This window comes from Moschus berezovskii, chromosome 15 (genome assembly GCF_049115385.1).
Source record: "Moschus berezovskii isolate FMDL1 chromosome 15, NW_MosBer_1.0, whole genome shotgun sequence".
Taxonomy (NCBI): domain Eukaryota; kingdom Metazoa; phylum Chordata; class Mammalia; order Artiodactyla; family Moschidae; genus Moschus; species Moschus berezovskii.
Window position 1 is genome coordinate 85117358 of NC_142474.1, and position 72089 is coordinate 85189446.

A 72089-nucleotide genomic window follows, 5' to 3' on the forward strand; every position below is an offset into this window, starting at 1 on the left:
TTGAAGTGCCTCAGAGCAAGTATGAATGTGACAAGCACAGAAGAATTATTGAAGGCAGGAATCCAGCTCCGGGTGGCAGAGTTACTGAAATCTGCTTTATTCCCTTTTGAACCATTCAAAGCAAAAAAAAGAAAGAAAAATATAGTATAAGCAGATGTTTCCTTTTCAATGTTTTTAGCAAACACTCCGAGCAATTGGACACAGCTGCGTTCCTTGGTCCGCACAGGCCACCATTGTACTGCAGCTGGTGGACGGCTGGTTAACAAACAACTCATGGGATGCTTTCTTTTAGCTCATCCACCTCAGTCCTTGGGGATTCAGGCTGCAAACCTTGTGAGTTTTGATGTCACCAGGGAAGAGGAAGCTTCCATCCCCAGCTTACAGGGATGCAGTTAAGGTCTCATGACCTTGGTCAAAGAATCTAATTGTCTCCCAGCTGTCATGACATAAATGGTGTCCATGCCCTTCCCTCCTTCATATGTTCAGAAAGTGACTATATTTGGGGATGGGTTTTAAAGAGATGATGAAGTTAAAATGATGCCCGAGAGTTGGGCCCTAATGGACATCAGGTTAACTGATGTCCTAGTACACAGAAACATCAGGGATACACAGGCTCAGAGCAAAAGTCACATGAGGACTTGGAGAGAAAGTGGACACCTGCAAGCCACAGAGAGAGGCCTTGGAAGAAACCATAGCTTCCAGGACTTCCAGACTCCCGAGGTGTAAGAAAATAAAACCTTGCCCTTTAAGTCACCCAGCCTGTGGCACTTTGTTAAGCAGCCCAAGCTGACTAAGGACGCTCTTGATCCTGCCAGGCATTCAGCACTCACCTGCAAAGCAGCAAACCCACTGCATCCAGACATGCAACAGGAGAACTGTTTGTTGAATGAGTGCATGAGTGAAAGAATGAATGAAATGGATATGCCCCTCCTTCAGTTTCCTTATTCCTCTAAAACAGGTGTAGTTCCGGTAACTTCATCATGGTGCTGTGGCTGGACATACCTGTCAAGTGCTTAGAACACTTGTGGCCAGCACATGGGAAAGCCGTAACAGTGTTTGCTCTTATGACCTTTATTATTAAACTTTGTAATCGCTTTCATCTTTTGGAGGCTTTATAGACAACGAGCCTTAAAGTAGGCAATGAGATGCATTCTTGAGTGCCAAGAGGATTTTACTTCATGCGGTTCTAATAGAACTCAGGCTGTTTTTCCCTGCTTATCCTCAGTTGGTTTGTGGACCACAAAAATCACAGAAATTAGAACTGGATGTGATAGGTCCCATCACATTTGTCTCATTCTTCAGCATTGGGTTAGGTTGTTTTATGACTGTCTGGTGTTTTATATCAGGAGTAGGTACAGACACACAGTTCAGTCACTCCATCGTGTCCGATTATTTACAACCCCATGGACTGCAGCACGCCAGGCTTCCCTGTCCATCACCTACTCCTGGAGCTTGATCAAACTCATGTCCATTGAGTCAGCGATGCCATCCAACCATCTTGTCCTCTGTCAACCCCTTCTCTTCCTGCCTTCATCTTTCCCAGCATCAGGGTCTTTTCCAATGAGTCAGTTCTTCCCATCAGGTGACCAAAGTATTGGAGTTTCAACTTCAGCATCAGTCCTTCCAATGAATATTCAGGACTGATTTCCTTTAGGATGGACTGGTTGGATCTCCCAGGAGTCCAAGGGACTCTCGAGAGTCTTCTCCAGCACCACAGTCCAAAAGCATCAGTTCTTTGGTGCTCAACTCTCTTTATGGTCCAACTCTCACATCTATACATGACTACTGGAAAAACCATAGCTTTGATTAAATGAACCTTTGTCGGCAGAGTAACGTCTCTGCTTTTTAATATGCTGTCTACGTTGGTCATAGCTTTTCTTCCAAGGAGCAAGCATCTTTTAATTTCATGCCTGCAGTCACCATCTGCAGTGATTTTAGAGCCCAAGAAAATAAAATCTGTCACTGTTTCCATTGTTTCCCCATCTATTTGCCATAAGATGCCATGATCTTCATTTTTTGAATGTTGAGTTTTAAGCCAGCTTTTTCACTCTCCTCTTTCACTTTTATCAAGAGACTCTTTAGGAGCAGAAGGAAGGAATAAACCCATATTCTTCACTTTCCCTACTCCTCCACCTCTTGAGCAGATGGCGGGACCTAAAGCAGGCAGGACCTGGGCCTGGACTGTGCATTGGGTGACCAAGTTCCTACAGAAATGCGTTAAGTATAAAGAGTCTGTGATTTTTCTCCTAATAACGCTTCCTCTGTGGACTAGATTTTACTTCTTCTTGCTCACAGCTTTCCTTAGCTTCATATGGTTACATCAGTTATCCCCCCTCCCTTTCACAGCACAAGCCTCCATCCCTGGAAAGCTAATAGAGCCAACTTTTGGACTCTGTATTTCTTGATTTCAGAGCCAGCCTTTTTCATGCTCCATTAATCTCTCAAAAAACTTCAGATTTGGATTGCAATGAAAGTGTTTCCAACTTTAATCTATCTGCCTTCCATGAGACTTTGTTTATGTGATGCTATCTTGGAGGATCCCATGCTCCTTTTGTGTCCCTGTGTCATTTCTGTTTCGTGGCTACATCATTATTCATTTGAGGTTTCTCACTGTTAATTACCTATACATTTGCCTGCATCCTTCATCCCTGTTAGGTCAGAGGCTTGTGGAAAGCTCCTGTGGCAGTGTTTGCATTTTCTGTAACCCAGGTGTGAGCAGAGACTGCTTACAAACTAAGTGATAGGAGGAGCCGGTCCCCTGTCCATGTCTGCCTTTGATCCCTCTGCCCATCTGCGGCACCTCAATTCTTTATTTTCTCCCTCAATTATTCTTTTCAAAGCACTCAGTGTAGTGTAGCACACTGAAATTGACAAGTGTGCCATTGAGGGGTAAGGCAGAAAGGGAGAGTGTCTTAAGTTTTAGGTTCTGAAATGCCTGTGCCTCCGGGAAAAGCAAACATGGCAGGTTCGGCTACTGGGTGGGTCACAAAGGATGCGTGAGCTCACAGCAGCAGCCGTAACAAGGTGAATTGAGACAGGTGCCAATGAGGTGAGAGGAAGGGGGGACTTGTCCCAGCCGCCTGCCAGCCCTAAAAGCAAAGGGTGCCAGGCAGGAAAGCTGCTGACGAGGGGAGAGAGAGAGGATGATGGGCGAGGTGAGGGAGAAATCCAGAAAGAACGGCTGCAGCACAGCCTCTCACCTCTTCAGAAAACGATGCTCTGCCCCAGGGGCTTCCTTGGCAGCCCAGTGGTTAAGACTTGGAGTTCCACTGAAGGGGATGTGGCAACTAACACTCCACATGCCATGTGGCCAAAAAGAAAAAAAGGATTCTCTGTTCCACCACACACCACATGTCCCGAAGGGCTTAGGACGTGTCTATAATCAGCTCAGGCCCAGAGGGCTGGCTGGCTCCAGGGGCTTCTTCCTGGCAAGTGGAATTTCCTACTGTGAACTAAAGTCAGAATTTTCTTCTAGTCTTTTTCCAGTATAATCATACAAGCATAGGATGTTAGAGCTACAAGCAAGTTTGGAGATTTTCTTATGAACCCTTCATTTCATGCTTCCTAGTAGCACACAGAGAAGCTGGAATGGGTGATTACCTATCATGTGCCAACCACAACTTACCATTTGTTTGGGTTTTAGTATGCTTTTCATTGAAGCATTACATCCTCAGATAAAAATGCACACATCGTAACTGTGTGGGTCAGTCTGTGTTTCACAAAGGGAAGACCTCATACCCATGGAAGCAGCATCCAGATTCAGAAATACAGCATCCCCAGCAGCCCAGGAGCACTCACTGTGCCTCTTTCCAAAGACAACCTCCCTCCTGATTTCTGATAGATTCATTTGCTTGTTTCTGAAATTTATATAAATGAAACCAAACAGTAAGGACTATTTTATGTTTGACTTCTTCACTCAACATTATATTTGTGAGATTTATCCATGTCGTTGCATGTAGCAATAAATGGTCCATTTTTATTGTCATATAACATCCTATTGTGGAAAAACATACTCAATCTCCTTATCCATTACACTGTTGAAAGACATATGGGTAGTTTCCAGGAATATTATGAATAGCTCTCTGAACCTTCTAGTGCATGTTCGTTATTTTGTTTCTGCTAATTTTGCATATCTATTGAACATTAAACTTGGAGTGGAGTTGCCAGGTCATAAAATATTCCTATGATCGCTTTAGTAAATACAGTCAAGCAGTTCTCCAAAGTGGTTGCACCTAGTGAACAAACAACAACAGTGTATGAGTGCTGACTGCCTTTTCTGTTTTAGCTATTCTGGAATGTGGTGCTTTTGAGATTCAGAGATGTGTAGTGAGGGGTTTTATTCCTTTAGGGGAAACAAGCAGAGAACTGTTTAGTCTACGCTCCTCCGGTTTCTGATGCTTACTGTCAGAACAATCTACAGGACTCTATCAACCTGGAAATATTTAATACCTAAGGCAGAGTGATTAGAAAAAGTATGAGACAAACAGGTCACACTCAACTTGGGAAGTTAAGAATTCTACATGTGGATTCCCTGGTGGCTCAGCCGGTAAAGAATCCACCTGCAATGCAGGAGACCTGGGTTCAATACTTGGATTGGGAAGATCCCCTGGAGGAGGGCATGGCAACCCACTTCAGTATTCTTGCCTGGAGAATCCCATGGACAGAGGAAACTGGCAGGCTGCAGTCCATGGGGTCACAAAGAGTTGGACACGACTGAGCAACTCAGCACAGCACACATATGAGTCTAACAGGCCATAGTTAACTATTCAAGTGTTTAGGACTGATATTAAATGTTTTCTTATTGTGTGTTAAATGTTGGGTTGTTGTCTTTGTTGTTTTTTTAGTCGCTAAGTCATGTAGCCCTCCAGACTCTTCTGTCCATGAGATTTTCCTGGCAAGAATACTGGAGTGGGTTGCTATTTCCTTCTCCAGGGGATCTTCCTGACTCAGGGATTGAACCCATATCTCCTGCACAACAGGCAGATTCTTTACTGCTAAACCACCAGGAAAGCTCTAAATGTTGGCTCCTAACTATTAAATGCAAACAGTAGAGTTGGTCCCCAAGTACAGAGAAGGGAGAGAGGACAGTGCACTGGGGCCAAGAAAAGCTTCAAGAATGAGGTGGGACCTCAGCTGGGTTCTAAGTGTAGGATGTTTGCAGGCAGAGAAAACTAGAACATTTCATGACATTTTCTGGGCAGATGGGAGTGCACATTTGTATCTATGTAACACTGAGCAAATATTTTAATATTGACAATTACCTAAATTGCCAGCACTTCAAGAAGAGGCATGATTATGTAAGAAACACGAGGCGCAGGCATCAGCCATGGAACATTTCAGAGTTAGTGTCATCCTCCAAACTCCAGACTGTCTTCATGGATCTTGCATTAGCTATGACTTCAGTCATTTACAGCAAAAGGTGCTTTGAAATTACAGGAGGCTTAAAATATGGTTTGTATGCTGTCATCAACTGTTTAGAGTAGGGAAATGGATTCCACAAAATCTTCTTCTCACTTCACATTTTGAAATAATGAAGTAAACCTCTCATTTCTTATAGAGACTTAAAAGGAATAAATGTTACCGAAACCATATATCTCTGTGATGCATTTAAACTTGACAGGTATCTTACCCACCAAGTAGGAAAGGTGACAAAGGGGACCTTGTCTCCAAATATTAATTTTTCACTTTTTATCTTTAGAAAACAAACCTCAGGCAACATCTCCTACTACAAAGTACATTTCCCAGCCTTGTTTGTAACTGCTGCTAAGTCACTTCAGTCGTGTCCGACTCTGTGCGACCCCATAGACGGTGATCCCATATAACCAAGTCCTGTCCAAAATGATATAAACAGAAAGGCTGAAACTTCCGAGAAGACCACCTAAGAGACAGTGAGATAAGCCTTCCTCCTTCTTCCTCTCTGTTGCCTGGAATGTGGATATAATGGCTGGAGCTCCAGCAGCCACCTTGGACAGGAGATGATCTTTTGAAGGGAAGTGGAAAATTTTAGCAACAAAATAAAGGAGAAACATAGAGATCTATGAAGATCTCATAGAGATCTTCAATGATCTATGGAGACCGTGGAATTGGTCTAGCCTGCTGATTTTCAGTTGTTTTTTATCTAATACACTTTTGTGAATTTAAGGCACTGCAAATGAATTTCTGTTGTTAGCAGTTGAACATGACATTTCCACCGATACAGATGGATAGAAATGTATAATCCACACTTTCCTAGCCTGCAGTCTACGGCCAATCACTGGGTCCTAATGGCATTTCCCTCCCAACGGGTGTCCTAGTAGAGAGGGATTTGCACCCAGCCCTGTGTTTGGCTTCCTGAAATATTTATGAAAGTCACTATTGGGTCAGTCTTATTTATCCCCCTTCTCTCGATTCTGGGTGGATCTCAAGTCTGTGGGGACAAGAAGTATATATCCTCCCATAAAGATTGAAGACCTTTATTATGACCTTTATATCAGAGACATCCATGAGCTTCCTTAGTGGCTCAGTGCTAAAGAATCCACCTGCTAATCAGAAGACACAGGTTCAATCCCTGGTCCCAGCAGATCCCACATGCCATGGAGCAGCTACACCCATGTGTCACAATTACTGAAGTCTGAGCATCCTAGAGCCAGTGCTCTGCAAAAACACAAGCCGCCACAACCAGAAGCCCACTACAGAGTAGCCACTGTTCGTCACAACTAGAGAAAAACACAAGCAGCAATGAAGAGCCAGCATAGCCAAAAATAAATTAATTAAAAAAAAAATTGAGAGACACATCCTTAGCCCAAAAGACTTGAGGTACCTTGAAGGAGTAATGATTATGTTGCCTTGACATCCTACCCAGAGAGATGAGAAAAACATTCCTCTAGAAGGCTCATTTGGCAGTTTGTTTTTTCCAAAAGTGAGAACACAAGAATATCTCTGGCCTCACATGAACTTTAAAAAAGTTTTCACGTCTCTCAAGTGGAGTCTATGTCCCCTTCCTCAATACCCACCCCCACCCCATGTTGCATTTCTAGTTCTAGGAACTGACAGTCACTCAACAGGACTGTCACTGCCCACACTTTATCCACACAACTGTTTCACTGTAAAATATCACGTGCTCCATTCAAAGGGCCTCATTACTATCAAGACAGAACCAAAATGTTGTTGTTGGGATTCATGTTCTGTGAGAGCAGGCAGGGAATATTAGAAGCAGCCATCCATTTTATAGATTAAGACACCAATGTCCAGAGAGGGTAAGTTAATTTTTCAGCTCATCAACTAGTAGCATAAAACAGGGTCTTCAGTTCAGAGCTGTGCCAGAGCCAGCTTGTGCCAGCATTCAAGGATCAATTTTGACATTTTCAGGAATTTTGCAGGTCTGTGACCATGATGGGAATATTTACACCTGGGGAATTGGCAGCCTCTCCAACTCAGGGCTTTCCTCTCCTCTCCTCCCCCTGGAAAGCTAGCTGTTACACGTTTGCCTGCACAACATTGCCTGATGTTCTCTCCTGTCTTGAGAGACGGAATGGAGGTCCCCTGGGCTCTAGGCTTTTTTCTTGGTTCTTGTCAGCCAGATATCCTGCCCTCAACAGGGTACAGTTCCTACAACATAGGGCTTCCCATCTAAGCTTCCCTCCAAAATCTGTGTCTCATAGTCACCTGAAGATCAATATATTCAAAATAAAATGCTTAATTTCCCAGCTGCCTCCTCCAGCTTGCTCTCACCTCAACACCATGCACTACTATTCCCCCAAAGATTCACAATGGAAAACAGGGAGGCATCCGTGATTATTCCTTTCTTTTCCCCATATTGTGGATTAAATTGTGCCCCCCTAAAGATATGTTGAGAAGTCCTAACCCCTGGTACCTGTGAAAGTGACCTTATTAGGAACAGAATCTTTGTAGATGTAATTAAGATGTAAGTCGAGACCATACTTGTAAAATACTTAATGAACAGAAGCCTCAATCAAATGGAGTCGGGAGACCAGAAAGGGAAGCTCTGACGCCCTGTGACAAGAGCAGACCCGAACAGGAGGAAGAGTGACTCTCCTCTTTCCTGGGGAGGACTCAGCCAGTGAAAAGCCATGGATTCTTTGCTTGCTATAACTCTCCGATGTTCCTCTCCTTCTCTATAAAAGCACTTTCCTTCCCTTGCACTTGGCTCGGCATAGTTGCAGAACTGCAACTCTCTGCTGATCCTGAATAAACCCATCTTTTTGGAGACACGTCTGGCAGTCTATTTGTGTCAGGTTGACATGCTGCTGCTGCTGCTGCTAAGTCATTTCAGTCGTGTCCGACTCTGTGTGACCCCATAGACGGAAGCCCACCAGGCTCCCCCGTCCCTGGGATTCTCCAGGCAAGAACACTGGAGTGGGTTGACATGCTAGAGCAGGGTAAATCCTTCGTCCAATATGAGTGTGTCATTATAAGAAGAGAAGAAGAGACAAAGAGAAACATGGGAGAGATGCCATATAATGATTGAGGCAGAGATTAGAACAATGTGTCTGCAAAGCTAAGGAGCATCCAGGCCTGCCAGCAACCACAAAAGCCAAGAGAACAGCACGGAGTAGATTGTCCCCTAGAGCTTCAGAGAGAGCATGGCCAGACAACACCTTGATTTCAGGTGTCTAGCTTGCAAAACTGTGTGAGAATAAATTTCTGTTGTTGGTAAGCCACCTAATTTGTGATCGTTCGTTACTTGTCCTAGGAAACTAACACATCTCACAGTCTCTAGCCTTGTCATGTTTTTTTCCCACCAGCAAGACCCATCAATTATGTTTCCAAATAGAACTCAAATCTGTCTGCTTCACTGCTGCCACAGTAATTCAGACCACTCTCATCATCAGCATGCAACCATCTCCTACCTGGCCCATACTTGACCACTCCAGTTCATTCAGAAGGATCCACATAAAACCTCGGATCATATTACTCTCTGCTCAAACATCTGGTTCCCATTGCTCTTAGCATAGCCTCTGTGTCTTAACATGGCTCACAAGATGCTACCTGAGCTCCTAATCTTTAAAGCCTCACCTTCTCCCTCTATGCTCTAGCTATTGTTTATCTTTTATTTATTTATTTTTAGTTCTTCAAATTTGGCAAGTTCTTTTTCATCTCAGGACCTTTGCCAGAAGTAGTCTGCCTGGGGACTTTCCACAGACTTCCTCCTGATTATTACCTTTCTAATTGTCTTCTCCTTCTCCCCTTTAGGTCTATAAAACCTTTCCCTCCATCTCTGCTTTTTTCTTTCTCTGATAGGTTGAATTTTCAAAGATGATCATAAATAAGATCCACATATCACCCACCTTTCAATGGCCCAAGACACTGCGCTCTGAAGGCAGTCCAAATATCCTCAAAAGAGCGCCCCCAGGAGAAATAAGCTGGACCACCATGCCATCATCAAGTTCCTCTTGAACTCCGAGTCAACCATGAAGGAGATAGAAGGCAACAGCTCGCTTATGTTCACTGAATGTCAAGGCCAGTAGGCACCAGATCAAACAGGCTGTGCAGATGCTTTATGACCATGATGTGGCCAAGGTCAACGTTGATTAGGCCTGATGGAGAGAAGACATGTTCAATTGGCTCCCGTCTACAATTCTTCGGATATTGCCAACAAAACTGGGATCATCTGAGTTCAGCTAACTAAATATAAATTTTTTCACCATTAAAAAAACGTGACCATAATGGTAATTCCTTCCCACAAACTCTGTACAGTGTGAATTTGCCATTCCCATCCACACCATGAAATAGAATTCAGTTTCCTTTCACCTAAATCTAGGCTGACCTTACGATTCACTCATAACCAAGAAGAAATTGTTAAAAGTTCTGTTGTGTGACTCTCCAGTCCAAGGCCAAAAAGGCCATGAAGCTTCTACCTAATTTTCTTGAGATGCTTATCCTAGGGGTATCTGGCCCCTATGTTGTGTGTGTGTCTGTGTGTATGTCTCTGTGTGTGTGTGTTAGTCCCTCAGTCATGTCCAGTTCTTTGTGACCGCATGGACTGCAGCCCCACCAGGCTCCTCTGTCCATGGGATTTTCCAGAGTGGGTTGCCATTGCTTTCTCTGGGGGATCTGCACAACCCAGGATTGAACCCAGGTCTCTTGCATTGCTGGCAGATTCTTTAATGTCTGAGCCACCAGGGAAGCAGACCCTATATGTAGGAAACCCAAATGCCTTGAGACCACCAGGCTGAAAACACCATGCCTGGTCACTCCAGTTGACAGTCCCTTGCGAGCTCAGTCTTTTAGCCACTCCTTCTTCCAGACATGTGAGTTCAGCTGTTGGGATCCTTTACAGCATCCCACTCACCAGCTGAGTCCCACGGAGTGACTTCGGCAGCTCCGGAAGGAGTAGAAGAACCACGCAGTCACACCCTGACTCTGAATTCCTGACCCACAGAATCCACGAGATATAATCAAGCAGCTGTTTTAAACCATTAAGTTTGGGGGTAGTTAGTTATCCACAGTAGCTACTCACAACTCACAAATGTTGACTTACTGGACTGACAGCTCCGAGAGACCAGAAGCTCCGTGAGGGCAGGTGGCACCTCAGCAGCTAAGATAGGATGCACAGTGTGGTGGGCGTTCAATAAAGGTAAGAGGACCCCAAAGCCTTAGTGCTCAGATTTCTGGGCTACCCTGCACTGAGGGGCACAAGGGAGGAGCTCTTGTCTTAGCCACTTGTAATGGAACCTGACATTTGCAATTTCAGGCATGAGGAAATAACTTAGAACTAATTTCTTTCAGGCTTCTAAGCTGACCAGTCTTATTTAGCACCTTCAGCTGAAGTGACAAAATGTATTATAAGCTCTATTAATATCTTTCAGGAGCTGAAGTAATTTGGTAATTCTAAACGTCAGAAAGTAGCTTCATATTAAAGCTGAAAAAAAGGCTGTGATTAAAAGGACACTATCCAATATCAGTAAGAGATAAACACTATTTTTTATTTTTTTCACCATCCATTTAAATAAACTCATTAACCCACGTGATGATGTTTCTGCCAGTAGATATTGAAGAAATTTACAATAGTTGAACTGACCTACATTCACCTTAAACAAAATAGAACAGGAAGTACCAGCTTCATTTACATAATTGTTTTGGATTCCCCAGACAGAAATAATTTCCAGGGTTGTCTTGTCTGAACATAATCTGCAACTTAAACTGGAGGCTTCATTCTTTTTTTTCTTTCAACTTCCTTATGATAAGAATCCTAACTGTCTCATGATGTTAAATCTTGCCTGAAATGTTTTATGCATAGCCTGGTCTTTTGTTTCAAGATGACTCTGACCACTGTAAAATTAGAATGTGAACATGACACCTCTTTATTTCCTCAGAAGGAAATTTCCTCTTTATTACCTTCTCTGAAGGGTATGTGGGAATGCCACCAACCACTAGTTCTTCTCTCAGCTAAGTTTCAAAATATTTTCTTATACAGTATTCTTACATAGGTACTTAAAAAATCTGGGATTAAATTATTCAATGAAGGCCACTCAGAAGGTAGATCATATATTAACAGTTATAAATTCATTACTTTGATTTTCCCTTTGAGAGAAATGATTCATCTCACATACACAGCCTCTCATGTACTTAAAAGTAGTCTGTAATTGTGAGGCTGCTTTATAAAACTCTTTTGAACCTTCTAAGAATTAGTTCTCAGAGATGGTTTAAATTAGTGCATAAGTCAGGATGGGTTAGGCTATCATATTAACAAATATCCCCTAAATCTTAGTTAATTATTTCCTGCTTATGTTACATGACCAATTTGAATTGATGTTTGTGGTGGGGGGAGTTGTCCTCTGATTTCTGTAGTCACTCGTGGACCTAAGCTTGACAGAGTTCCCATCTTTGACATGTTTCTAAGATAACAAAGACAGAAAAAAGGACACTTAGTAAATTGTGCACTGTCTTTTAATGCTGCTGCCTGAAAGTGATACATATCTCATGTCCTCATGCTTTGTTGGCCAAAGCAAATTACATGGTCATGCCAATTTGCAAAGAGTTCAAAAAAGTGTAAGCCCTTCATGAGACAAAGAACCAGCATGTCTGTGCACAGTTGCAACGACTACCAAAAACTAGAAGGCGACCTGGGACCTCACAAACAACCAGGCAATTTCTTGTCATGAGGGAACAAAAAGTCCAGACTTTCTCACTATCACAAGCCAAATGCCCAGGGGAAGGCAACTGAAATAAAGGAGAGTTTCAGAATAAATAGAACCTCTTGGAAAGAAATAATTGATTTGTGTTTTCACTGTGTGTGCACTGCCGAAGGATTGATGCTTTTGAACTGTAAAGTTGGGGAAAACTTCTGGGAGTCCCTTTGACTGCAAGGAGATCAAACCAGTCAATCGTAAAGAGAATCAATCCTGAATATTCATTAGAAGGACTAATGCTGAAGCTCCAGTACTTTGGCCACCTGATGTGAAGATCTGACTCACTAGAAAAGACCCTGATGCTGGGAAAGACTGAAGGCAGGAGGAGAAGTGATGACAGAGGATGAGATGGTTGGATGGCATCGCTGACTCAATGGACATGAGTTTGAGCCAGCTCCAGGAGGTGGTTAAGGACAGCGAAACCTGGCGTGCTGCAGTCCATGGGGTCACAAAGAGCTGGACACAACTGAGCGACTGAACAACAACAGAGTCTGCATAGGAGGAAAGTGCTCTGTGTCTGCAGAGTTGACTACTACGGAGTGCTGGACGGTAGACAACACTCTTAAAGAGGAAATGTTTAGGGCCTCGCAACCTAAAATGTGGTACCAGCAGCATGAGCATCTCGAAATGTAGACTCTCAGGCCCTATCTCAGCTCTATCAAATCAAAATTTGATTTTAACAAAATGGTTAGGTGATCCATGTACACATTAATATTTGAGAAGCACTGGACTGATTAGGACATCTGGGGTATGCCCACGAAATCAATGACATACTATGCTTGAAATTATATGATTGAAATTAAAATTTCCATTTTAAAAGTTTTGATTTTTAAATTATCATAGGGCTCAAGACTCAAAAAAAATGTACAGCATTGAATCATAGAAGCAAAACCGGCTACACTTAAGAATTTTATCTGCATAGCATCTTGCTTATAAGGTGGGCCTCATTGGACTGGCATCTTATTAATATTTTTCCAGTCTTGAAGGGAATGGCAGTCCTTAGTGGACTTCAAGGGGAGGTCAAAATGCATCGCACAGATGCACAACTTATACATAATGCTAAACAGCAAAGAAGTTCAGGTTTTCCCCCACAATTTGCCAAAAGTGAAAGTAGCTCAGTAGTGTCCGACTCTTTGCGACCCCATGGACTATGCAGTCCATGGAGTTCTCCAGGCCAGAATACTGGAGTGGGTAACCTTTCCCTTCTCCAGGGGATCTACCCAACCTAGGGATCAAACCCAGGTCTCCCACATCGCAGCCGAGCCACCAGGGAAGCCCAGTCATCAAATCTACAGAGTCAAACTACTGCTCCCAAACTGTAAGGAATCATACTGACAGGAAACTGACAGTATCATAGCCTATCTCACATTCCGCCTATTTTGGGGAGAGGGTCTTATTCTCATGTATGTGAAAGACATCTTATTACTAACAAAGCAGTACATATCACGGAGAAGGCAATGGCAATGCCTAGAAAATCCCATGGATGGAGGAGCCTGGTAGGCTGCAGTCCGTGGGGTCGCTAAGGGTTGGACACGACTGAGCGACTTCACTTTCACTTTTCACTTTCACACATTGGAGAAGGAAATGGCAACCCACTCCAGTGTTCTTGCCTGGAGAATCCCAGGAACGGGGGAACCTGGTGGGCTTCCATCTATGGGGTCACACAGAGTCGGACACGACTGAAGTGACTTAGCAGCAGCAGCAGCAGTACATACCAGAGGTGATAGTCATCATTTATGGGTTTTTTTCTTTCCTAAATATAAGACTATTTCCAAAAAGAGTGAAACAGAATGACTAAAGTGAAATAAAAAGAAATGGCTGCACAAAAGGATTTCCTCCCTGAATCGAGGGGTCGGGGTGGTTTTAGGAGGTTTCAGACTACATAATCCCAACAACCTAGGAAAGTTAAACCTGACTTGAGGCTCAACAATAATGCCTCAATTTGTTTAATGCTTGTTGTGAAAATAATTTCACTCTACATAAATTTCTTAATGTAATCACCGCCTGGGGAGAAGAAGATACAAGCAAATTGTCACACATTTTGCGGTTCTATATAATATAAATAAGCAAAATTTATCCACCAGTTTTATGATGCATTTTCCTTTAAACATGGCTCCATCTCAAAATTACTGCAGCAAGATACTGAAAACACTAATGAGAAACATAAAACATGTGCAGATAAGCTACAAAAATGCTTCTGTATTCAGAGTCACCAAGAGATGCCTCAGTTAGCCTTATAATTTAGATATCTTGACATAGTTTTATTTCCAAGTGTTGGTGGTAATTTTTCTGCTACCCTTAAAATAAGAAGTTTCATCATCAGTAGCTACATTAAGCTTAGCTAGTGTTACAGTGTTGCTTCTGGACTTGGTTCCATAAAAAAAATCCTCTTTCACAGGAAAGTAAATCATGTTGCCTAACTGAAATTTGAGATACTGGACTCAGCAGAACTCAGAGAAAATCCATTTGTTCTTCTGGGATTTTTTTAACCACAAGTTTTTCAGAAATACACTCACAGACATAGAAAACTAACTTATGGTTATCAAAGGCAAGGAGAGGGACAAATTAGGGGTTTAGGATGAACAGATACACACTACTATAGAAAAAGATAAACAACAAGGGCCTACTCTATAGCAGGGGGAACTATATTCAAGTGTTTGTAGTAACCTGTAATGGAAACGAATATTAAAAAGATATATGTGCGTATTTATATATAGAGAGTACATATACATATATGACTCATTTTGCTGTACACCTGAAACTAACAAAACGTAAATCAATTCTTCTTCAAATTTTTAAAGTGAATTTTTGACATCTGACCCTCTCAACAAGTGAATTTTGCTATAACAGAGTTGTTTTTCAGTACAATTTTGGGTGTTATAATGCTCTTAATATAGTTATGTAGCCAGGTGGTGCAGGGCTTCTCACAAAACCAGAAAAGCTCCTATCTCCCCTTCTTTTTTTTCCCAGTCCTACTTTCAATGACTGTTTTCTCCAAATCACTAAGGAAACTATTGCAGACCATTAAAAGGCTATTAAAAAGCCCAAAGCAACTGCCCAAGGACAGGAAAATGCACTGGCTCTCTTAGAACTTGGGAAAGAGCCTGCAGATCATTGCCACTGAGTTGACCTCAGAAGATTTTCTTCTCACAGTGTAATGCATAGCAGCCATTGTTCAGTGGTCAACAGAAACCCACAGGCTGTCTTTAGGTCTGTCATGATCTGTGCGAGGGCTGGAAAAGAATTTCCAGACAAGAGGTGGAATTTAGAGCTGGGACGCTGTTAGAACTGCAGGCTGGATCCAGGGATAGCAGAAGCCTTTCGAGGGCTATGTGTGTGTGTTAAGTCGCTTCTGTCGTGTCCAACTCTTTGCGATGCTATGGACTGTAGCCCATCAGGTTCCTCTGTCCATGGGATTCTCCAGGCAAGAATACTGGAGTGGATTGCTGTGCCCTCCTCCAGGGGATCTTCCCAACCGAGGTATCGAACCTACATCTCTTATGTGTCCTGCGTTGGCGGGCGGATTCTTTACCACTGGTGCCAACTGGGAAGCCCAAGGTGGCTATAGCCTCATGACAGAGAGGTGTTTTACCTCATATGGGGTCAGGGAACTGGCCAGTTTAGATCTGGAGGTTCACTGCAACAGTTGCTATGGGGCTTGTTCCATTCCAGAGATTTTCGTCCTGTGACCCTGGTATAGGACTCCCACACTCATGACCTTGGTATAGGGCTCCACAGGTCTCTGCATTTCCTGTGGTATTTTCTGCCCTGGTAGAGTGTCTTTGCAAAATCTTATCTTACTCTTTTTTAAGTTATAATGAGCTCTTAGCCAGAACCACTTACATAATAAAGTTTCACCATCCTTATTATCATCAAACAGAATTAATTAATTGCTCAGATGCCAAAATTAATGTGCAGGGCAACTTGTCTTTTGCTATTCAGAAGTGGTTTTATTTAGTTTATATTCTCTTTTAATGAGTTAAGGATATTCTTTTTATTCTTTTCCATAACTCCTTCACTGAGGACTATTTACATTCTTTAAAATTTTTACATCTAAATAATGAAATCATGCTTTTCTGTGACTGCATTATATTATTTCCTACACTTGTTGTGCATCTTCCTAGCACGTCACATTTGTTCAGTGTTGCCTAATGAAACTTCACTCACTTATTCAATACATACCAGCCACTTCTCTAATTGCATAAGGTACTGGAGTGAACAACGTGTTATGGAAACACCCGTCCATGTGCCCAACACACAGTGAGGCACACCAATACCCAACGACGGCATCTGGAGCAGAGAAAGGTCTATCGAGGGCCCCGAAAGGAGACGGGGGACTCATGCCTTAAAAACCCCAAACTCCCTGGACCCTTTCAGCAAAGCCCCTTCCTAGGAAAGCTGAGGGAGGGGCATGGTTAGTTGCTGCAAACTTTTTGGTGTCAGAGCCTTTGTTCGTTGTTTTTTTTTTTTTTTTTAAGAACCTTTTTTTTGTCTTTATTTAATTTCGGACACGACTGAGCGACTGAACTGAACTGAATTTGTTACAATATTATTTCTGTTTTACGTTTTGGTTTTTTGACCAGGAGGCATGTGGGATTTTAGCTCCCTGACCAGGGATTGAATCCCTACCCTCCGCATAGAGAGTGAAGTCGCTCAGTTTTGTCCAACTCTTTTCGACCCCATGGACTGTAGCCCACCAGGCTCCTCTGTCCATGGGGTTTTCCAGGCAAGAGTACTGGAGTGGGCTGCCATTTCCTTCTCCAGCGGATCTTCCCAACCCAGGGATAGAACCCAGGTCTCCTGTATTTCAGACAGATGCTTTATTGTTTCTGGGCCACCAGGGAAACCCCAGTATAGAGAGGCAAAATCTTAACCTCTAGACTGCCAAGGAAGTCCCAGAGCCTTTGTTCTTGAGGTCAGCTCATAGTCAGGTAGGAGATTCCTACAAACCACCACCAAACAAATGTTATTCTCTGTTCTGACAAGAAAGGGACAGGTCCCAAGGCACCCTCCAAGGTCCAGTTTCTTGCTAAGAGGAGGGAGATCTCATTGGTGGCTCCCTCAGGGCCGGGTCAGCTGTCATCACTGAGGGAGCCAAGGACCCAGGACTCCACTGGTCCTGCAAGCTCCTCAGGCTTCTGTACAGCAAGGGGCAGGCCCCACAGACTGTGTCCTATGCAGATGGCCACTGCCATTAGGTCACAGAGACGGGGACGGGGGAGAGGGTCACTACTGCCTCAAGGCCTGGTCGTCCAGGGGGCAACCTTGGCGAGGGCTCTGGAGCTCTGAAGGACACAGCCCCAGCCTGTTCCTTGGGCCCCCCAGCTCACCCGCTGGCCCAAGGCCAGGTAAGCCACAGGGCTCCAGGTAGAAGGCTGAAATTTGCCTCTCACCTCGCTCTCCTCCTGACAACCACCACTTGGTCCACGGGTTGGCTGAATAGGCCCACTAACGGTTGCTCACTGACAGTTGGTTGCTTGTCGAAGGGGCCTGCTGCAGCGCCAACCAATGCTGAACAGGACCACTCAGTTCAGTTCAGTTCAGTTCAGTCGCTCAGTCGTGTCCGACTCTTTGCGACCCCATGAATCACAGCACGCCAGGCCTCCCTGTCCATCACCAACTCCCAGAGTTCACTCAAACTCATGTCCATCGAGCTGGTGATGCTGTCCAGCCATCTTATTCTCTGTCGTCCCTGTCTCCTCCCGCCTCCAATCCCTCCCAGCATCAGAGTCTTTCCCAGTGAGTCAACTCGTCGCATGAGGTGGCCAAAGTATTGGAGTTTCAGTTTTAGCATCAGTCCTTCCAATGAACACCCAGGACTGATCTCCTCTAGAATGGACTGGTTGGATCTCCTTGCAGTCCAAGGGACTCTCAAGAGTCTTCTCCAGCACGACAGTTCAAAAGTTCTTCGGCGATCAGCTTTTTTCACAGTCCAACTCTCACATCCATACATGACTACAGGAAAAACCATAGCCTTGACTAGATGGACCTTTGTTGGCAAAGTCATGTCTCTGCTCTTTAATATGCTATCTAGGTTGGTCATAACTTTCCTTCCAAGGAGTAAGTATCTTTTAATTTCATGGCTGTAATCAGCATCCACAGTGATTTTGGAGCCCCCAAAAATAAAGTCTGATACTGCTTCCACTGTTTCCCCATCTATTTCCCATGAAGTGATGGGACCAGATGCCATGATCTTCGTTTTTTGAATGCTGGGACCACTAACGGTCGCTTATTGACAATTACTCGCTTGGGGGAAGGACCCACTGCCACGCAGACCAATGGCTGCACAACCGTTGGTGATCTCAAGTAACCGTTGTCTAGTAATGGGGTGCAGGGTAAGGTTGCCGCAGCAACAGCCAGGCAGAGGGGCTGCTTAGGGCCTAGGCTCTAATTACAAAAGCAGAGAAAAATCCCTACCCTCAAGAGACTTAAATTATTTATAAGTTGTTTCAGTTTTTGGTAATTTTTAAAAAATATTTATGTAGCTGTAGTCGTGGCACACAGGATCTCCAATCGTCCTTGCTGCACGCGGGATCTTTTTACCCACACGTTTCAGCTGCAGGATGTAGGAACTTTCATTGCAGCACTCGGTATATTTGAGTTGCAGCATGCGAACTCTTAGTGGGATCTAGTTCCCTGACTAGGGATTGAAACTGCACCCCCTGAATTGGGAGCACAGACCACCTGGACCACCAGGAAAGTTCCCAGGTGATGTTTTAAAATAAAAACTCCAGCTTATGACACAAATGTATTTGGCCTCTTTATCCATATATCTGAGTTACAGCCAGCATTTAGAAATAACACTTCAGTTCAGTTCAGTCGCTCAGTCGTGTCCAACTCTTTGCGAAATAACACTTATCAACTATTTATTTGGTGACTGAAGTGACTTAGCAGCAGCAGCAGCAGCCTGGCAATGTGCTTATCATTTTACATTTTGTTAACTTAATACAAAAGCTCCAGAAGGAGGTACTGTCATGATCCGTAGTTTACAAATAGAACACTGAGGCTCTCAGAGATTAGTTAAGGAGAAGATCAAAGATTTGATTTTTCTTGGCTTTCAACAACCATTTCGTATTCTAGATGATGCTTGACACACGTGATAAGTAGAAGAATGAACACACATGTGTTTTGCTGATTCAGCTTGCCATTAAAAAACAACTTAAAAAAAACCAAAAGCAACAACTTGATGACCCAAGACCAATCTACCCATTTTGTGGAGAGAAAAGATGGGAAGGGTGATAGGGAAATTAATTTTTTTTTTCAGTAAGTTTAGGTAGATGATTTTTATCAGTGTTTGTTTATTACTGCACGTGGTTGCCTTATCAGGTAAGAAACTGGGCATAGATATCAATTCCCTCCACTCTGGGGCCTCAAATGCCTCTGGGATTCAAGCGGTTCAGTAAAGTGTTGGAGAAGAGTTCCCTCAGAGTTCCAAGAATCAGAGGAACCTTGAGAGGTGATTGTTAACAAGGGGCAGTCGGAGCCCAGGGAGAAGGACAAAACCAGAGCCCCTTCCCCCACACTTGGCGTAAGGAGCTGCCCCTTGTGAAACTAACCATGTCACTGACACTGTGTGTGTGGTCCAGCTCCTCCCCGCTCAGAAGCCAAGAGACAGGCCAGGCTGGTGGGAAGGAAAGTTTGCTTTGTTTCAGATGCTGGCAACAGAGGCTGATTCTCCCCACCCCACCCCACAGCAACCAGTGGGGTAAGAGCTTTTATAGGCAGAACTGGGGAGGGGGGCTACATGCAGAAACAGCACAGTCATCTTCAAATTGGTCATCAGTGGTCTGACCAGCATCATCTTCATTCTTTAGCTACAGTTAATCTTCAGTTCCAGGGTTGGCTTGTTCCCATTTCTTTCTGGCAAGTCTCAGAATTGTGGCAACTCACGTCCTGAGTACAGTCTGGTCATCATGTAGTTAACTTCTCCACCTGGTATTTTAGTATATTTAAGACAGCTCACAGGATGTGGCTCAGAATATTGTCTAAGCCCTTGAGAGGGAACTAAAGGTCTTTGACTATGCTTAATAACTACATTATTATTATTTAGTCTCCTTTGTTTCCACATTTCTCACTTCTCTGATTAAACTTATTTTTTGACTAAAGTTTTCCACAGACAAAAGGCAAGCAGAGGACATGGTAGGGCAGGGGGTGGGGGAGGACCATAGGGTCCTGCTCTGTTTCAACCCCCTTTTCTCTGATACTCCTCAATCAGAGAAAAGAAAGAGAATAAACTTTCGTGGTACTTGGACAAACATTTGAAAATTACTAGACATATCACAATGAGGATAATAATAAAAATGTACCTTTGTATTTTTCTCTGGTCATATTTTTCTCTTAATGGTTAAAGCAGATGTACAATGTATATTTAATAGGCCATAAATAGGCTGTTTTGGTTAGCCTAAAGTTTAAATAAATCATGTATAGGCCAGAATGACTTGCCCATACCTCAAAATGTGAAAATTTCTTCCGTCATTTTCCGCTTTTAATTGTAGCTCCTTTCATGGCAAGCATTGATAATCAATATATTTTTCCAACATTGCCAGAGTAGCTCTTCTGCCTGCTCTGGGTCCATCCACGTCCCTCAGTGCAAGGCCTCCTTTCTGTTTATATCCTTGCCTAGCTATCCACGATTGAGGAAAACTAATCAGATACCATGTTACATATGATATGTTAATAGGGAAATGCTTGCTAGGCCACACATTTTATCATCTATACCTGACCGTCTCATAAACATTGCACATGTGCTTTAAGCAGTAAACTTAAGGCCAGCAGTGCTACACATCATGAGTAGTTATACTCTGTGACTTCACTGCACAAATTTTCCATCCTGAACATTAGGGTCTAAAGTAAGATTAGAAACAAAACAATTATTTTCCATTAGAAGTCTCTGTTACCTAAATGGATCAATATTCCAGGATAATTTTGCTTTCTTAACAGAGAGAAAAAAAATTCAGTCTTGCATCAATTTACTGTTAATAGCAAAATTCATATACCTGGTTAAATTCAGTCTAATCTTAATCCTGACAACATACAAAATTCTTTTCTCAAAGTCCCTTTTTCATAAACCTTTTATCATTTTCTGGATCCAAACAAATTTGTCTTGTATTTCCTCATCCAGAAACAAACAACTATAGAACAAAATTATTATCATCATTTTTCCTCAAGAAAAATAATTCCATTTTTATACCTTTTTTTGCCAACAACACATATCCTATTTGCTTTGCACACTGAAATGTTTCTCTTATCATTTTATATATCACAATTTTTAATTCCTAAATAATTTAACCAAAAAATCCAAGAAACAAAAGATTGAAATGTTACACCAGCATTTTCTGATTGGCAAACAAAGAACATATTCTGTAACCTCAAAAAACATACACTTTTTTCATAGTGTAATTTTTCTTCAGTGGTACAACATGCATTTGGTTTAATTAAAACCAAAATATCTTTAGTTTCCCTCTTGATCTTACAAGAAGACAAAAGGTAAGGTAAATTTAGATTTGTTTTGATTTGTAAGCGCTTATAATGTTTTAAGGCCAATTAAATAGAGCTTCTTCACAAATTAACCTCAGCAATATTATCTGAAGACAAAAACACATGGAGACATACAGACAAACAGAGGTCTCATTTTTTTATATTTCATGAATTAGGCATTGCAATTAAACTTACTAGTTTATGGATAATAGTCAGACTAGTCAAATTTACATTGTCAATTTTAAAAGGCTTCCCCTCTTTTTTCCCCATCTTGACTTGAGGTTTTACAGTTAACCCAGGGCTGAGTTCAGTTCAGTTCAGCTCGGTCACACAGCCGTGTCTGACTCTTTGAAACCCCGTGGACTGCGGCACACCAGGCTTCCCTGTCCATCACCAACTCCCAGAGCCTGCTCAAACTCATGTCCATCCTGTCGGTGATGCCATCCAACCATCTCATCCTCTGTTGTCCCCTTCTCCTCCTGCCTTCAATCTTTCCCAACATCAGGGTCTTTTCCAATGAGTCAGTTCCTCGCATCAGTTGGCCAAATATTGGAGTTTCAGCTTCAGCATCAGTCCTTCCAATGAACACCCAGGACTGATCTCCTGTAGGATGGACTGGTTGGTGCTCCTTGCAGTCCAAGGGACTCTCAAGAGTCTTCTCCAGCACCACAGTTCAAAAGCATCAATTCTTCAGCACTCGGCTTTCTTTACAGTCCAACTCTCACAACCACACATGACTACTGGGAAAACCATAGCCTTGACTAGATGGACCTTTGTTGGCAAAGTAATGTCTCTGCTTTTTAATATGCTGTCTTGCTCCTTCAAAGGAGCAAGTATCTTTTAATTTCATGGCTGCAGTCACCATCTGCAATGATTTTGGAGCCCCCCCCCCCCAAAAAATAAAGTCTGTCACTGTTTCCACTGTTTCCCCATTTTTTTGCCTTAAGTGATGGGACTGGATGCCATGATCTTAGTTTTCTGAATGTTGAGTTTTAAGTCAGCTTTTTCACTGTCCTCTTTCACTTTCATCAAAAGGCTCTTTAGTTATTTGCTTTCTGCCATAAGGGTGGTGTCATCTGCATATCTCAGGTTATTGATACTTCTCCCGGCAATCCTGATTCCAGCTTGTGCTTCTTCCAGCCCAGCATTCCTCATGATGTACTCTGCATATTAAGTTAAATAAGCAGGGTGACAATATACATCCTTGACATACTCTTTTCCCGATTTGGAACCAGTCTGTCATTCCATGTCCAGTTCTAACTGTTGTTTCTTGACCTGCATACAGATTTCTCAGGAGGCAGCTTAGATGGTCTGTTATTCCCATCTCTTTAAGAATTTTCCACAGTTTGTTGTGATCCACAAAGTCAATGAAGCTGAAGTAGATGTTTTTCTGGAACTCTCTTGCTTTTTCAATGATCCAGCAGATGTTGGCAATTGATTCCTGGTTCCTCTGCCTTTCCTAAATCAGCTTGAACATCTGGAAGTTCATGGTTCACGTACTGTTGAAGTCTGGTTTGGAGAACTTTGAGCAGTACTTTGCTAGTGTGTGAGATGAGTGCAATTGTGCGGTAGTTTGAGCATTCTTTGGCACTGCCTTTCTTTGGGATTGGAATGAAAACTGACCTTTACCAGTCCTGTGGCCACTGCTGAGTTTTCCAGATTTGCTGGCCTATAGAGTGCAGCACTTCAATAGCATCATCTTTTAGGATCTGAAATAGCTCAACTGGAATTCCATCATCTCCTCTAGCGTTGTTCATAGTGATGCTTCCTAAGGCCCACTCGACTTCACATTCCAGGACGTCTGGCTCTAGGTGAGTGATCATATCATCATGATTATCTGGGTCATGAAGATCTTTTTTGTACAGTTCTTCTGTGTATTCTTGCCACTTCTTAGTATCTTCTATTAGGTCCATACCATTTCTGTCTTTTATTGTACTCATCTTTGCATGTAATATTCCCTTGGTATCTCTAATTTTCTTGGAGAGATCTCTAGTCTTTCCCATTCTATTGTTTTCTTCTAATTCTTTGCATTGATCGCTGAGGAAGGCTTTCTTATCTCTCCTTGCTTATTCTTTGGAACTCTGCGTTCAAATGAGTATATCTTTCCTTTTCTCCTTTGCCTTTCACTTCTCTTCTATTCACAGCTATTTGTAAGGCCTCCTAAGACAGCCATTTTGCCTTTTTGCATTTCTTTTTCTTGAGGATGGTCTTGAGCCCTGCCTCCTGTTCAATGTCATGAACCTCCGTCCATAGTTCTTCAGGCACTCTATCAGATTGAGTCCCTTAAATCTATTTCTCACTTCCACTGTATAATCATAAGGGATTTGATTTAGGTCTTACCTGAATGATCTAGTGGTTTTCCCTACTGTCTTCAATTTAAGTCTGAATTTGGCAATAAGGAGTTCACGATCTGAGCCACAGTCAGTTCCCAGTCTTGTTTTTGCTGACTGTATAGAGATTCTCCATCTTTGGCTGCAAAGAATATAATCAATCTGATTTTTGTATTGACCATCTGGTGATGTCCATGTGTAGTCTTCCTGTGTTGTTGGAAGAGGGTGTTTGCTATAACCAGTGCGTTCTCTTGGCAAAACTCTGTTAGCCTTTGCCCTGCTTCATTCTGTACTCTAAGGCCAAATTTGCCTATTACTCCAGGTAGCTTTTGACTTCCTACTTTTGTATTCTAGTCCCTATAATGAAGAGGACATCTTCTTTGGATGTTAGTTCTAGAAGATCTTGTAGGTCTTCATAGACCCATTCAACTTCAGCTTCTTCAGCATTTCTGGTTGGGGCATAGACTTGGATTACTGTGATATTTAATGGTTTGCCTTGGAAATGAACAGAGATCATTCTGTCATTTTTGAGACTGCATCCAAATACTGCATTTTGGACTCTTACTGACTATGATGGCTACTCCATTTCTTCTAAGGGATTCTTGCCCACAATAGTAGATATAATGGCTGAAGATCCAGGCAAAGTGGACTGTGTTTGTATTTCAAGGACATGATAAGCATTAACTTCAAAGTTTCTCCTAGTCATATTTTTAGTTTCTCAGGGTCTAGAAAAACTGTTTTATCAAGCTAGCTTTCCCTCACTGCAAATGCCAAAAGAACTGATTTTTTTTAAATTTCAAGAGTTTTATCTTAACCAATTTTCTCAAGAGTCTAAAGAATACTGCTGCCATACAGTGTCCAAAAAAAATAATCTTTGTTTTTTGTAGTCATAATTTCATAGCTAAAATTTTTCTTAATGAATTGAACCTAAATGTCCCATTTTTACATAAGGCAACAAGAGTACCAATCATACAAATGGAATATACACTCACAGACCAAACAACAGATCTATCATAAACCCTCTCTGAGAGTTACTGGTACAGAGTCCTAAACGAACACTTGCCCAACACAGATGATCCTCAATGGTAGTGATGTCAGAACCAATTGGCAAAATACCCAAATGACACTCAGTGCTCACAAACGGTGCTCAGCAGTAAACAGACATCAAAACAAATTGGCAAGAATGCCCAACTAGCACCTCATGCTCACAAATGGTCCTCAATGGCAGACAGACATCAATCAGAACCAATTGGCAAAAGTGCCCAAATAGCAGTCAGTGTTCACAAATGGTCCTCAACATCAGACAAACATCAGAACCAACTGGCAAGAATGCCCTAATAGCACCTCATCTCCCAAACAGACCTCCACATCAGACACACAACAGAACCAACTGGCAAGAATGCCCAAATAACACTGGCACTTACGAACGCCCATCAATGGCAGACAGACATTAGAACCAATTGGCAATAATGCCCAAACATCGCTAGAACTCACAGATGGGAAGGGTGCCTGTGTGCACACCGGTGAACTTACCTGGTCTTGGAGCTTGTCAGCTCATCCCAAATGCAAAGTTCCATGTCACCAAGGAAAAGTGTAAGTTGGCAGCCAGTGCTGAGGGGAGAAACAGGAAGGATCCTCAAAACAAATGATTTTGGCAGCTGCTAGGAACATCCCCCAAATCCCCTACTTGGGTTAGCTAGCCATAAGCAGCACCAGGCTCATACACTGTTATGGCCACAGCACTCCTCTGGAAGACCCAGGACAGCCAGATGAGGGGTAAGGAAAATAGGATCCGGTTCTGTTTCAGTCAGAGGGTCCCTAACTTATGATCATCCAACTTACGATTTTTTGACTTTATGCAGATGTGAAAGTGACACACATTCAATAAAAACCAAAATTCAAATCTTGAATGTTGAGCTTTTCCTGTGCCAATAGCATGCAGTAGGTACTGTGTCCTAATGCTGGGCAGCAAACCACAGCTCCCAGTTTAGAAGGAAGGAAGGGGCAGGGCACAACCATTAAAAGAATGACGTATCCATCAAAGATATGACAAAAACTGATTAGAAACTATGAGACACAAGATGGCAGAAGATTCAACGTCTAGTAGACCTTGCTGCTATAAGTCATTTAGTCAAGTCCCACTCTTTGCAACCCCATGGACTGTAGCCCACCAGGCTCCTCTGTCCATGGGATTCTCCAGGCAAGAATACTGGAGTGGATTGCCATTTCCTCCTCCAGAGGATTTTCCTGACCCAGGGATTGAACCCACGTCTCTTACATCTCCTGCATTAGTGGTGGGTTCTTTACCACTGCACCACCTGGGAAGCCCCTACTAGACCCTGGGCCTCATTATGTGCTCATTGTGATGTATTAGCATATGCTAAATAACATGCCCAGAGGCATTATGACAGCTCCAATGTAAACTAAAAAAGTGGGCAATACTCCAAGTCCTAGAAACACCTCCTTCCCTAAAATACTTGGATTACTCCTCCCACTTATTAGCCTATGAAATTATCTAGCCCATAAAAAACTAACCCCTTCCCCCACAGCCCCACTCTCACCAACTGAGATGGACTGTACTCTGCCTATGGAATGTGTATCTCTCTCAAAAAACCTGCTTTCACTTTACCACCGTGACTTTTGAAATCTTTCCTGTATGAAGCCAAGGATGCTTACTTGGAGGCCCCTCCCAGGGAATCCCTGGAGATCTGAGTTATCCTTCCATTTTCCTGTAATACAGTCAGTCATGTGATCATGAGGGTGAACTACATTCCGTACCAGACTGCTATTGTGTTTTTCACTTTCAGTGTAGTATTCAACAAATTGCATATGATGTTCAACACATTATTATAAAATTGATTTTGTATGGATGATTTTTGCCCAACTATAAGGTAGTGGAGGTGATGGAATTCCAGCTATTTCCAATCCTAAAAAATGCTGCTGCTGAAGCCCTACACTCAATATGCCAGCAAATTTGGAAAACTCAGCAGTGGCCACAGGACTGGAAAAGGTCAGTTTTCATTCCAATCCCTAAGAAAGGCAATGCCAAAGAATGTTCAAACTATTGCACAATTACACTCATCTCACACACTAGCAAAGTAATGTGCAAAATTCCCCAAGATAGGCTTCAACAGTACATGAACTGAAAACTTTCAGATGTTCAAGCTGGGTTTAGAAAAGGCAGAGGAATCAGAGATCAAATTGCCAACATCCACTGGATCATAGAAAAAGCAAGAGAATTCCAGAAAAACATCTACTTCAGCTTCATTGACTTCGTTCAAGCCTTTGACTGTTTGGATCACAACAAACTGTGGAAAATTCTTTAAGAGATAATACCAGACCACCTAAGCTGCCTCCTGAAAAATCCGTATGCAGGTAAAGAAGCAACAGTTAGAACTGGACATGGAACAATGGACTGGTTCAAAATTGGGAAAGAAGTACATCAAGGCTGTATATTGTCACCCTGCTTATTTAACTTACATGCAGAGTACATCATACCAAATGCCAGGCTGGATAGAGCACAAGTTGGAATCAAGATTGCCAGGGGAAATATCAATAACCTCAGATATGCAGATGACACCACTCTTATGGACGAAAGTGAAGAACTAAAGAGCCTCATGATGGAAGTCAAAGAGGAGAATAAAAAAGCTGGCTTAAAACTCAACATTCAAAAAATGAAGGTCTTGGAATCCAGTACCATCATTTCATGGCAAACAGATGGGGGAACAATGGAAACAGACTGCTTTCTTGGCTCTAAAATCACTGCCCATGGTGACTGCAGCCATGAAACTAAAAGACACTTGCTCCTTGGAAGAAAAGCTATGACCAACCTAGACAGGATATTACAAAGCAGAGACATTACTTTGCCAACAAAGGTCCATCCAGTTAAATTATGGTTTTTCCAGTAGTCATGTATGGATGCGAGAGTTGGACCATAAGGAAGGCTGAGCACTGAAGAATTGATGCTTTTGAACTGTGGTATTGGAGAAAACACTTGAGAGTTCCTTGGACTGCAAGGAGATCCAACCAGTCAATCTTGAAGGACATCAATCCTGAATATCCATTGGAAGGACTGATGCTGAAGCTGAAGTTCCAATATGATGGTCACCTGATGTGATGTACTGACTCATTAGGAAAGACCCTGATGCTGGGAAAGATTGAAGGCAGGAGGAGAAGGGGACGACAGAGGATGAGATGGTTGGATGCATCACCTACTCAATGGACATGAGTTTCAGCAAGTTCCAGGAGATGCTGCAGGACAGGGAAGGCTGGTGTGCTGCAGTCCATGGGGTTGCAAAAAGTCGGACACGACTGAGCGACTGAACAACAAAAAGGCGAATGTGAGTGTTCTGAGCACATTTGTGATAGGTCTGGATTAAATGTGTGATGCTGGGTAGGTTAGGTGTTTTTACGTGTGTTCGCATTTCTATCTTACAGTGCTTTCAACTTACAGATGTGTTTGTTGTGTCCAGTCATGTCCAACTGTACCACTCCATGGAGTGCAGGCCACCAAACTCCTCTGTCCACGGGTTTCACAGGCAAGAATACCGGGGTGGGTTGCCATGCCCTCTCCTCCAGGGAATCTTCCTAACCCAGAAATCAAACCCAGGTCTCCCGCATCGCAGGCTGATTCTTTACCGTCTGAAGCACTAGGGAAGCCCACAGATGTGTTTATCAGGATGTTCTACGTTGAACAGCGCAAACTCAAGGTGACGGAACTGATCACCGTCTGTCCTTATACTCTTACTGCGCTCCCCAGAATTCAAGTTAAACACACCCCGTTTCCCCTTCATACCTGTTCTCCCCGCCCACTAGGTGTGCGCATGCTCAGAGCGATTACTAACTACGGTCTAAGACCGACGGGCATCGATGAACTCTGGGCTCGGCTTCTTGACTGATCGGCTTTCGATTGAGGCGCTTCGTAGCGTCATTTCCGGTGGCTGGTTCCGCTTCCGGTTTCTAGCCTGTGATTGTTACGGGACGTGGTGGAACTTTTCGGTGAGTTGGCGGGGATTTTTTTCTTCGCTCTCTCCTCTCTTCTGGCTGTGGGTTGCGGCTTAGCCAAAGCTTCCCTTGCGGGAGCCGAGAATAAGCGGTTCGCGGCGTTGGGGCCGGAATGTATGCAGCCGAGGGTTCGTGGTGGGTCTCCGAGGAAGGCCTGGAAACTGACGCTCGTGTCTGGCGAGGCCCCTGGACTTCAGAGCTTGTCTTAGGCGGGTCAAGTCGGGGCCGGGCATGGCGTGGCCGCTTCCTGGGGCTTCGGGCGGAGCCCGTGGGAGAATGTTGCTGCGTCTGGAGAGGCGGGACCCTCGCGCGTGTGAAGTTACGGATAATCTTCGCGATGCGAGACGTTTACAGCGCGCCGTGCGTTCTCAGGGGCCTCCCAGAGGCTCCCCTTTTGAATCCAGAAGGCGACTCCCGGCGCTTCTGCTCAGTTTGATCCCTGTCACTTCCTTCTCTTCATCGTCTTCGAGTCACCAGCCCACCAGTTTTCAGGTTGCTGCTGCTGCTGCTAAGTCACTTCAGTCGTGTCCAACTCTGTGTGACCCCATAGACGGAAGCCCACCAGGCTCCCCCGTCCCTGGGATTCTCCAGGCAAGAACACTGGAGTGGGTTGCCATTTCCTTCTCCAATGTGTGAAAGTGAAAAGTGAAAGTGAAGTCGCTCAGTCGTGTGCGACCCTTAGCGACCCCACGGACTGCAGCCTACCAGGCTCCTCCATCCATGGGATTTTCTAGGCAAGAGTACTGGAGTGGCTTGCCATTGCCTTCTCCGAGTTTTCAGGTTAGGGGTCTCCAATCTCTGAGAAGCGTTACCTTTCACCTGTTAACCCGCACAAGGACAGTCCTCGTCTCTAGGCGTTTTGCTTGTCAGACATCCTATGCTGTGCACGTACTAGGAGTGTAAATGTTCGTGAAATGAATATGTGGGCTACCAAAGAAATAAAGCAAGGTCCCAATTCGCGACTAAAATAGTGGGAAAAATGAAATAGTGTGGTGGTGTGAAATAAAAGTGCAAGAGACAGAAAATAAGGGTTGAATTTTCAGGCCTCCTGCGTATCACCTATGTAACCGTGGGCAGGAACTTGCATTAACTTCTTGTTGTTTAGTCGCAAAATCATGTTCCACTGCGACCCCATGGACTGTATTCCGCCAGGCTTCTCTATCCATGGAATTTCCCAGGCAAGAATACTGGAGTGGGTTGCCATTTCCTTCTTCAGGGGATCTTCCTGACCATGGTTCGGGCCCGCGTCTCCTGCGTTGACAGGCCGATGCTTTACCACTGAGCCACCTGGGAATCCCTGCTTTATTTTGTGATAGACAGCAGTGACAGCTGTTGTAAGTGCTTACTGCTCATTCTAAAGCTGCAAAGAATTTTATCTCATTTAGTTTTCCGAGCTCTATTGGGCAAATTACTATCCCCATTTTACAGATGAACCTGTGAAATTAAGGAACTTGCCATCAGTCAAGCAGCTGGTAAGAAGCATAGAAAGATTTGAATTCAGATCTACTGGCACTGGAATCTGAGTTTTTTAACGATCATGCGGTACTATGCCAGCGTTTCAAGTCCGTTCCATTTGACTTTTGAATCAGGACTGTTGGTGATTGTGTATATAAGTTAAGTATATGCAGATGACACTACCCTTATGGCAGAAAGTGAAGAGGAACTCAAAAGCCTGTTGATGAAAGTGAAAGAGGAGAGTGAAAAGGTTGGCTTGAAGCTCAACATTCAGAAAACAAAGATCATGGCATCTGGTCCCATCACTTCATGGAAAATAGATGGAAAAACAGTGGAAACAGTGTCAGACTTTGTTTTTTTGGGCTCCAAAATCACTGCAGATGCTGATTGCAGCCATGAAATTAAAAGACGCTTGCTCCTTGGAAGGAAAGTTATGACCAACCTTGATAGTATATTAAAAAGCAGAGACATTACTTTGCCGACCAAGGTCCGTCTAGTCAAGGCAATGGTTTTTCCCGTGGTCATGTATGGATGTGAGAGTTGGACTGTGAAGAAAGCTGATCGCCGAAGAATCGATGCTTTTGAACTGTGGTGTTGGAGAAGACTCTTGAGAGTCCCTTATACTGCAAGGAGATCCAACCAGTCCATTCTAAAGGAGATCAATCCTGGATGTTCATTGGAGGGACTGATGCTAAAGCTGAAACTCCAATACTTTGGCCACCTCATGAGACGAGTTGACTCACTGGAAAAGACTCTGATGCTGGGAAAGGTTGGGGGCGGGAGGAGAAGGGGACGACAGAGAATGAGATGGCTGGATGGCATCACCGACTCTGTGGACATGAGTTTGAGTGTACTCCGGGAGTTGGTGATGGACAGGGAGGCCTGGCGTGCTGTGATTCATGGGGTCGCGGAGAGTCGGACACGACTGAGCGACTGAACTGAACTGAACTGAACTGAATAATATGGAAGTGCTTTATGAGAGTACCCATGAAAGGATTCTTGGCATACTTCCTTAATGTTATGTATCTTATGATTTTTACTGAACATGCATTTGTTCGCTTGTTTTTTCATTTTTCACCGAATCTATTCAATTTTTAAATATTGTTTAAAAAGGAAAGTTGTTTCATTAGGCAGATGGAAGAAACAGTCTCACTTGTCATAAGAGAGATAGGCTATAAAAATAAGTGTATGGAATAAAGGAATATTATTAAAAATTGACTAGATAATGGTGCACCACCAAGTTTTTGGCCTGAGAACTGTTATTTCGTTTAAAAAGGAGGGCTAGCAAGTTTTGGAGAGGTTTTTTAACGACTACTGCCAAATTGATATTTTCAGTTTTCAAACTGACATTTGGGGCTGAAAGAATTGAAAAGTTAGTACCTTTGTTCTGTGTCCTTAATGCCACCCTATGACGTAAACAAATCCTCCCTATTTAGTAACAGAATATTTGTTGTCTCTCTAGGCTATTGGAACAGTTTAACCCAAAACATGGATATCAGACCAAATCATACAATTTATATCAACAATATGAATGACAAAATTAAAAAGGAAGGTAAGTGTTTTTTTTAAAAAAACTAAAGTGTGTTTATTTACTGCTGCTGCTAAGTCATTTCAGTCGTGTCCGACTCTGTGCGACCCCATAGATGAAAGCCCACCAGGCTCCCCCGTCCCTGGGATTCTCCAGGCAAGAACACTGGAGTGGGTTGCCATTTCCTTCACCATCTTAAAAATTATACAGCTTCAAAAGTTCTCATTTAGTCATCGTACTGCCTGAAATATTGGTTTATCCCTTACTGTGTAAAGACTTTAAGGCTTTTTAAAGATTAAAAATAAATAGGGGCTGAAGATGTGTTGAATCTGTTTTCACTCAGATGAAATCATTTTAGAAACTTTTAAAATTAAACAGCCATTGGGAATAGTATGTTATTATTAAAATATGTAACTTTGTATAAATAAATGAGCAGAGTGCACTCAGTGCAATGTCATTTTAAGAAGAATTTCAGTCATAGTTTCATCCACAAGTGACTTGTTTCCCCTCTAATTTTGTGCAGAATTGAAGAGATCCCTGTATGCCCTGTTTTCTCAGTTTGGCCATGTGGTAGATATCGTTGCTTTGAAGACCATGAAGATGAGGGGACAAGCCTTTGTTATATTTAAGGAACTGGGCTCATCTACAAATGCTTTGAGACAGTTACAAGGATTTCCATTTTATGGCAAACCAATGGTAAATCAGTCTTATTTTGGCTTTAATCACTATTAGTGGTATGGTAGATTTGTAAATATACCCTTGACAGTGTGGCTATTGCTTTCTGCCTTCTGTGTAGTGGGTTGGGGGTTATTTATGTATTTATTTTTATAGAAACACATTAGTAGTAGAGTTTATAATATTCACTTCTTGAGTTATGATCGTTCAGATGGGCAAAAGCAAAATACACGGCAATAATTACTCAGAAGATTAAAAAGAAACCTCTGTTTGTAAACTTGTAAAACAACACAAAACAAAAATGGTGAGTCAAAGAGGAAATCCAGTCCGAAGTTTCAGAAAATACCATAGGGAAATACTGTTCCTTAGAAGCTATGCAGTCAAAGCACTGATCTAAGGACAATTTTAAACTCAGGAGTGACCTGAGATTTCACATTTAGCTGTTGGGTCAGAGTTGAATTGTGGGAAGGGAAGTAGGGAACTCAGGAGGCACTGGTATAAGTCAGAGATGGTAGAGGATTGGATCAGGCTGGAGACAGAGTATATAATCCAGAGGTCTCTTGGTGTTTGAATGGGTCCATTTACTTTGGGTATGGATTTCAGTGCTTTTCTTCTGGAACTGGAATGTGATGGGAAGGGGTGTTGGGGAAAGAGCCGAGGCCGAGAGTTTCAGGGTCCCATGTTCTCATTCTGGTTCTGCCATTAACTGGCTTTTTGTGCATGTTCCGTTTCACCACCTGTTTAAAAAAACAATAAGCAGACTGAATAGTCTTTGGTCAAATTTACAGGCAAGCAAAAACTCTTTTTATAAAGGACCAGATAATACAAGTTTTGTGGACCACATAGAGTTTGTATTGCACATTCTTCTGTGTGTGTGTGTGTGTGTGTGGTTTTTTAAATAATCCTTTAAAAATTATAAAAAGAGAGAAAAAAGTTCTTAACTCATAGGCCATACAAAAACAGGCCATGGGCTGGATTTGGCCCATAATCTGTAGTGCAGATCACCTCTGTGATCTCTTTTTACAATTCAAAAATCAGGCACAGAAATCTTATGTTCCTGTAACCAGTGGCATCGTCAGGCCTGGATAGCTAATCTGCTGACATCCAATATTGTGATTTTTTTTCCCCCTCAATTAGGATAGGCATCTGATCTGTAAAGGGCCAGAAAGTAAATATTTTAGGCTTTACGAGCCAGATGATCTCTTTTGCAGGTCCTTAAACTGCCTTTATAGTTGGAGAAGCAGCCACAGAAGGTGTGCAGATGGAAGGGTGTGTCTGTGTCCTAAGAGGACCTAATGCACAATACCAGGCAGTACTGGCATAGTCAGCACTCTAAGGACCTTGGTACTGCACTGTTTAATTCAGGACTGAGCACTTTTTGTCTGTTAAACTGGTGCACATTTTCTGCCCATCCTCTGTCTGACTCTTCTTTTCCTGTCATTTCCCACCTGACTTTCCCACCATCGTACGTTTGGAAAGTCTCATGCCAGAAAAACTGAGGAGGGGTAGTACCTACCTACCTACCCCAACTTACAGTAAATTGGCATTTCCTGAAACCAGTTTATCTTTCTCAGTAGCATGAAGAACTAGCATAAATGAGTTCTCAGCTGGTAGTAGCATAAGACTGGGTTTTAGTTTAAATCTGAAATTACATTAGTATGAAGAAGCCATTTATTCCCATAAAGGGTTTTAGGACTGTTTGTTAAGTTGGGATGACACGTTTGCATATGCCTGGGATTGACGTCCAGGAAAGCTGGAAATTGTTTGCTGCAATTGGCACTGGCTTCACCTTGCCAGCTAGTTACTGAAAATCAAAGGAAAAAGCCCATTAGACTGATCTCGTATTGGAGGTATTTTAGGAGGTCTCTTCTCTGCCTTCAGGAAGGTAGGAGGTACTGCCAAATCTCCAGCATCCTGGAAGAGGGGAAAAGAATGTTCCTTGAGCTGTCTCATTTATATTTACTTAGGTGGTTTCAGTTGCTCTTCTAACGCCAACATACCAGATCAGAAATGAACAAAATTGTTTATGACTTGGAACTCAGAACAAAATTATTCTCTGCGATTCAAGGGCATTTGGTTCTTTAATTCCAAAAATACCTCAGTAAAGTGAAACCATCTTCCTAAGGGTGTCTGTCATGAAATCTCTGGTATAAATGTAAATCTTGTGCCTTCTCTAAGCTGTGGATGAATTTTTATTCCTCCTCAGTATTTAGTCTACTGTTTTTTAACACTGGCACTTTTGACATTTTGAACTGAATAACTTTTTTTTATTGTTTGGGCTTTCTGGTTCATCGGAGAGTGTTTAACAGCATCTCTGTCTGGCCTCTGCCCACTTAGTGTGATGATGCAGTGTCCTGGTGGGCAGATTCTCCTCAAGTTGAGAACTGCCGCTCTAGACCAACCAGCTAAGAGCGAGGGCAGAGGTGCGAGATTTTCACAGGCCATAGGGACAAGTACAAGATCACCCAAGATCATCTCAGGTCAGGAAGAATGTTGAAGACCCAGGGAAGTTGGGAGAGAATCCCTGGACCAAGTCAGAGTTAGCCCACAGCTGCTCCTTTTGGTTAGATGATGATGTGCAAGACTAACAGAGTTCCTGGCAGGGTTAAGTCCACTTGGAGGAAGTCCTGCAATCAGAGGAAGCCTAAGAGATGGAGTATGAAAAGGCAAAAAGATAAAACACTGAAAGATGAACTCCCCAGGTTGATAGGTGCCCAGTATACTACTGGAGATCAGTGGAAAAATAACTCCAGAAAGAGTGAAGAGACAGAGCCAAAGCAAAAGCAGCACCCAGTTGTGGATGACTGGTGATGGAAGTAAAGTCTGATGCTGTAAAGAGCAATATTGCATAGGAACCTAGAATGTTAGGTCCATGAAATAAGGCAAATTGGAAGTGGTCAAACAGGAGATGGCAAGAGTGATCATCGACATTTTAAGAATCAGTGAAGCAAAATGGACTGGAATAGGTGAATTTAACTCAGATGACCATTGTGATGCCTTGATCAGTAATGCTGAAGAACCTGAAGTTGAATGGTTAGGTCCATGAAGTAAGGCAAATTGGAAGTGGTCAAACAGGAGATGGCAAGAGTGAACATTGACATTTAAGAATCAGTGAAGCAAAATGGACTGGAATAGGTGAATTTAACTCAGATGACCATTGTAATGCCTTGATCATTAATACTGAAGAAGCTGAAGTTGAATGGTTCTGTGAAGACTTACAAGACCTTCTGGAACTAACACCCAAAAAAGATGTTCTTTTTATTATAGGGGACTGGAATGCAAAAGTGGGAAGTCAGGAAACACCTGGAGTAACAGGCAAATTTGGCCTTGGAATACAGAATGAAGCAGGGCAAAGGCTAACAGTTTTGCCAAGAGAAAGCACTGGTCATAGCAAACACCCTCTTCCAACAACACACGAAGACAACCAAGGACATCACCAGATGGTCAGTACCAAAATCAGGTTGATTATATTCTTTGCAACCAAAGATGGAGATTCTCTATACAGTCAGCAAAAACAAGACTGGGAGCTGACTGTGGCTCAGATCGTGAACTCCTTATTGCCAAATTCAGACTTAAATTGAAGAAAGTAGGGAAAACCACCAGACCATTCAGGTAAGACCTAAATCAAATCCCTTATGATTATACAGTGGAAGTGAGAAATAGATTTAAGGGACTCGATCTGTTAGAGTGCCTGAAGAACTGTGGATGGAGGTTCATGACATTGTACAGGAGGCAGGGCTCAAGACCATCTCCAAGAAAAAGAAATGCAAAAAGGCAAAATGGCTGTCTTAGGAGGCCTTACAAATAGCTGTGAATAGAAGAGAAGTGAAAGGCAAAGGAGAAAAGGAAAGATACACTCATTTGAACACAGAGTTCCAAAGAATAGCAAAGAGAGATAAGAAAGCGTTCCTCAGCGATCAGTCCAAAGAATTAGAAGAAAACAATAGAATGGGAAAGACTAGAGATCTCTCCAAGAAAATTAGAGATACCAAAGGAATATTACATGCAAAGATGAGCACAATAAAAGACAGAAATGATATGGACCTAACAGAAGTGGAAGATATTAAGTGGCAAGAATACACAGAAGAACTGTACAAAAAAGATCTTCATGACCCAGATAATCATGATGATATGATCACTCACCTAGAGCCAGACGTCCTAGAATGTGAAGTCGAGTGGGCCTTAGGAAGAATCACTACAAACAATGCTAGAGGAGGTGATGGAATTCCAGTTGAGCTATTTCAGATCCTAAAAGATGATGCTATTGAAGTGCTGCACTCTATAGGCCAGCAAATCTGGAAAACTCAGCAGTGGCCACAGGACTGGTAAAGGTCAGTTTTCATTCCAATCCCAAAGAAAGGCAGTGCCAAAGAATGCTCAAACTACCGCACAATTGCACTCATCTCACACACTAGCAAAGTACTGCTCAAAGTTCTCCAAGCCAGGCTTCAACAGTACGTGAACCATGAACTTCCAGATGTTCAAGCTGGATTTAGAAAAGGTAGAAGAACCAGATAGCAAATTGCCAACATCTTTTGAATCATCAAAAAAGCCAGAGAGTTCCAAAAAAACATCTATTTTTGCTTTATTGACTATGCCAAAGCTTTTGTGTGGATTACAGTAAACTGTGGGAGAGTCTTAAAGAGATGGAAATACCTGACCTCCTGACCTGCCTTTTGAGAAATCTGTATGCAGGTCAGGAAGCAACAGTTAAAACAGGACATAGAACAACAGACTGGTTCCAAATAGGGAAAGTGGTACGTCAAGGCTGTATATTGTCACCTTGATTATTTAACTTATATGCAGAGTACATCATGAAAAACACTGGGCTGGATGAAGCACAAATTGGAATCAGTATTGCCGGGAGAAATATCAATAACCTCAGATATGCAGATGACACCACCCTTATGCAGAAAGCGAAGAAGAACTAAAGAGCCTCTTGATGAAAGTGAAAGAGGAGAGTGAAAAAGCTAGCTTAAAACTCAACATTGAAAAAGCTAAGATCATGCCATCTGGTCCCATCACTTCATGACAAATATATAGAGAAACAGTGGAAACAGTGACAGACTTTATTTTTTGGGGGGTGCCAAAATCACTGCAGATGGTGACTGCAGCCATGAAATTAAAAGACACTTGCTCCTTGGAAGAAAAGTTATGACCAAGCTAGACAGCATATTAAAAAGCAGAGACATTACTCTGCCAACAAAGGTCCATCTAGTCAAACCTATGGTTTTTCCAGTAGTCATGTGTGGTTGTGAGAGTTGGACTATAAGGAAAGCTCAGTGCCAAAGAATTGATACTTTTAAACTGTGGTGTTGGAGAAGACTCTCGAGAGTCCGTTGCACTGCAAGGAGATCCAACCAGTCCATCCTAAAGGAAATCAGTCCTGAATATTCATTGGAAGGACTGATGCCGAAGCTGAAACTCCCAATACTTTGTCCACCTGATGCAAAGAACTGACTCACTGGAAAAGACCCTGATGCTGGGAAAGATTGAGGGTGGGAAAAGAAGGGGTCGACAAAAGATGGTTGGATGGCATCACCAACTCAACAGACAAGAGTTTGAACTCCGGGAGTTGGTAATGGCCAGGGAGGCCTGGCGTGCTGCGGTCCATGGAGTTGCAAAGAATTGGACGCAACTGAGTGACTGAACTGACTGACTGAAGGGATGGAGATGTTGTGAGAGGTTTGCTCTCCTCTTGTTTCCCCCATACGGTCATCTATAGTTAACATGAAAGGAAAGAGCTGCTCTTGGTTTTAACAAATTCTTTGTTTTCAAACCTTCATTATTTTTTTAAATTAATTTCTAATTGCATATAGTTGCTTTGCAGTGTTTTGTTTCTACTCTACAGCACAGTGAATCAGCCCTACGTATACATACATCCCCTCTTTTTTGGATTTCCCTCCCATTTTAGGTCACAGAGCACTGAGTAGAATTCCCGAGCTGTGCATTAGCAAACCTGCATCATTGTAAAATGTTACTTGTTCTCTTTACACTGCGAGAGAAGAGAAGTGTAGAGAGGAGTTGGTGGAACTGGTGTTCATATGGTCACAGAGGTAGTTTCAGCTTTCTGGGCCCCAGGAGAGAAAAGTTTTACGCTGCCTGTGGCGTAGTATTCATGCAAGTGGCCTGGTGGCACAGCTGTGATGCCATCTTATTTCCTTTCAAAACTTTTCAAATTTAAGTTGATGGCACTATTCATTATTTCATTTAAAAGTATATTCCATATTCAAAGGAAAGTCATTCTCAGTCTTCAGTACTTTAACTTGAGAAGTAACAAACTCCAAGCACATCTTGACCTGTCAAGTGTCCCTGTAAGGCATAGACAGCTTTCCAGTGCACTCTTCTCTGTCTTTTAATGGAGAGGATCAGTGGTGCAGATTTTTCAAAGTCCTGTTTCTCTCGTATGAAAATCTATGGTTCTTCTAATAAACACAATTGAATCTTACTTTGTCTCAGTTGTGAATTGGGGGCCACAATTTATTTTCTTTTGGCACTCAGCATACTTGACAGATTTCCTTCAGGATATGTTTAAAATTAGCTCATATTTCTGTAATGAAATTTGAAATATTAATGACAAGTATAAATAGCCTTCAGCATAATGAAAAGTAACTTGTTTTTAAATAATTAAAACAGCGAATCCAGTATGCCAAAACAGATTCTGATATAATATCTAAAATGCGTGGCACTTTTGCTGACAAAGAAAAGAAGAAAGAAAAGAAGAAAGCCAAAACTGTGGAACAGACTGCAACAACTGTGAACAAAAAGCCTGGTCAGGTAGGATGGGCAAAAGTTCATATTTTGTTGTTGTGTATTAGACAGTTTGATTTGAATTTGCCTGAGTTTAACTCCATCATTATCCAAAATATGCTAATATCTGTTGGCTTATTTTTCAAGTTCTGTGTATAAATAATACTAGAGAGTTTATTTTTATTTAGTATTCCACTGAAGTCAGCCTTCTTTGAACAGTTCATAAATTCAAAAATCTAATTTAAAAATTTCAGATAAAGGTGAAATTATCCAAAAACTAGTTGCTTTGAGACTGAAAGTAATTAGAAATCAGTTTTAATAAGTATAATGCTTGAGTTTTTTTTCCTAGTTGTTTTAAAAAAAGAAACGTGAGAAAGGCTGGTTCTTGGTTTTTCTCCTATATATTTCTCCATAATTTTGAAACTTGGAGGTTGACTTTTATGATACAGACCTTTCAGAAATATTTGACAAGTTATAAATACATAAATGTTTGAGTCAGAGTTTTAAGATGTAAATTCTCAAAATAAAATGGAATAAAAAAATCTATGTTAATCTTATTTTTAGTGCAATAATTTTAAACCCTTGCTACTTTTTTAGAGGGATTGGAAGTTTTAACCCTTTCTCACTCTTTTTCATTTAGGGAACACCAAATTCAGCTAATACCCAAGGAAATGCAACACCAAATCCCCAGGTAATATTTTTTCCCATGTGATACTTACTTTAAAATAAAATTACAAACAACTGAAGCATCTTAGCACAATATAGATTTATCAGGAAACTCTACCAAGTCTTCCCAATAAAGGCCTCAGAAAGCTTGAGTTATACACTAATGGTTTCTCACTTGGTCCCTTAGGTACTGGGGTCTGACAGGATCCTTACATCCAGGGAATTCCTTGCACCACTCAGGTTTTCTTCCTGGGATTTTAAGTTACTTGTATTTTCTTGCATTATCTACTACTTTGAAGTCTTTCAGCAACTATAGTCCAGCACATAATTCTCTAAGCCCTAAGTTGTTCTTTACGTGTCATCTTTTTTCTCCCATGAAATTTATTGTCATTTACTTGGAAAAAACATTAAAAATCACCAAATACAGGTTCTACATGGAAATCTTTTTCTTTTTAAATTTATTTATTTTTGGTATGTTGGGTCTTCATTGCTATACACAAACTTTCTCTAGTTGTGAGCAGGGGCTATTTTCTAGCTGAGGTGTGCGGGCTTCTCATTGTAGTGGCTTCTATTGTTGCAGAGCGTGGACTCCGTAGTTGTAGCACTAAGTGGAAATCTTTTTTTTTTTTTCAAAATTTTCTCACACACTGGGAGGTAGTATGCAGTAGAATTGAGTATCTGAGGGTTAAGCAGCTGAGGACGGGTGACACCAATGCCATCTCTGGTTTTGTTAGGACCAGTTATTAAGCCAGATGACAAAAGCCTTCTCTGTTCTAGCTGCCTCCAGATGCTTAAAACTTAAATATTATTTTAAATACTGTTAATTAAATACTTAATACTTTAAAAACTGTTAATAAGATTTATAATCTTCCAAGTATTTCCTAAGTGACTTGAATGTCAATCTTAATTACTGTTAGGTTTTGTTTACTTCTCTGGTGTCACTGTTTTTCACCTTTAGTGCTTGATGTGATAAGATTTCATAAGCCTTAAACCGTGGAATGTAATTCTCTGAAGTTTAGATTTAAATGGCAGAGCCAAAGTGGCTTACTATACTTTTTATGCTTATAAGTTAACTTGGCTTTTTCTTTTTCATAGGTCCCTGATTACCCTCCAAACTATATTTTATTCCTCAATAATTTACCAGAAGAGACTAATGAGATGATGCTGTCCATGCTGTTTAATCAGTGAGTGTTTTCATAAACAAGTCCGTGTTCTGAGAGCCTCCCAACAGCACGGATAGCACTTCCCTGGGTTGAATCCATTTGTATATCGCACAATAATTCCTTATAGCTTCATTGATTTGCTCCAGGATTAATCATGAATCGAAACCAGTATGCAGATTAAGCAAATAAAAAGCTAAATTACCTCTAACGTTTGAATTATTAATTCTAGTTGATAAGTAAAATAGGAGACAAAGCTTTGATGAAGTGACAGGAATAGAATTAGCTTACATGATTCCTGCAGTTCTTTTCATGGTATTAATTATATTTCCGGCTCTTTGATCCCACTCAGGATTCTTGGTGGGATGTGATCATTTTCCTGGACATGTATCATGATGTTGCTTAACAAATTTAAATACAGAATAGATATTGTGTATTTGATGTGATTTTTATATTTGCATATATATAAATTGTTTACATATATAAGCATTGTTTTAATTCGTTATAGGTTCCCTGGTTTCAAGGAAGTACGTTTGGTACCTGGGAGGCATGACATCGCTTTTGTTGAATTTGAAAATGATGGACAGGCTGGAGCTGCCAGGGATGCTCTGCAGGGATTTAAGATCACACCGTCCCATGCCATGAAGATCACCTATGCCAAAAAATAACATTTAGGATAGCTATCTTTAAAGGACTCAGTGTTATTTATAGCTTTCATTTTGATAACGTTTGGTCAGTTCATTTTAATAGTTGGGAAAGGGGAAGTGTATGTGACCTTTTTGTAAAGGATTTAAAAGATTACCTAGTCTCTGTTTAGCCTTAGTGAACTGTGAAGGCCTTAATTTTGTACAATAAAATTTTTATTTGTATTCCTTACCTAGTATTTCATTTGTTGAACCACTGCCCTATCATCAAATACTGGTGCTAGTCTAGGACACGTCTTAAGGTGTATAAAACTGTAATGGGATGCTTTTCTAGAGTTATCTTGGAGCAGCTAATGGTAGAGACACTTTAAAAGAATTAGATCAAGCACTAGATTAGATTTTCTGTGTTATTTTTTATGCATATGAACTGCCATCCTGGAACTCATTTTTTGTGTGTGTTTAATATTTATTCATTCATGTATTTGTTTATTTGGCTGCACTGAGTCTTAGTTGCAGCATGTGGGATCTCTGGTTGTGGCGTGTAGGATCTAGTTCCCTGAGAATCAAACCCGGGCCCTGCTGCTTCGGGAGCACAGAGTCTTAGCCTCTGTACCACCAGGGATGTCCCTTTTTTACTCTTGTACTAATCGTAATGATGATCATCCTGCATATTAGAAGAAAACGAGACCCGGGCGGGATCCAAATTTCATCTTCAGAGTAAAATGAGCCAGTAGTAGGCATTTCACAAATCTTTTCATTCATTTTTTACTTGAATAAAGACCATTGAAGAGTAACTGTATTAAATATTTTCTGGGAAAACAGAGAAAAAGGGAATATTATCTTCAGACTTCACATCTTATGCTCTTACCCTCTTGAGATACGGTGTTTCCTAAGAAATACCTGCTCAGTTAATACCTCTTGATTGACCTCCAAAGGAAAGATGTTTAATCTTTTTGAAGACTAGCAGTCTAACCCAATGGTTGCCAATCCTAATCTTGCTGCCTCATTGTGCTTCTTAAACACCAATACTCAGGTATTTCCAAAGTTCATTTTCTGTAGTGTTTGATTTCTTCTTAAGGCTATCAGTTCAGTCCCCTGCTAGCAAAACTGTGGATGTCTTTGGAAGTGGACAATTTTTTATGAATGGCTTTTTGTGTTCCTGTTTTAATATTCTCTGAAACAAGACTTTCCCTTATCACTTATATTTTTTTTTATGTGTTTGTGGAATATATATTTATGTTAAAACCACTTTTAGGCTTGTGTAGATTTTTACCACATGTATACGTAAGGAAAAAGCAAAATAGTTTTTATTCCTTAAACTTCACCACTTGCAGAATCTGACTGTTACGAATAACTTTTTAGTTGTCAAGTTCATGTACGTCCATAACATATTAACAGCTACCATTCTAAGGGAGATCAATCCTGGGTGTTCATTGGAAGGACTGATGCTAAAGCTGAAACTCCAATACTTTGGCCACCTCATGCGATGAGTTGACTTACTGGCAAAGACTCTGATGCTGGGAAGGATTGGGGGCAGGAGGAGAAGGGGACGACGGAGAATGAGATGGCTGGATGGCATCACTGACTCAATGGACATGAGTTTGAGTGAACTCCGGGAGTTGGTGATGGACAGGGAGGCCTGGCGTGCTGTGATTCATGGGGTCGCAAAGAGTTGGACACGACTGAGCGACTGAACTGAACTGAACTAGAAACAAAGACTGCTCTGGTATGTGGACAGCAGTCGCAGTTGCTAGTACATTTTCTCACTGCTTGGTCTCAGTGACTGTACTTAAGTCTCAGAGCACAGACCTGCCTTGCTCTGAGTGGCTGTGTAAGGGGAAGTTGGCCACAGTGGCTGGTGTCAGGGAGGGAGCGGGTGGATGGGAAAGGGGATTGTGCAGGCCGTTTTAAGGGCATGCTTACACTCCGAAACGGGGAGCTATGAGAGGATTTTGTAAACTGAGTTGCTTACAGTGATAGCATTCACCCATGGTAGTATTTGGTGAGTTTGGGCAGTTGTATACCGCTGTGTGAAGGTCATAAGATACAGAGCATTCCATCACGCCTCAGAGAAAAGGGCTCCCTTGTGCTCCTTTGCAGTCAGTGTCCCCATCCCAACCCTCGGCAACCACCCATCTGCTTTCTATTGCTGCAACTGTGCCCTGTCTAGAATGCTCTTTAATTTTTTGGCCTCACTAGGCAGCATGTGGGATCCTAGCTGCTTAACCAAGGATTGAACCCCGCCCTCCCCTGCAGTGAAGTGTGAAGTCTTAACCCCTGAAGAATGTTGTTGTTGCTATTGTTTTTAGTTGTGCTGGATCTTCACTGCCGCATGGGCTTTCTCTGGTTGTGGTGAGTGGGGGCTCCTCTTCTTTCTGCTGCACCAGGCTTCCATTGTGGTGGCTTCTCTTGCTGTGGAGCACAGGCTCCAAGCTTAGATGCTTTCTCCATGTGGCATCCTCCCAGACCAGGGAGCAAACCTGTGCCTCCGAATTAACAGGTGGATTCCCGTCTACTGCATCTCCAAGGGAGTCCCCTAGAATGCTTTTGAGGTGTATCTCTATTGCGTGGATCAGCAGTTTGTTCTGCAAGTGGATGGGCATTTTGAGTTCTTTCCGGTTTGGGACTATTGTGAATAAAGTGACTGAGCATTCACATGCAAGTCTGTGTGGGACATAAGTTCTGTGAGAAGAGTTCAAGCAGAGAAGTGACATCTGATTAATTTTGAAGGCTGTTTATTTTGAAAAAAAAAAATCCAATTTATATGAAAGTAGCTGAAAAAGTACACAGAACTCCCATAAATGTTTTTGAACTGTCAAGGAGGGGAAATTTCCCCGCCACCCCTCCTGAATCATTCTAGCTGAACTAATAATAAAAGTGACACAAACAGATTAATAGAAAATACAAATGTTGATTCATGTGCACAGAGGTCCCATAGAAATGAGAACCTAAATAGTGGCCAAAGCAAACATTTTCTTTTTTACTTTTTCAGTATGCTTTTTATAAATTACATTATTTGTCTTAAATTAGTGGCAAATGCTAAATTTAATTTTGGCAACTTTTAAGTCTGCTTCAGAAATCATTGCATTACTTTACAGATGATCCTTAGTATTTTCTCTTCTTGGTTTTTCAACAAATTGTATATAATATGTATGTCTTAATATTGCCTTTGTAACTTAAGCTATCAAAACATTCGAAGCAGGTAACTTTTATACCTTTTAGAGAAAGAAACAATAGAGATGAATTGACAGGACAAAGAAACTTGGGTCTTGTGTGCTCAATTAGTGAGGAATCTAAGCAGTTTGTCCCTGGTAGTAAATTCAAGAAGTAATAAGGTTTATACAAGTTTCTTGACCCAAATTCCCTCTCTCTGGTGAAAAGGGTGTCTTACCCTTGGATGCAAGGGGTACACCTTTCTCATGAGAGATTTATTTTCTGCTTTCCGGGGGACAAAAATGAAGGTCAGAGTGTCACTCTTGCTGCTTGTGTTTTAAGTAACTTTAATTCAAGCTAATCACTATGCCATTGTAGCTTGCTTGGGGAGCCCTCCTGTACCCTAGCAGAACCATCTGAGAGTGTGTGGACCTAGTTGCTCATCACCCCTTAATCCTTCAGGGTGTATTTTCTAAGTACAAGACCACTCTTTCACATAACTCCAGGATGACCAGCAACATCGAGAAATAGCATCCATCCGATTCATTGATGCCCAATCATGACCCACGAATCAAATCCAGGATCATGTGTTGAGTATAGTTGTCATGTCTCCTTAGTCTCCTGTCAGTTTCTCAGCCTGTCCTAAGCCTTTCAGGATCCTAATTTTATAGAGATATCACAACTATATGTCTATGGATATATCTATTCAATTATATTAAAAAGTAATGAATTTGCAACAGTACCTCTCACTGCAACCCTGTGGCACCAGGTTTATTCTTGCCTTCCCCATCTCCTTACTTGTAACCTGTTTTTCTCCTCCAGGCCCATTAATCTTCCTGTATTTATTAGATGTACTTTGAAGATGATTCAATCAAACTAGGATCTTCTGACTGTCCTTACCTTACTCATCTGTGGGAGCTGTACAGAATGTCTGAAGAGAGCAGATGTTGTCACATTAAATATAGTGGTTTTCAACTTGAATTTAATTTTCAACTTTGGCTACATATTAGAATCATCTGGAATATATTTGCAAATACTCAGACCTAACCTACAACTGGGTTTCCCAGGTGGCTCAGCAGTAAAGAATCCATGTGCCAATATTGGAGGTTTGGGTTCAATCCCTGGGTCAGGGAAGATCTCCTAGAGAAGGAAGTGGCAACCCACTCCAGTATTCTTGCCTGGAAAATCCCATGGACAGAGGAGCCTGGTGCGCAACAGTCCATGGAGTCCCAAAAGAGTCAGACATGAGTTAACAACAACAATAACCTACAACCACATCAACTAAATCCCAGTCTCCAGGAGTGAAACCCAGTTGTCAGTGTTTCTCAAGCTCACTGTGTAATTCTAACGTGAGTCAAAGTTAAGAATGAACAAAGCAGATTTCTACCTTTATGAAGTAGGTTTTATGATTAGATTTACATGCAGTCTATTGATAAATAGAGGTATAAAGTGAAGTCACTCAGTTGTGTCCAACTCTTTGCGACCCCATCAGGCTCCTCCATTCATGAGAGTCTCCAGGCAAGAATACTGGAGTGGGTTGCCATTTCCTTCTCCAGGGGATCTTCCCGACTCAGGGATCAAACCCGGATCTCCTGCATTGTAGGCAGATGCTTTACCATCTGAGCTACCAGGGAAGCCAGAAGATAGTGTCAAAATGGAAACTATTGTGAGAGGCTCACATCTCCATTTTTTTGAATTGGAGGATAATTGCTTTACAATGTCGTGTTGGAACACATGAAAAGAAGCTCAACATCACTCATTATTAGAGAAATGCAAATCAAAACCACAATGAGGTACCATTTCACGCCAGTCAGAATGGCTGCTATCCAAAAGTCTACAAGCAATAAATGCTGGAGAGGGTGTGGAGAAAAGGGAACCCTCTTACACTGTTGGTGGGAATGCAAACTAGTACAGCCACTATGGAGAACAGTGTGGAGATTCCTTAAATAACTGGAAATAGAACTGCCATATGATCCAGCAATTGCACTTCTGGGCATACACAGCGAGGAAACCAGAATTGAAAGAGACACATGTACTCCAATGTTCATTGCAGCACTGTTTATAATAGCCAGGACATGGAAGCAACCTAGATGTCCATCTGCAGACGAATGGATAAGAAAGCTTTGGTACATATACACAATGGAGTATTACTCAGCCATTAAAAAGAATGCATTTGAATCAGTTCTAATGAGGTGGATGAAACTGGAGCCTATTATACAGAGTGAAGTGAGCCAGAAAGAAAAACACCAATGCAGTATACTAACGCATATATATGGAATTTAGGAAGATGCAAATGATAACCCTGTATACGAGACAGCAAAAGAGACACAGATGTATAGAACAGTCTTTGGGACTCTGTGGGAAAGGGTGAAGGTGGGATGATTTGGGAGAATGGCATTGAAACATGTATATTATCATACGTGAAACGGATCGCCAGTCCAGATTTGATGTATGATACAGGATGCTCGGGGCTGGTGCAATGGGATGACCCAGAGGGATGGGATGGGGAGGGAGGTGAGAGGGGGGTTCAGGAAGGGGAACACATGTGCACCCAGGGCGGATTCATGTCAATATATGGCAAAACCAATACAATACTGTAAAGTAATAGCCTCCAATAAATAAGTAAATAAATCAAAACAGAAGAATGTCGTGTTGGTCTTCGCCACACAACAGCATGAAGCAGCCATAAGTGTACATGCCCCGCTCCCTCTGGGACCCCCCCGGCGCACCCTCTAGGCCGGCACTGAGCCCAGCCAGCTGTGCAGCGGCCCGTTAGCTGCCCTGCGCGTATTTCAGTGCTGCTCTCTCAGTCGGTCCCACCCCTCTTCCCCTGCTCGCTCCATTTTAAACGTAAAGGCTTGGGCTTCTCTGGTGATCCAGTGGCTCCACACTCCCAGTGCAGGGACCCTGGGTTTAGTCTTTGGTCAAGGGACTATGTTCCACATGCTGCAGCTCGGAGTTTGCACGCACAACTAAAGGTCCCACACGCCGCAGTGAAGATCAGACCTCCTGCCTGCTGCAACTAACACTGAACACAGCCAAATATATATCATGTATGTTTTTTAAAAAAAGGCTTAAAGTGTTTTTAAGCAGGTTTCTGTGTGGACATAAGTTTTTTTAATTAACTTTTATTAGAGTATGGTTGATTTACAATGTTGGGTTAGTTTCAGCTGTACAGCACAGTGAATCAGTTTTATGTATATCCACTCTTTTAGATTATTTTCCCACATAGGTCATTACAGAGTGTTGAGTTTCCTGTGCTATACAGTAGGTTCTTATTAGTTAAAGTATTTTCTGTTAGGGTATTTAATAGGCATTTTGTCTCTTGAAAATGAATCCAGCAAAGACATAATAGTGAATGTGAAATCCTGGCTACAAATTTGTGCCGTATTTGATTGCCCTCAAGCAGCACTTCTCAAACTTTAATGTCCGTACAAATCACTTCTATATCATGTAGAAAGTAGTTTGCAATTTAGCAGATCTGGGGTAGGGTGTGAGAGACTTTATAAAATGGTGCTAAAGTTGCTAGTCTGGGCACCATGTTTTGGTGGCAAGACCCCAGCATCTCTGCCCTAATCATTTAGTTAATGAGTCTTAATTTGAAGGGTGTAATGAATCTCTCTTTATGTGTGTGTGTGTGTGTGTGTGTGTGTTAAGTCTCTTCGTGGTGTCCCACTCTTTACAATCCCATGGACTGCAGCCTGCCAGGCTCCTCTGCCCATGGGATTCTCCAGGAAAGAATACTGGAGTAGGTTTCTGTGTCCTCCTCCAGGGGATCTTCCCAACCCAGGGATAGAAACTAGGTCTCCCACATCTGCTGCATTGAAGGCAGATTCTTTACCACTGAGCAACCAGGGAAGCCTGAACCTCTCTTTAGGTCTGATAAACCTAGCGACTTTCCCAGGGGGAAGAAAAGAGTATACATGCATGTACACAGCTAAGCATACAATTTGGGGGGATCATGCATGCTTTCAATGAATAGCAATTTATGAATACCGGGTATTTTTCTGGGTGCTAAAAGTAGAGCAAAGGACAAGATGGAAAAGGTCCCCACCTTGAGGAGTTTTCACTGTGGTGTCAGGGGACAAACAGCCACCAAGTAAGTGAACAAGCCATGTCAGGTAGTGAAACATGTATTAGGACAGGATCCACGGTTTCGCGTGATGGACAGATTGGGTTGGCGGAGTGCAAGAGTGTCTGTTAAACTGGTCTGTCTGTCGAGCCATCTTGACCATCAGAGACCTGAAGACCAGTAACCGGAGGAAAAGGCAATAAGCCCAAAAGGCATGAAGTAGACATGAGCTTCGCGTTTTCAAAAGACAGAGAGGCTGGTGTGGCAGGAACAGAGCCAGGGAAGGACAGTGACAGAAGATGATCCCGGAGGGCACAGGGAGGTGGGTAGATCCTGCCAGGCCTTGAGCATGATGGCAAGGAGGCTGCCTCCATCCCATCCACTTGTCCAAGCCTATTTTTGCATCCTAAAGGAGCTATAGCCTCCATTTTTGAGAACCCCAGACTGAGAAGCTAATTTAGGAACTAAAGAAAAAAAAATGTCTTTGGGGGATTAAAGGTTCAGAGAGTCCATCTGAAATTCCAGAAGAAGGAGGGAAGGAAGCTCAGGATACAGTCCATCTCTGGACCACCAGTCCCACCCTACCCCCACCCCACCAGACCCCAAATGGTGTGCTACCAGGCACAATGGCTTGCTGAGTTGTTGTAAGTTTTAATTCCTATTTGTGAGTAAACTTTTACAGAGAAACTTCTAGTTTCCACTCCATCTCTTCCTGCTGCAGAACACTAGGACATCCCAGGCCTGCTCAGGTGGCCCTTGGGAGACTGGGGTCTCTCTTTTCTTAGTTCTTGGCCTTTGAACAGCCACGATGGCTTCTGAGCCTCAGCTTAGTTGGCTTAATTCTGACTGCTCAGACATGGCTTTTTTCAATGTTTCACTCTGCTTTGAGGGGGCCTGGCTGAGTTTGTGCAGTCCTCATTTCAGAAAGTGCCTCTTACATGGCAATTGTCTTTGAACTCGCCTGTGTCAAGGGCTGGCTGGAGACTGTTACAGTCTGTGAAACAGCTGCCGGATCAGGATTAAGAGGGTTTGATCGATGCTTTCATTTTCCCCGAGATCCTCTCAGGCCTCCAGATTACAGAAAGAAAAACCACACTGGCATTCTGCTTTCAAAGATGATTTCTAGGGAATTCCCTGGCGGTCCAGTGGTTAGAGATTTCAGGCTTTCACTGCTGAGGGTACAGGTTTGATCTCTGATCGGGGAACTAAGATGGCACAAACTGTATGGTGCAGCCAAAAAAAAAAAAAAAAAAACCCTGGAAATAATGGGGGAGGGGGTACTTTAAGAGAGAGAAGTGGCCCCAAACACCCTCTAACAAGCAGCAGCTGATTGTGTCTTTCTTCCAACAGTAAACCCTCGGGACCAGGTCTTTTTAAATTCACTCTGTCGCTAGTGCCTCCAACAGTGCCTGGCACATAGCAGGTGCTCAGGAAGTAGCTGTTGGAGAGATGGAGCTAGGTATTAGCACTTCAGCCTTGATGACTTGTAACGGCACCCCTCTCCCCACAGGAAAGACGCCTGGAAGTAGGCCAGGCAGGGATGGGGGCTAGGGGGAAACACAGACCGCCAGCATTATCCCTTCTCTGTGAGCCATGCACACTGGAGACTGGATTTCAAAAATCTCCAAGACAGGAGGCAGAAGAAAGCTAGTTCCATTTTCCCAAACCACCGACCCCATCTCCCCCCATTACTAGGGTCTTAAACATGTTACAATCCATGTCTGACCCGGTACACATGACTCCTAAGGATCCTATCATGAGTGATTTGTCAATGTGAGCATCCTCTGTGCTTAGTCACTCAGTCGTGTCCAACTCTTTTTGACCCCATGAACAGCAGCCCACCAGGCTCCTCTGCCTGGATTCTCCAGGCAAGAATGCTGGAGTGGGCTGCCATTTCCTTCTCCAAAACATCCTCTACTTATCTATTATATAAATCCAGAAGTTATTAGGTATTTAATCAAAATTATTTGTATTAAGGATATAGATATCACATTTCAACAGTTTTCTATGGTTAGAACAGCTTCTCTCATACATTGAAAGAATATGCTGTTTGAACTAAAAAAGTGTTTAAATGACTTAAAATTCTCATAGTTCTTTCAACAATGTCTTCCACAGCAGAAGTGACTCTAACAAGGGTGGAGGTCTGTCATACTGAGTGAATGATGTCAGACAGAGAAGGGGAAATATTGTATGACACCCCTTATATGAAGGATCTAAAAAGAAATTATGCAAATGAGCTTATTTACAAAACAAATACAGGTCTATAGACTTCGAGAATGAATTTAAAATGGATCACCAACAAGGACGCACCGTATAGCATAGGCGTCTCTGCTCAGTGTTATGTGGCAGCCTGGATGGGAGAGGAGTCTGGGGGAGAATGGATGCATGTATATGTATGACTGAGTCCCTTTGTCATCCACCTGAAGCTATCACAACATTGTTAATCGGCTATACTTCACTATAAAATAAAAAGTGTTTTAAAAATAGTGGACTATTTTGGATAGCATTTATGTGTAAAAAAAGACACAGCGTTTGAGTCTCTTTAGAAAATCCGATGCTAAATAACCCCTAGAGCCCAGTCACTGCTCTGAAGGCCGAGGCACGGGTAGCCACCTCCCCACTGGCTGCAGGGGACTTGCCCAGATGTCTGGCTTTCACATAAAAGACAGGAAGCACTGGAGTCAGGCTCCTTCCACTCAAAGGGCGAAAGCAAAAACAGCGAAAGAGGAAGATGGCAAGACTGCTGTCGCTTTTCCTCCCAGGTCTTGTGGCTGTATGTGCCGTGCATGGAATATTTATGGACAGACTTGCTTCCAAGAAGCTGTGTGCAGATGACGAGTGTGTCTGTAAGGACTTTTTTACACCTTTTATTACCTTTCTATTATATAATTGAAAAACAAATCCACGAATAGTGTAGAATCTCATTGTATCTGGAAGTGACTCTTCCCCAAGTGCGTGCGGTCAGCGTCATAGCTCCCGGTGTGTGCCTTTTGTGTCTCAGCATGAAGAATCCACTTGGCTAAGATTCTGTTGCATGCTGCTTTAATAACCTTAGTTATCTTATGGAATTGAATGTGAGCTATAAACCGGGATGTGTTAGCCACTGTGATTTCCTAGTCTTCTGATATGCTCTGCGGTTTTTACTGTTATAAAACCCAGGAGTCAATGCTTTCTTCTAGATACTATTTCATGTTTTTTTTTCTTCCAGATACTATTTCTCTGGCCAGAGCTCAAGAAGATTACAATGCTCCAGACTGTAGATTCATTAATGTTAAAAAAGGGCAGCGGATCTATGTTTACTCAAAGCTGGTAAAAGAAAATGAAGCTGGAGAATTCTGGGCTGGCAGCGTAAGACGACATTATTTAAAATATACAAAATATCTTGACATATGTTGCCCTTAACTTTTCCTCTGTTACCTATGTTCGATGCCTTTTAATATTTAAAACTAGCTGTTAAGAACAAAAGAGGAGTTGTGGCTATGCAAAACTTCATGTATATTTGCTTTTATTGCATTTTAAAGAAACAAAGAAAATTTCATCACAAAACCCAATGTAGGTTTATTTGCTGTTTTGGCAAGAAAATCTAGTAAAACTCAAGGGGGCGTGAACATCCCAAAGAGTTTTAACCTTATTCAAAAATACTTGAGTGGATTTGCCAAGTAAAAGGCATGTGTGCTGGCAGTCAGGCTACATTTCAATATTTTTAAGGAAACTTTAGCACCCTCTTTCACTCCAAAGAATCTGCTTTCTTCAGTTAAAACATGCAGGGGTGGGCCCTGGGGAGGGATGAAGCTGAACTGATTTACTGTCCTCCACTGCAGCTCCAGCTCCAGAGATTTATTCTCAAGTAATGAAGAATTAAATCTGAAATGCACTCAGGAATCTGTTCATTTGAATTTTAAAAAATGGGGAGAGTCCTTTAAAAGTTCTTTAAAATAGCAGTGTCTATTTACTTAAAAAAAAAAAGATACAGACTTCATTTATGGGTTCCAAAAAGATTTCCTGGCAACTCACAGATTGCACAAAGAAATGCTAAAGTAGGGAGACCAGTAAGAGTGGAACAGACACTCAGACACACAGTTTCTGTGGGTTGACTTAGCTGCTGTGAGTGAACTTCAGATTTGGGTCTGTGCCCCCCAGAATCCAGAGTGAGAAGCAAGGCATTGGTAGTAATATGATTCTCATGGACAACAGAGGATGCCTGAGAGTTTCTAAAAGAGTGTCACAACCGCTTTCCCCTCTCTGTTACATTTCTGGACACTCAGGTCTATGGCAATCAGTCTGAGGATGAAATGGGAACCGTGGGTTATTTTCCCAGCAACTTGGTCCAGGAACAACATGTGTACCAAGAAGCCACCAAGGAAGTTCCTACCACGGTAAGTGTCTCTGGGGCTGGGGAGTGGGGAGAGAAGGACTCAGAATGTAGATGTAGGCAGGTGTAAAAAGATGCATCATGCAACTTACAAGTTGTGTCAAGTATAGCCCCCCACTTCCAAGGGTGAATCTCTAGACAATAAGACTTGGGGGAGCATTTATACCTTCTATCAACGTTGAAAGGTTAGTGAATCTCTCTGTCACTAAACAAAGTGTTTTAGTTGTAAGTTGTCCTGGAAATGACTCCATGTCACAAAGAAGCCAAAATAGTAACTGACTCTTACTGATAGGCTCACTTATCAACTACACACTTGGGCTGAGAAGAATATCAGTGCCTGTATTTATTATTTATTTAATAAAATCAAAACATTCTGGAAAAATTTGAATGCCTGTTTTTGTGATAGAGAGACTATACTTATGTATGAAAGAGAATTGTACTTTTCCTAATGCCCCGGGATCTTGTATAACCAGAACAGAAATAAAAGATTCTTTTTGAATGACTTTGCAAGGTGGTTACTTTGCAATTATTCTTCTGGAGCTAATCGCTGTGCAAAATAACTTTAAAACATTGACCAACCAACACAAATGCAACTCATTTGTCATCGTGTCTTAGCATTGAATTCGAATGTGTCAAAGAATCATAAAGTAAAAGTATATTTGAGAATCTTCATTTTAAGTAGTTTGTGAGTTAAGTAAAACTTGTGTCATACTCTTGGGGTTCAAGCTTTACTTATTTTAAATCCAAATTTCCCTTTGATTATGTATGGCTTTAAATAAAGAATCTACATCTGTTTATTGGTCCTGCATGTTCAGCTCAGTCTTTTTTCACTTTTTTTTTCCCCTAGGATATTGACTTCTTCTGTGAGTAAGAAGTTAGACAAATTTGCCGATAGAAAGGAAACATCAGAAATAAAGAAGAAAACAAAAACAACCAAAAAAATACATGTCCCTAATTTCTGACTTTCGTTTCAAGGGTTTGACTTGGGCCTGGAGATGGCAGATAAAGGGGAGGGGAGAGGGTGAAGGAGGAAGAAGGAAAGGAAAAGGGGAGAGGGAACGTTCTCCGGGTCTGGTCTTCCAGACTACCTGGAACTGGATGATATTTGCCTCAAGTGGGTGAGTTGAAAGCAGAGAATTATTTTTTCAGCCTAGAGCCTTCTCTTACAAAGGGATCAAATAGAAGATGTTTCATTTATAGTTATTTCTAAATAGTAATTCTTCCCAGCTCTTTGGATCCTTGAATAAACTTAAGGTCATGATTCTTTTTTTTGGATATGATGTCTTCCACTAGTCTCTCTGGCCAACTGCAGTATTATAATGTACCCCAATGGACTATGTCATCAAGGAGTATTCTAGGAATGTTGATACTTGTAATATTTGATGCCTTTGGGATGTCAAGCTTCTGGAGGAGGAAAAGAACTGTTTGGACTATGCTTCTAAATTTCTTTTTAAAAAATGTCTCACAAATTATTTCAGTTGAATAACTTTACCTTCTAAACAATAAATTTACCTCTCCCAAAAATTTAAATAATGTAAAATTTTAATTTCAATAAGTTTTAATTTTAATAAAATGTAAATAATTTTAAATTTAAATTAAACTTTTAAATTTTAAATTAGTTTAAGTGGTGGTGGGGTACTTTATGAAATATTTGTAATATAATAATTTCCCCTTATTATGTGCTATTACTGGATATTTATTCAAGCTTCAAATCAAAAAATTAAAAGTCTGTGGGTTATTTTCTTCACTTCTATTTCAACTTTGAATATCCTCTTCACTAAGTCAAGGGTAATATGTTAAGAGATCTGGTGATGGGATACAGGTTTGGTGATCCTGATGGACCCACAGTTTTTCCACAGTTAACTGGAAATCAGCTTTGATTGTGTGTTACTAATGTAATTCTTTTGATGTAGTCATGAGCTTTTGTTTGTTTATATGTAATTAAAATGCCTGTGCTACACTCAAAATTTTTTACAATTTCCAAGTTAAAAATGTTTAAAAACACTTTCAGCTTGAGGAATAGAAAGTCTGGGAGGTGGGAGTTGGGAATGAGGTTTGTTCCCATTTTCTGGGGTCTGATCATCCCGCAGGCAAAGAGAGGAGGATTTTTAGGACAGGTTGGAGACTTGGACCCCAGGGTCATTTTGCAGCTGTGTCCACTGTGACTTTGGGTGAATATATTTTTTCTTGTGGAGGTCAGTCAAGTAAAATGGTATCCCACCAAGAAAAAGCCCCTTAAAACAAAACCTACCTTTTTTTTTTCCTATCTTACTTTATCCCTAAAATGTTTCAGGCAGCATCTAGATCTCTCAACACAATTTTAAGGTAAGAGGCATTTGTCCAACCTCTGTTTCTCTCTGCCTCTTACTTGCTGCTCCCCCCTTTCCAGATACCCCATCACCTCTCAAGACATCCAGCACCCCCACTCTGCCCTCAGTCTACCCAGATCCCCCCTCTGCCCAGTCTCAGGCAACCAGCTTCACTGCTCAGGTACAGGGCTTCCAGCTGGAGGCTCCCTCCTGGCCCAAATCTGCTCCCACCCCCAGGACTGGTCTCATCCAGAAATTCAGAGCTCATTGGCTGATTCAAATCTCCTGTGGGCTCACCTGCTGGAAAAGAAGGAAAGCTCTTGCAGGAACTTTAAATACCATCTAGGCTCTGGGAAAGTAAGAAGTCATCCTTGGACCAGTAGGGGTAGGGCCTCATCTGGGAGCTGGTTAGAAAGTGGAGTTTCAGGGCCCACCATAGACCTTCTGAATCAAAATCTGCATCTTAACAAGACCCTCAGGGATTCACGGACACATTATAGGAAGGGAAAAACTTCCTTCTACCCTTCTCGGCTCTGTGGCTGGACCTAAGAGTTAAAACAGGTAGGACAGGTGAACAGGAAAAAAGCATACACATTTAATTCATAAGATTTATGGAAGGATAAGGAAATAAGATGAGACTTGGACATGGGTAGCAAAGACAAGTCAGTTCCACGAGCCCACTTAGGGAGAATGGGAGACGGCCTCGGGCAGGGTAGTGGGTACCAATGCATGTGAGGGACTTCCCTGGTGGTCCAATGGCTAAGACTCCGTGCTCCTAATGCAAGAGGCCTGGGTTTGAGCCCTGCTCAGGGAAATGATCTCACATAAATCACATAGATCTCAACTAAAAGAGATTCCTCATGCCATAACTAAGACCCAGGGCAGCCAAATAAATTTTTAAAAAAATGTTAAATTGAAACAATAAAGTTAATTTTTTTTTTAAAAAAAGTGGGTACTAGTTCAGGATGCGGCCAGTACAGAAAGCCCTTGAAGGTGAGAAGAGTCAGGGCATGGTGAGTGCTGGGAGGCAAAAACTTGAAATCTTTTTTCAAGGATGTGTGGAATTGGTGGCTCAGAAAAGTTGGGTGATGAAAGCAGAGCCCAGGGCACCCAGGGAGAGTGTGGGCCACACAGGTTGGTGCTGAATGTGCTTGAATAAGGCTCTGACCTCGAGGAACCTCCATTTTCTTGACTATAAAAGTGGTTACGGACAGTCTAGTGGCAGTTACTGGCAGCCTAGTGGTTAAGACCCTGTGTTTCCAAGGCAGGATCAATGAGTTCAGTTGCTGGTTGGAGAACTAAGATCCCACATGCCACGTGGTGTGGCCAAAAAATGAAAATAAAAAATGCAGACTTAGAGAACAAACTTACGGTTGCCGGTGGGGAAGGATGGGAAGAAGGGGTAGTTAAGGAGTTTGGGATCAACACGTAAACACTGCTGTATTTAAAACGGAGGACCAAGAAGGTCCTACTGTACAGCACAGGGGACTCAGCCCAATGTTATGTGGCAGCCTGGATGGGAGGGGGTGTCGGGGAGAATGGGTACATGTATACGGATGGCTGAATCCCTTTGCTGACCGCCTGAAACTATCACAACCTTGTTAATTGGCTATACTCGAATACAAACTAAAAAGGTTTTCAAAAACAAATACAAAATAAATAATAAAAGGGATTAATGACAACTTCATGGCTGGATTGTGGCAAGGTTGAAATACAGTGTGTGCACAGGGTCTGCACACTGTAGGGCCCCTAAGCGGCAGTCACTATGAGCTGATTTCTGTGGACAATGGCCTTCATGCCCACACTTGTGCTGCAACCTACCAGATGTTTCACTGATCGGACACTGCATTTCCCCATCAGACCCTCTGGGACGTCTACAGTAAAGATACTGGGAACTCTTTCCAGATTGCATACTTTTTTGCAGTTTTATTTTTTTAAAAAAATCACCTATAATTGTCTGACTGTCCCAAGTCATTTCACCAGTCATTCAGGGACATGGTGTGAAATATGTGTGTATAATTTTTTTTCAAGACTGTTTTTTGTTTGTTTAACTCCACCATATGTACTTTTACATATCTGTTCTTTTACAAATTGTGTGTGTAATTTAGATTCGAGGTCCCAGTTCTGGCCACAGCCACTCGTCAGCATCAGCATGTAAGGGTCGCCACACCTTACAAAGATCAACATGGACAATTTGCTCACCCATGAGACCTAGAGTCAGATAAGTGTCCGCATGTAAACTAATCATATGAGGGTTGTCTCATCTGTGTATCTCCATCCTAGCAGGGGTGTAAACAGCAGCGCCTCTTGGGAAATCCACCTCATGGTGGGGGAGGGGTGCCCCACCAGAGTGTGAGTCCCTTGGGCCCACAGCTTGAGGGCAGTCGCTGTATCTGCAGGGCCTATGCTGTCCCTCTGCTCTCTGGAGGTGGGAAGTTCAAGTCCCTGGCCAGACATTCTGCCCCTCGTTCTGTTGAAAGTCTTGTATAAGCTGCAAAGCACACGACAGCCCAGGGGCCAGTGGGGAGAGAGAACCCCTCCTCGGATCAGAACAGGGACCCACGTGGAGACTGAGGTGCTGTGTTTTCCACTCACTTTCTAAAAAGGCACACAAGGGTCAGAATGCACACTAAGGAGGAGGTTATTCTGGACAGATGACTAGGATGCATACGTTATATGTGATACGTCTCTGTTACGGCACGTACGGTAAATACAAGGAATCTGAACAGGCTGCATTTGGCTGGTTCCTCGTGTTATGTCAAAGCCAGTGGAACTTCCGCTGTGGAATCGCTGTAGATTTCAGACTCCTCGAGACTCTTCCTTATCACGTGGGACGCTGGCTCAGACTTCTGTTGTTTGTCACCAAGTTCACATCACTTAAACTCTTGATTCCCATTTCACGTGGGAATAAGAATGCCTTTGAAGATAACAACTAACTGTGGAGGTGATTAAGGGGATTCAGTTAAATGAGATACTGTCTGTAAAATCACCCAGCACAGTGCACAGCACACAGGAGGCATGTAATAAACGCTATATAATTAACTTCAAAATGAGAGGCTTTTAAAATCTTTTTGAGGGACTTCCCTGGTGGTCCAGGTGTTAAGAATCTGCCTTGCAATGCAGGGGACACGGCTTCCATCCTTGGTCTGGGAGCCGAGATCCCACATGCTGAGGAGCAACTAAGCCTGTTGGCTACAACTGGAGAGTCCATGGGCCCCACGAAAGATCCTGCATGCTGCAACAAAGGTCCCACATGCTGCAACTAAGGCTGGACATAGCCAAATAGATAACTACGTATTTTTTTTTTTAAAAAGCATAAAACATTTTGAAACCTTGGAAGAACTACAGATTTTTCTAAGTGAATCAAAAGTACATCTTGTGCATCTTTTATTTCCAGAACACTTCTGTCTTTCTCCATAGGTTTTTGGAAGTTGTTTGCAAGGCATTCTGCAAATACTTAGCATGAAGATGCAGACACACATATACACAAGCTTGGCAAATGTTATATTTAATGTCTGGGATGGCAACTCTTTCCTACCTTCATTACGGGGGAAATGTTCCTGGTGCTCTGTCAAAGAGATGTTGAAAAACACCTGGGCACCAGGGAGATACTGTTCCCTTATAAGCCTCAATGCCCTCTTTCTTAGAGTTCTTCCCGCTCCCACCCTCCTGCGTCCTCAAAGGATATTGCCAATGGCAGGAGGCCATCAGACCCTCCCTGCTATCTGATGTCCAGCCAAGACGACTTCGCTTGATTTTAGCCGCTCCTTCTGAGTGCTTGCAGTTGTGACATATCCTTGGGATGACTAATAAAGAAGTGGCTAGAGGTTTTTCAGAGTAAATCCCTTGCCGTCCTGCAGAAACTATTAAAGACTGACCTAATTAATGAGCCCATAGATCTGTGAGGCACCTCATTTTCAGAGAACAGGCTTTAGAATTCCCTTTCTTCGCTATTTCCTTGGAACAAACATTCAGCAAATGGTAAGAAAGGGCAATTTAAGGCACCACTTTCATTACCTGCTGAAAACACCATGAGCTCATCTCTCCCTGCTGTTGGGTAGCACATTCCTACTGTAATAGCATTCCTTTTTGTTAAAAGTCATATCTCTTGTTCAAGGGGCCGGTGGTTGGGCAAGCTGCTTTTGCTCTCTGCAAACCTGCAAGAGGTAAATCAGAATCTCCATCAGATATGAAGAACAGAGACCCAGTTTTTCGATTCCCAGATGTGAATTCTTAAAACCCTTTCCCCACCAGTCCTAGCAATGGTTTTCTTTCAGACTTGCTATGTGAAATGGCAAAGTGAAACAGAGTAACTGATGTGATTGTCAGGATAATCAAGCCTCCAGTCAACTTATACCAGAAAATCCAGATTATTAGGGTCCCCACCTCCTTCCCTGCCCTGATGATTTTGGTAAAGAAACAGTTTGTGCAAAAAATACTTGAGTCACAATTGACTTCGTTCAATGTTCACAGTGTGGTTAAATTCAGCAGTGGTATTTGCATAGTCAAATTTTAGAAAATCCTAGCATATTTCATACGCTTAGAGAAGAGGTAAATTTAAGGTGCCAGCACTCTTAACATCATGGGCTCCTGACCCTTGTAAGTGTGGGCATTTATTCCTTCTCAAGTTTATTGGCTGTGCCCCAAATTCCGTACAGGGAAATAGGAAGCTTCATTCATGTCATATGTAAACAAATCTCTGCAGGGAGTGGGTATTTCAGCTCAGTATGGAGAGAAGACATAGGAGCAAGCACCAGGAAGAAAAAAAAAATCTCATTTCTTCAATAAGCAGCCTTATATATCTGAATGCTGGTGGGGGGTGGCAAAGAGAAAGGGAAATCACACAAACTAATACTATTCCATGTTGCACCCTTGAAATACAATTTTTATGACTTAAAGGCCTTTCCACGGTATGGTGTCTTCTCAGCTGTATTACCTACAAAAACCACAGTGTAGAGGTAATTTAATCAGGAAAATGATCTATTGATCCACACGCTTCATATAACCTACCCTCTAACCCATTATTAACAAAGACAGGGAACGTTCCCCAAACCATGATTTAAATATTTTTCTAAATGGAAATGACTTTTCTGTCACCTGTGAGCAATTGTTTTAATCATTTTTCTAAAGAGTTCAGTTCAGTTCAGTTCAGTTCAGTCGCTCAGTCGTGTCCGACTCTCCGCGACCCCATGAATCACAGCACGCCAGGCCTCCCTGTCCATCACCAACTCCCGGAGTACACTCAAACTCATGTCCACAGAGTCGGTGATGGCATCCAGCCATCTCATTCTCCATCGTCCCCTTCTCCTCCCGCCCCCAACCTTTCCCAGCATCAGAGTCTTTTCCAGTGAGTCAACTCGTCGCATGAGGTGGCCAAAGTATTGCAGTTTCAGCTTTAGCATCAGTCCCTCCAATGAACACCCAGGACTGATCTCCTTTAGAATGGACTGGTTGGATCTCCTTGCAGTATAAGGGACTCTCAAGAGTCTTCTCCAACACCACAGTTCAAAAGCATCGATTCTTCGGCGATCAGCTTTCTTCACAGTCCAACTCTCACATCCGTACATGACCACGGGAAAAACCATTGCCTTGACTAGACGGACCTTGGTTGGCAAAGTAATGTCTCTGCTTTTTAATATACTATCAAGGTTGGTCATAACTTTCCTTCCAAGGAGCAAGCGTCTTTTAATTTCATGGCTGCAATCAGCATCTGCAGTGATTTTGCAGCCCAAAAAAATAAAGTCTGACACTGTTTCCACTGTTTTTCCATCTATTTCCCATGAAGTGATGGGACCAGATGCCATGATCTTTGTTTTCTGAATGTTGAGCTTCAAGCCAACCTTTTCACTCTCCTCTTTCACTTTCATCAAGAGGCTTTTGAGTTCCTCTTCACTTTCTGCCATAAGGGTAATGTCATCTGCATATCTGAGGTTATTGATATTTCTCCCAGCAATCTTGATTCCAGCTTGTGCTTCTTCCAGCCCAGCGTTCCTCATAATGTTTCTCAAGAGTAAGCTACACTAAAGTCAGCTTGAGCTGTTAAATCTCCCCCTCCTTCTCCCCCACCCCATCTCTTCTTACCTTCCCTCTTCCTTCTCCCTATTTGCTGCAGGACATGAGTTTATTCTGGCCAAATGAACCAGTTGAGATGGGAATGTTAATTTGTTTGAGCCATCCTATGTCAAGCTGGGGAAAAAAAATCATGGACTTCCCTCACAGTTCAGTGGTTAAAATTCCACGCTTCCAATGCCAGGGGTATGGGTTCAACCCCTGGTAAGGGAACTAAGATCCCACATGCCCTGTGGTTTGGCCAATAAACTGAATGAAATAAAATTACTTTTTAAAAACAATCCCATGCCAGCTTTTAGATTTCCACAAACCAAGGGCACAAACCTGAGTCGTGGTCCCTGGATCCGCAGTCACTCAGCCCTCGTTAATGCTTTCCTGCTATTTCTCCTCCCTCTTGTCCCTCTTGCCTCCAAAATGACTTAAGGATTGCATAATCTGCTTCTGGATCTTTCCCTGAGCCGGAAGTTACTAGTATCAATGCCAGCACAAACAGATCCACAGACAAAAGCCTAAGCCTTGACTCCCAATGACTACAAGAGACACCTTGGTTCCCAGAATCAGCCTCAGCCGGGCTCGGGGGACAGTAGACACAGTGGGTTACCCGGATAGGCTGGCATTGCTGGTATTCCTGCACAAAAAGGCAGGGGGTGCTGGGAGCAGCCTGGGTAACTGAGTTTCCAAACCCCACTGTTACCTGAAGCAGACAGATAGATGATCCTGGGGGAAAGCAACCAACTATTTTGCATCTCAACTGTAAACCAGTATCTTAGAGGAGGTTCCCCAGAAGCTGACCCTGAGATGAGGGTTCATGGACAGTGGCTGAAGGAAGAATGACTCCCAGGAGAAGCAGGTGAGGGAGATGGGGCAGCCGGACAGGGCAGGAGTTCCACAAGCAGCAAACCAGGCAACGCCTTGTAGCTCTGGCTTCTGCCTCGTCCCACCTGGGAAGCAGGTGCAGAAAGTGACGTCTTGGGGGCCATAGGGACCCAGTCGAGAAGCTGAGTGTTCTTCTGGCCCATTGGTCTTAATTAAAGGTTTCAGTGGGGGGATATCACCTTGAGGCAGTTCTGGTTCTGTCTGCATTTAGGTGCTGAAGTACATGACAACCCTTCCAGGGACTTTTAGGGCGTTTGTGGGGAGCACTGACTTTATCTGCTGCAGCCCAGCTCTGCACAGTGTGTTCCATTTCACTTCATCCTCACAGCATCCTGTACCTACTGCATCCTTTGTGGGCAAGAGGCGCTAATCAGGCCTTTGATTTCCTTCTCCACCTGCTTCCATGGACCCTGAAACTATGATGTGCGTTAGTGAGAAACTTTGGTGGGACCAGGGTGACATCTAGTGGTGGACTTGGGATCTGGCATTCAGAGAGAAATTTCTAAACTTGAGTCTGCAAGTCAGGGTGAGTGTCCTTCATGACACTCAGAATCGACAATATCTGGGTCACCTCCTGGAATGGACTCAACTACACACTCCACCCTCCCCTCCATCACCCACACTCTTAAAATCTGCCCGTCACATGGCATGGATCAGGGTGGTGTTAATATGCCATTATTGCTGACCTTGTAATCAATTCAGCTAATTTAAAAAGTCACACTTTTAGGGGAAAGCTGACTTTTCACTTTGACTCATTTTGTATGTTTGCTTTAGATATGGAGGCCTGCAGAGTTTACAGATTGTTTTAGTTGATTTAATTCATCTCTGCTGCTGCTAAATCGCTTCAGTCGTGTCCGACTCTGTGCGACCCTATAGACAGCAGCCCACCAGGCTCCTCTGTCCCTGGGATTTTCCAGGCAAGAGTACTGGAGTGGGTTGCCATTGCCTTCCCCGATACAAGCTACTATGTATAAAATAAATAAGCAACAAGGATATATACTACAGCACAGGTAAATTCATCTCTAGGAAAGCAGAAATAGCACCTTGAGCTCAGAGAGTAGACGCTTCTCTAGAAAACATTTAACATGACACCCAGCCCCCTGCAGGGGTATCATGGGGGTGGCTGAAGCCATAGCACTCAATGTCCAAGATCACTTTTTTAATAAAGTGTGAGGGCAGGGAATGCAGTTAGACAACCTGGCTTCAAGTAACAAGCTGTCCACAACATCACACAGGAATGTGATTAAAGAAAAGAAAGTCTAAATTTCTACTTGAGCTAACAGAGCAGTTATCTACTGCGTGCATTTTGACCCCATACCCCAATCTTGGAGACACTTGGCAATGTCTGGAGACATTTTTCTTTTTTACTGAAGCATAGTTGATTTACAATGCTGTGTTAATTCAGGTGTAGAGCAAAATGATTCAGTTTTATTCTAGTGTTCATATATGGATGTGAGAGTTGGACTATGAAGAAAGCTGATCGCCGAAGAACTGATGCTTTTGAACTGTGGTGCTGGAGAAGACTCTTGAGAGTCCCTTGGAGTGCAAGGAGATCCAACCAGTCCATTCTAGAGGAGATCAATCTTGGGTGTTCATTGGAAGGACTGATGCTAAAGCTGAAACTCCAATACTTTGGCTACCTCATGCGAAGAGTTGACTCACTGGAAAAGACTCTGATGCTGGGAAGGATTGGGGGCAGGAGGAGAAGGGGACGACAGAGAATGAGATGGTTGGATGATATCACCGACTCGATGGACATGAGTTTGAGCTCCGGGAGTTGGTGATGGACAGGGAGGACTGGCGTGCTGTCATGGGGTCACAAAGAGTTGGACACGACTGAGCGACTGAACTGAACTGAATTGAACTGATATATGTAATTTTTCAGATTCTTTTCCATTACATCAATAGGTCATTACAAGATATTGAGTGTAGTTCCATGTGCTATAGAGTAGAATATTTTTTCCAAACTTTATATTTTGTATTGGGGTATAGTCAATTAACAAAGTTGTGATAGTTTCAGGTGAACAGCAAGGGACTCAGCCATACATATACATGGACCATTCTCCCCCAAGTCCCCTCCCAGCCAGGTGGCCACATAACATTGAGCAAAATTCCCTGTGCTATACATTTTATCTATTTTATATAGAGTAGTTTGTTTCTGCTCTGCATATAAGTTAAATAAGCAGGGTGACAATATACAACCTTGATGTACTCCTTTTCCTATTTGGAACCAGTCTGTTGTTCCATGTCCAGTTCTAGCTGTTGCTTCCTGACCTGCATACAGGTTTCTCAAGAGGCAGGTCAGATGGTCTGGGATTCACATCTCTTTCAGAATGTTCCACAGTTTATTGTGATCCACACAGTCAAAGGCTTTGGCATAGTCAATGAAGCAGAAATAGATGTTTTTCTGGAACTCTCTTGCTTTCTCCATGATCCAGCAGATGTTGGCAATTTGATCTCTGGTGCCTCTGCCTTTTCTAAAACCTGCTTGCACATCTGGAAGTTCACGGTTCACATATTGCTGAAGCCTGGCTTGGAGAATTTTGAGCATGACTTTCCTAGCATGTGAGATGAGTGCAATTGTGTGATAATTTGAGCATTCTTTGGCATTGCCTTTCTTTGGGATTGGAATGAAGACTGACCTTTTCCAGTCCTGTGGCCACTGCTGAATTTAAGTACATCATGAGGAATGCTGGGCTGGAAGAAGGACAAGCTGGAATCAAGATTGCCGGGAGAAATATCAATAACCTCAGATATGCAGATGACACCAGCCTTATGGCAGAAAGTGAAGAGGAACTCAAAAGCCTCTTGATGACAGTGAAAGAGGAGAGTGAAAAGGTTGGCTTGAAGCTCAACATTCAGAAAACAAAGATCATGGCATCTGGTCCCATCACTTCATGGGAAATAGATGGGGAAACAGTGGAAACAGTGTCAGACTTTATTTTTTTGGGCTGCAAAATCACTGCAGATGCTGATTGCAGCCATGAAATTAAAAGACACTTACTCCTTGGAAGGAAAGTTATGACCAACCTAGATAGCATATTAAAAAATGGAGACATTACTTTGCCAACCAAGGTCCGTCTAGTCAAGGCTATGGTTTTTCCCATGGTCATGTATGGATGTGAGAGTTGGACTGTGAAGAAAGCTGATTGCCAAAGAATTGATGCTTTTGAACTGTGGTGCTGGAGAAGACTCTTGAGAGTCCCTTGGACTGCAAGGGGATCCAACCAGTCCATTCTAGAGGAGCTCAGTCCTGGGTGTTCATTGGAAGGACTAATGCTAAAGCTGAAACTCCAATACTTTGGCCACCTCATGCGATGAGTTGACTCACTGGAAAAGACTCTGATGCTGGGAGGGATTGGGGGCGGGAGGAGAAGGGGACGACAGAGAATGAGATGGCTGGATGGCATCACGGACTCGATGGACATGGGTTTGAGTGAACTCCAGGAGTTGGTGATGGACAGGGAGGCCTGGCGTGCTGTGATTCATGGGGTCGCAAAGTGTCGGACACGACTGAGTGACTGAACTGAATTTGTATCTGCTAATCCCAAACGCCTAATTCTTCCTCCCCCAACCCCGTTATCCATTTGGGAACTGTAAATTTGTTTTCTCTGTGAGTGTGTTTCTGTTTTGTAAGTGAGTTCATTTGTATCCAGACATTTTTGATTGTCACAAGTGGACGGGGACACTGCTGGCCTCTAGTGGGTAAAGGCCAGTAATGCTGCTAAACATCCTGTTAGACGCAAGAAAGCCCCAACGGAGAATGAGCCAGAGCCAAAGTGCAACAGCGTCCAGGTTAAGAAAGTCTACTGTAAGGGGTGATATTAATCAGTAAATGAACGTTGAAAGAATAATGAGTCCTAGGAAAGCCTAAGCAATGATCTGGTCCGAGTTCAGCCGGGGGTTGGCGGGGGAGGGGGGGGTGGGTGGCGGGTGTTTGTTTTCTAAGGAACCATTCGGTAGAGCTGGATACCTGAGAAATTGATCTGTGCGGGCTAACCCGCACACGCATACCCGACTCATTCCAGCGACAGGACAGAGCACAGAGAATCTCTGTTTTGCAATGCGCCTGTTACAGATGACCATCCTTTCTCCACGATTTTAAACACAGTCCTGCTTCCTGCAGCTAGCTGTGTGCGCTCTAGCTCCCCGTGTAACCCCCCAGCCAAACGCCTTCATCAGCTCTGGGAGGGCTCAGGGCTAGTGAAGAGCTGACGCATGATGAGGGCTGGAGGCTATCTGCATTTCTTCCCAGCATTTATTTTCACTCCTGGAGGACTAGGAAACTGCTTAATTGCTTTTCAAACAGCTATCATGTCCTCCTAGCTTTACAGCTTCTTCCAGAAGATGATTACAATGTTCTATTATTTTTCAAGCAAAAATAGCACTCCCTTACCCCTTGGTAATATATGCACTGTCACTTTCAATAGCGCCAGCTGCCTTTACCTGACACGGATCTCTTTTCCCCTTTATTTCCCCTCCTTTGCTGTTGTCAGCCTGTTTAACCTTTCTGGGGAGAGCTTCCTAGGCACACAATTATATTTACAGAGTCTCTGTATATTTGTGGATACAATTAAAATTTAAACAGTGCACGTTTAGCTTAATGTTGACATTTTTCATTCCTCAGAGGAGGAATTTACTTAAACATTAATAACTAAACGTGCAATGGATGGTGCACACTTCAATTCTGAGAGGGAGAGAAAAGTACACCATGCAGCTGTCATCTGTTAGAATGGTGGATTTGTTTTAAAAATATATGCAATTGGAGACCTACAGCTGAATCTGAAACTGGTTACTATATCTCATAGTGGAAGCATATATGCATGTAGACTTTTGAACAAAATCCAAACTTAACCTCTGCTTGTCTTGGCTCATGGCTTGAAAGGGGTGGTGTGATTTTTTTTTAAGTTGCTATTGGATTTAAATTTAAAAGAAGGAAAACAGTACTGCCCTTCTCTGTAAAAGCTCCTGCTTTCATGTGACAGTGTATTACAATTTTAAAAATTGACAATCTGAAAAGAAGGAAAGCAAAAGATGGCTAAAATACACAGTAGGAGTTGGAATTTGGGTTTGGGTCCTCTAAATCCTATACTCTCCCACCTTCTCCCCTCCTGAGAGTCCTGTGAAGGGAGGGGCATCCACAAGGTGAAAGAACCAAGTGAGTGGCAAAATATCAGCTCAGTTAACCACTGGGCAACCATCCAAAGCCTGGAGAAGGAAATGGCAACCCACTCCAGTATTCTTGCCTGGAAAACCCCATGGATGGAGGAGCCTGGTGGCTGCAGTCCATGGGATCACAAAGAGTCAGGCACGACTGAGACGCTAACACTTTCACTTTTTTACTTTCGAGCATCCAATGATGCCCCCATCTCCTCATACAGGGCTTCTGCTCAACAGGCAGGGTTGAAGAGTGAGGCTCAGATGGGTGGCCAGGTTTCCACATTCCTGCTTCCTCGAGTCCTGGTCGCCTGGGTCTGTGGCACAGGATTCAGCTGACTGTGTGGACAAGTGGTGGGGCCCCCTCAGCTTCAGTGGAGAAGTGACAACAATAGACAGGAAGAAGCGCGGGCGCTCCTGACACCTGCTCTGTGGCATCTGCGTCTCTTTGCATGACGGCCCTTCTGGTCAGCTGAATGTGCTCTACACTTGCAGGCAGTCTGGATGTACCAGAGGCTTGGCACCCCCGAGAAGGATCCCTTGGGCTTCCCTGGTGGCTCAGAGGTAAAGAATCCACCTGCGATGCAGGAGATACAGGTCCAATCCCTGGGTTGGGCAGATCCCCTGGAGGAGGGCATGGAAACCCACTCCAGTATTCTTGCCTGGAGAATCCCATGGCCCAAGGAGCCTGGTGGGCTATAGTACATAGGGTTGTAAAGAACTGGAAACGACTGAATTGAATTAGCATGCAGGGCCACAGAAGGATCCCTTAACCAATGATGGACAGGGTTGGTATATTGTTTATCAGCACCTCACCCTTGGAGGGGATAACTCCTAGCTTATTTACCAGAGGTTCTTAGTGAAACTGAGGTCCAGGTGCCTACAGGGGTGACTGCCTTGATAACGCACACTTCTTGGCTGTCTCTTCTCCTCCCCCGTCACTTTCCCACTCCCCTATCTTGATCCCTGGAATCACCTCTCTAAGAAATTACTTCTACTCCTATCGTTGTTTCTGGGTCTGTTTCTCGAGGAAACCGAAACCAAGACAAAAAGGATAGACAACTAGTTCCATCCTTAACAGGCAGACTCTCTCCAGAGCAGCTGGAAGCAAAACTCAGTGTAAGAAAGTCTGGCGTGCAAAGATGCAGGAGGTGAAAAAGAAGGAGCTGGCAGAGCCATACGTCGTATAAGCCCAGCGGTCCTCATGCAGGAGTAGGGCCTGGCGCAGTGAGTGTCTTGGCATCTGGCAGTAATATTTACAATTCCTTCTCCACTAAGGAGAGATGGCGGAAGACAGGGTGGTAAAAGGTTGGGATTCTTCCCTTCAGGTTCCAGCCCAGCCCACTCCTAAATAGAGGAAAGCCAAAATAGCTTCCCCTCCCAACAGCTCAGGTTTGTCCCAAGCGATTCCCACTTCAGAAGGGCAAGCATGCGAAGCTGTCCATGGTCAGAACTCCCCATAAGCTCCCATCCCCGCAGGGAAGACAGAATACTACCTGACCTCCAGAACCGCGCCACTCTCAGATTCGTCATGGTAGGGCTTACCTTTCAAACAAGATCTTTAATTCCTCCTCTTCCTGGTATGAACATGACTCGGAGCTTTGAAAAATGTGTAGTTCAACCTTTGGAGTGTGTTTTATTAAAAGGTAAGATTAGGCTTGAAGCAAAGGTTAGGCAAACACTGGCTTAAAGCCCTTGTACTCCACAGGCAGTGAACATTTTCTCAGGTCGGGAAGCTGAATAAAATGGTCTTTACTTAAAGGGCAAACCAAAATATAATGGGAAAGATAAAAACAGCTTGAAACAGGTATATAAAAAAAAAAGTAGGGGGATAAGACTGGTTTTAAGTGGAGATCTGTTTATTCTTTCAAAGTCTCAAAAGTGCATGTGTCTGTTTCAGAAATACAATTATTCTCAAAGATAAAAGTGTAATTGAAGGAGTGCAGTTAGATTGGTCCTCGGCACAGCCTCAAATTTAAACAGGAGAAAAGCTCCCAAGGCCCCCCTTCCCAGCACAACCCAATTAAGTGCCCTGCTCCTTCATGGCACCTATTCCCAGTTCCAGATTGCCAGACCTGGGTCCCATTTCCCCAGGGGACAGGTGGACTGGGGATTAGAGCAGCCGCTCTTAAAGCTGTTATGGGCCAGAAACCTGACATTTCACAGGTACTCTAGCACAGGTGCTTTTCTGCCTGAGGAAGGAATGGGTAGCAGCTTACAGGGGAAGACACCCAGGTGTGACAAACTCATTGGTTTTCTTAGTGTCAAGTATAATACATCACCAAGCCTTGAAGCAGTCACAATACACATTTGTCCAAGGACCAAGTGAATGAAGAGGCAGGGATGCCATTTGGTGCTTTCCTGAGCCTCTGACCACACTCTCCATGACAGAAAGTTCCAGCACCTTTTCTCATCATCACCTGATTTAATCAAAGCCATGTAGAAACTTGTTGGACTTGTTACCTGTTATAAAAATGATGTTCTGATATACCCGGTTTTAACAAACGGTTTTGCCTCTCTGAGATTTATGGTGGGCAATTAATTTTTCCTAGATTCACCGGTACTAGTTAAATTTTTGAAACACTGCTTCGTGCTGTGCTGTGCTCAGTCATGTCCAACTCTTTGTGACCCCATGGACTATAGGGCACTGGGCTCCTCGGTCCATGGGATTCTCCAGGCAAGAATACTGGAGTGGGCTGCCAGGCCCTCCTCCAGGGGATCTGCCAGACCCAGGGATCGAAACTGAGGCCTCTGCATCTCCTGCATTGCAGGAGGATTCATCACTGAGACATCAGGGAAGCCTGAAATACTGTTTTCCTGGTTGGTATGTAGTCGCTGCCCTGAAGCTCTTTGAATGTCCTTTCATGGCCACCCTCCCCTCACAGCTCCTCCCCTGGGATCACCAGGACCTCTAACAGTTACAAATTTAATGCCTAGAACCGCCCCTGTGCTCAGGACTCTGCTCCATTCTGAGGGCTGCGGCACCAATTTAGTGGGACTCCCCTCTCTGCACTTCCCTTCTCTCTGGGATCTGGCTCTTCAAGTCCTCACTGCCTCATTGGCTGTCTGATAGCTCAGACATATTCCATATATTTTCTGCAGCTTTTCTGGTTGTTCTTGGTGAGAGTGTTGGTGAGCAATAAGCCAGTCTATCACTGCTAGAAGCAGGAATCATCTGTGGACTTTTTATGTGAAATAGACAAATCACTATTCGATAAGCTACTGGGAGTTTGGTTATTTGCAGCCCGATGAATTTCTAACTAATAAGCACTGCTGGACTCTCCTGGTGGTGCAGTGGGTAAGAATCTACCTGCTAGTGCAGGGGACACAGGTTGTATCCCTGGTCCAGGGAGATGCCACATGCCGTGGAGCAACTAAGCCCCTGGGCCACAACCACCGAGCCCGCAAATGCTGCGACTACTGAAGCCCTCACACCTAAAGCCTGTGTGTCACAACGAGAAGCCTGCACGCCTTAACGAAGATTAGCCCCTGCTCACTGCAACGAGAGAAAGTCTGCAGAAAAACAGTGAAGACCCAGTGCAGCCCATACAAAAATAAACAAATAAACAGCATTGCCAGGACCCTGCCATGTGTGTGATGCAAGCTTGCTTGAGCTTTGTGACAGCTTCGGCGTGTGGGCAAAAGGAAGGGGGCTGAGCAGGCTGCTTGATGGGAATAAAGAATTATAAAGAATCTTGGAATAAATAAGTACTTCAGGGTGATCAGAGAAAGATAACTTAGGTTTCTTCATTCTGAAAAAAAAAAAAAGGGAAGAGATCCATTAAATGTACTAACAAGATGAAAGGGTTATTGGAAAGAAAACTTTGGAAACTGCTGAGTGGTAATACTTCTAAGCCAGTTAATAAGGTGCTGGAAACCCAAGAGGAAGGCATTTCGTCTTAGCTTTGCCATTAAGCACAAAGCCCAAACTTTTGGCACATGATTTATAACCCTGGGAGCTCTGCAGATTTCATTAAAAAGTGCTAAATAAAGCCTGACACTCTCTCCCAAGCTGTCCCATGGCCCAGAATATGGAGAGATAAGGGGCTTTTTCCAAGGTCAGATTCCAGACGGCAGGGAGCCATGGATATGAGTAGGTTAAAGGAAAAACACAGCACACACACACACACACACACACACGCACACTCCACACACACACACACCGCCCCCCCCACACACCCATACACACACAGACACAGACACACACACACCCCCCACACACACACACAGACACACACACACACACACCCCACGATATGGG

At 42.8% G+C, this 72089-nt stretch overlaps 2 protein-coding genes across 2 annotated transcripts; both read left to right on the forward strand.

The window, feature by feature from the left end:
* The first annotated feature begins 28830 nt into the window (after window positions 1–28830).
* Window positions 28831–42052, forward strand: SNRPB2 (small nuclear ribonucleoprotein polypeptide B2). Its single transcript, XM_055426267.2, has 7 exons — window positions 28831–28936; window positions 31860–31949; window positions 32449–32621; window positions 39237–39377; window positions 39991–40041; window positions 41112–41200; window positions 41685–42052. The coding sequence occupies exons 2-7, from the start codon at window positions 31886–31888 to the stop codon at window positions 41842–41844; spliced, it is 678 nt and encodes a 225-aa protein (XP_055282242.1). The 5' UTR covers window positions 28831–28936; window positions 31860–31885; the 3' UTR covers window positions 41845–42052.
* Window positions 42053–51755: 9703 nt separating this feature from the next.
* On the forward strand, window positions 51756–54735 carry OTOR (otoraplin). The gene is made up of 4 exons (XM_055424316.1): window positions 51756–51891; window positions 52254–52393; window positions 53311–53421; window positions 54265–54735. Exons 1-4 carry the CDS (start codon window positions 51777–51779, stop codon window positions 54286–54288), a joined length of 390 nt encoding a protein of 129 aa, XP_055280291.1. The 5' UTR covers window positions 51756–51776; the 3' UTR covers window positions 54289–54735.
* Window positions 54736–72089: the final 17354 nt, after the last annotated feature.

Excerpts from the sequence above, each read along its gene's own strand:
- SNRPB2 (XM_055426267.2), top strand. The coding sequence starts at position 31,886 with ATGGATATCAGACCAAATCATACAATTTATATCAACAATATGAATGAC. Across the intron at positions 31,950-32,448 it reads TGACAAAATTAAAAAGGAAG|AATTGAAGAGATCCCTGTAT; the intron begins GTAAGTGTTTTT and ends AATTTTGTGCAG. Across the intron at positions 39,378-39,990 it reads TGAACAAAAAGCCTGGTCAG|GGAACACCAAATTCAGCTAA; the intron begins GTAGGATGGGCA and ends TTTTTCATTTAG.
- OTOR (XM_055424316.1), top strand. The coding sequence starts at position 51,777 with ATGGCAAGACTGCTGTCGCTTTTCCTCCCAGGTCTTGTGGCTGTATGT. Across the intron at positions 51,892-52,253 it reads TGCAGATGACGAGTGTGTCT|ATACTATTTCTCTGGCCAGA; the intron begins GTAAGGACTTTT and ends TTTTTCTTCCAG. Across the intron at positions 52,394-53,310 it reads GAGAATTCTGGGCTGGCAGC|GTCTATGGCAATCAGTCTGA; the intron begins GTAAGACGACAT and ends CTGGACACTCAG.